The sequence below is a fragment of the Pelobates fuscus genome, chromosome 9 (assembly GCF_036172605.1).
Source record: "Pelobates fuscus isolate aPelFus1 chromosome 9, aPelFus1.pri, whole genome shotgun sequence".
In the NCBI taxonomy this organism is placed as follows: Eukaryota; Metazoa; Chordata; class Amphibia; order Anura; family Pelobatidae; genus Pelobates; species Pelobates fuscus.
The window spans coordinates 98,364,573-98,436,661 of NC_086325.1; the positions used below are offsets into that span (position 1 = coordinate 98,364,573).

Consider the following 72,089-nt stretch of genomic DNA (forward strand, 5'->3'; position numbering starts at 1 on the left):
ACTTAGGAGCTAAAGGCTTAGTAAATTGCCAGATATAATAATGGAGAGATTGTAAAATAGAGATATAATAAGGCAAAAGAACAAACACAAACCTGTACAGTGAGGGAGGTAAATAGGACATGATTGTATGTAATTGTCCCAGATCCATCATTGTATTGTTGACAAAAAATTACTTCTACATGCTCTTTGCACAATACATGAAAAGTGCTGTCATGAATGTAGCATTCAAAGGCTGCAGGAGAAAAATCACTTTGAAGGGTATTCAAGGTTGGAGTTGATAATTTCTTTATGCATATAAACAATGCATTATGAGTATGTAAAAACAATAATCTGACTTTTTGATGCTTTTTATTCCTTTACGTTATTTAATTTTCTCCCAGAAAATTTGCCATTGATTATATTCACAAAATATGATTACATTATTAAAGTGGCATTGCCACCCTTTGGGGAAGACCCCAACAGTGACATTGCCAATGGAGGTTTGGTTACCAGGGGGGCAGGTAAAGGTGGGTTTGACTTACGTGAACCTGTCCCTCATGGGTGCCGCCATCTTCTGGCAGGTCCTCTTCTGAAGCGCCAGACGCGGACGTCACTGCTGTACTTTCGCACATGCCGAGTTCAGCACTGAGGTTTATGGACAATCCACAATACAGCGGTTCAATAATTGTGCTCTTATATAAAGGTGCTCAGGATATCAGTAAACTTTAATTGAACATTCAAACTTGTATTAATCTTTTGTAATCATACAGCAGGAACGCTGTCCTTCCGCAGAAGACAAGAACAGGCAATAATGCTTGAAATTGACAGTTATTTCGATCGACAGGTGTTGGTTACCAACGTTAATGAAGCATGAATTTCTGACAGGTGATTGATTTACAACAAATATGAGAATAGCACATGCGGAACCCTCAGTAGACAGAGTTAACTTCTTGCAGCCGTAGAAAAAAATACTGACTCCCTACTTTGTCTCAGTATATCTTTTGACCTGCTGGAATATCAGTGAGATTCCAACACAGTCAAAATGAATATTTCTTATGTGCAAGAGTACAGCATTGATGTCTATGGAGGACTCCCCAAGAACCTCCATAAATACAGCTAATTTTCCTGCAGCCATCACTGGTAGCTCTGCCCAGTGTCAGACGTATAAGAAATACTGAGAGAAAGTAGTCTCCTCTGTGTCTCGATATATCTTTTGACTGGGTTGGAATTTCTGTGAAATTCCAAAACACAGTCAATATGAGCAATATGAGGGGGTATTGCAGTATTGACATTTAAATAAAAATGAAGAACATGAAAGTTGACTAGCTGTCACAGAAAACAAAAAAAAAAATCTGACAGTGGTGGAAAAGTTTGTCTGAAAGAAATAGCATGCTTTCACACCTTTATTTACATTGTGGCAACAAACTTGTAAAATAAAAAAAGAACTAAAATGGAACAGGAAAATAAAATGACAGAAGAGGTGCAATGAAGAATATTTTGGCACAGATAAGTTAATAAATAGATGTAAATAGGAAGAACTCCAGAAAACAGCCTTAAAAGTGAGAACAACACCTTTAATACATTACAACCAACCATCTCATTGAAGTGGTCTGGGTGCACTGTCCCTGCCCCCTTAAACAAACTGCAATGTTTATGCAGTACTAAGACTGTCTCTAGTGGTTGTCTATATTTATATCTTTATTAAACAATATATAGATTTTTTTTTTTACAGCTTTTTTTTTTTTTACTCTATTGCTCAATTCTCATTTGATTTGTATATAACATAAACATTTATTGATGGCCCCTTAGCCATCAATCATCTCTCTTTTAATTTTTTGGCAGGACAGACAGAATTCAGAATAATGAACAGAAACAAACATGTTCCACCATTGCGAGAAGGGTCAGATTTACATGTTAGGTGCCTGTAAGCACAAAAGTTCTAAAGCAAGAAGGCATATAAATATGTATAATAAATGAATTAACTGCATATTGCAAGCCTAAAACATCTAAAAAAAAAAAAATGGAAATATTTTGACAACTGCATATGTATAAATACTGATCAGCCACAACATTAGTTGTGCAAGGAAAGGACACCTGGTGAACCGGCGTCAGGGTCATGGGCAACCAAGACTAATTGATACACGTGGGAAGAGTAGGCTATTCTGTGTAGTCCAATCACACAGAAGAGCTACTGTAGTTCAAATTACTGAAAAACGTAATGCTGGCCATGATAGAAAGGTGTCCGAACACACAGTGCATCAGAGTTTGCTGCGTATGGGGGTATGCAGCTGCAGACTATTCAGAGCGCCCATTATGAACCATGTACACCGCAGCAAGTGCCTTCAAAGAGGACGGGAGAGTCAGAACTGAACCATGGAGCAACGGAAGTAGAATGCCTGGCCTTCTGCCTGGTCACATCATTATTTAACTGGGGAAGAGATGGCAGCAGGATGCACTATTGGGAGAAGGAGGCCGGCGAAGGCAGTGTTATGCTGTGGGCAATGTTCTGCTGGGAAACCTTGGGTCCTGGTATTCACGTGGATGTTATTTTGACACGTATCTTCTACCTAGAGATTGTTGCAAACCACATACACCACTTCATGGCAATGGTGTTCCCTTATGGCAGTCTCTTTAAGCAGGATAATGCATCCTGCCACACTGTAAAATTGTTCAGGAATGGTTTGAGGAAAATGAAAAAGAGTTCAAGGTGTCTCACGCCGATTGAGCATCTGTGGGATGTGCTGGAACAACAAATCCGATCCATGGAGGTCCCACCTTGTACCTTGCAGGACACCACAAGACATGTTTAAACACCTCTAGGCATGTTCAACATGTTCATAACGCATAAGAACTGTTTTGGCAGCATTATATTAGACAGATTGTTTTAATGTTGTGGGTGACCAGTGTATTTATGTTTCTGCGTAATTCTACTTGTAATGTACTATGTTTAAATCTGTGAGCATAGTGAGTGTATGCTGTGTAAATGAATGCAGGGTTAAAGCATGGCTAAACAAATTTGTTTGGAATCTAGGAGCCAGTTTCTTTAAAACGAACAAAGTTTAATTTACAACGAGTAATATACAATTCTTAAAGAGACGCTATTGTCACCAGAACTACTACAGATTAGCATAGTTTTTCTGATGCCTATAGCCTTTTCAATATAAATGCTGCATTTTCATAAAATAGGCAGTGTTTACATTGCTGCCTAGTAACACCTCTAGTGACAGTTACTCAGACTGCAATAGAGAGTCCTGTGTCAGTGTTGCACAGTGTGCGGCGCCCATGTTCAGCGTCTCCACGGTCTGCATGGAGGTGCAGAATGTTACCCATTGAGATCATGCTCAATGTCCTCCCAATGCTTTCCTATGTGAAAGCATTGGCTTAGCTGAGATCATAAAGATTAATGATCTTAGCCATGTAGGCGTGACAAGCCGTGGCTAAACTGGCACTGTGTGGGGAAAATGTGAATAAAACACCTCTCTCATGTAATCAGAAGGGGGCAGGTACCTAAACAGACGCACACAAACACACAGACACAAACACTCTAACAAACATTGACAGACACACACACACACACACACATACAAACATACACACACATTTTCTCACACCCATTTTTAAATCCACCCAGCCTCTCTACCTTTGGGAGAGCTGAGTGGATCTTTCCCAGGGGTCCAGTGCAGCTACTCTCTCTTCCTGTGTGCACGGGAGCTGTAATCTACTTGCAGTTCCTCTCTGCTTCCTGCGGGCTCTCTGTAGTGTTGCCGGAGTGATGTCATATTCCGGCTCCTGGCATCACTATACAGTGCGAGGGAGCAGAGAGGAACTGCAGGAAGATTACTGCTCCCTTGCACAATGCTCCCTGAGCCGGCCGCTTTCATGCAGTCCAGGATGACCGGCTGGCTCCATTGTTCCCCCAGCTGGCCACTTTAGCCAAAGGACTGACAAATCCCAGGCACCAGGGTGAAATATCTAGTCGCCATGGCGACCTGGCGCCTGAGATTAGTCAAGCTCTGAGATAAAGGGTTACTCCAACCACTTCTGTGATTTGAAGTGGTCATGGTGATAAGAGTAAGTATATGCACATACTGCGATATTGGCAATTGTGTGCCAGGAGCTAGTTGCACCCTTGACACATATGACTTTGACACATGACTGAGTTCGAGGTTGCTACGTGTCAATTCTGTGCATAAAATCCATCTGTAGTTAGCGTGCATAGCACTCTGACTACCTTTCCCTCCCACCCATTTCCCTCCATGTCACCCTCCCCACTTATTGATTGTGCATTTCTATTGGTTTGACAATCGGGCACCTTTCGGCCTGGAGTTCGGAAATTAGAAGATGTTTTATTTAAAAGATAACAATAGCTTACCGGTATTTCCAAACATTTCTAACATTCATCAGTTGTCATCATTAGTAGCAATGGAGTTGGTGGGAAACAGAGTCTGCATCTCTTAGGCCTGCACAGATCTCTGTAAATGTTCCTGTACACTGTCCAGGTAAAATATATATATATATATATATATATACACATATATAAATAATGGCACACATTGCAACTAGGGTTTCCACCGGCTGTGTGGCTAGTGCTGGTATTTTTGTCTGATTAACGTCTGGGACTGGCAGAGTGAGGAGACACACTTACCAGCAGATCTGGGAGATACTTTCAGATTAATGTTAAGCTTTGACCATTCCTCTTGCTTCCTCTCCTCATTGTCACACTCACACTCCGTGCACAGTGAGGAGATCTGCTTTGCTCTCTGAGTGTGCTCTGACTGCCTGCATTCCCAGCACTGATGAGGTTAATAAGTCGAGCAGCAATTTACAGCTCTGCTGGTCTCCTCCTCAAACTGACACAGAGAGATAAACTCCTAAGTAAATAGCCAGGGATCCCTCTGCTGGGAGGGTTTATAGAGGGCGGGTATATCTCCTAAATAGATAGGGGCATAAATAGTAAATATAAATATACAGCAACATTGATTTCTGATATACTGTATAAGTGTTAAGTACTTTTAACCTTTTTCACTAAAAACTGTCCCAGAAAAACAGTTGTTTTACTAGCACTATTGTGACCTATAGTGCCCCTCTCCCTGGAGGTGCTGAAGGGGTTAAAACCCCCTTTATCACTTACCTGATTCTGACATCAGCCGGCAGGGGGACCTAATGCGTATGCATGGCGAGTGCTGCAATCGCATTAGGACTTTCTCCATAGGTTAGCATTACATAATACTTTCCTATGATGTTTTGGGTGGCGCTGGATGTCCTCATGCAAAATCTCAGAATGTCCAGCGTAATTTAGCAGACCAAAAGTCACCTGATGACCCAGAAGTGTCTTAGACAGCTTAGAGTTAACCCTCAGAGGTAAACAATAATCACAAATCACCATAGCAGTGTTAAAGGGACACTCCAGTGCCAGGAAAACAATCCGTTTTCCTGGCACTGCAGGTCCCCTCTCCCTTCCACCCCCCATCCCAAGTTGCTCAAGGGATTAAAACCCCTTCAGTGACTTACCTGTATCCAGCGGTGATGTCCCTCGGCGCTGGTTCAGGGTCCGCCCACGCTCCTCCCCCGCCGACGTCATCCGGCGTAGGAGACCTATTGCACATGCGCGGCCGGCAGCGGGGGAGACCTAATGCGCATGCGCGTCAATGCCGTACACGCGCATTAGACCCATGGGCAGAAGTGGTCTGGGTGCCTGGAGTGTCCTGCTAACCCCTTGGTGAGAAGGGTTGAGAAGAAAGTTGTACCACAGTAAGAGAGCCAATAGTGACTTTATGGAAAGAATGGAAATAATTATTAGACTTGTGCATGGTCAGACACAGACTCACTGTATGCACACACTGCTATACACACATTTAGACAATGTATGCACACAATGACATACTGCTAAACATACAAATGCCACACACTTATTTAGACAGTATACATACAATGACACACATTGTCTATATACAGTATACAATATACATACAACACAATACTACACACAAAATTTAGATACGGTATACAATTAATGACACACTGCCACAAAAACACACAGTATATACAATCAGATATAGTATACACACAGTACTCAGGGATGTTATGTCAAATCCTGTGAGGTTATGTCCTGTGATGTCACGTATATATATAATTAACTATGCAAATTCGCATGGCCGGTATTGTTTCCCAAGCAACCCTTCTTGCAACTCCATCACTAAATGTGTCAAACCTATATATGCATACAGCATCCATATTGAAATTTGTGATTTTGGAGAACAAAAAAGGCCATTTGTTTGTACTTCCCTAAGATGAAAAGTTGCCAGCGCTCCCCTGCCTCTGCAAGACCCACACAGCACAAACTCCGAACGTTAATTAATAATCTTCAGAACTTGTTTACAACTACACTTATCCAAATGGAAAGTACAGCACTGAAAGTCCCTTTGACACCGATACAAATGGACACAACATTTAGATATAATCAAATTCATTAAAGCCATGGCCTATATTGGTTTCCTTTGCAATACTTAATTTCTAAAAAAAAAAATCTGTCAAAATTATGCCAATTCTTATCTTTAATATTAGCAATGGCACTAAACAAGGCTGTCAGCTCTCTCCATTGAATTTTTGTCACAATCTTGGGGTACCCTCAGACTCTACAGAAATTGGACAAAACCAATGAGCCAGATTTTTGTTTATATACTTAATAAGTGAAATATATAGCCACTTGGCCTATTTGAATGGTATTTCTGTGCTCATTGATTGGTCGTAACTCTCTCACATTTACTGCCTGTGCAGTCAGTGACTGTGGTCAACTCTCTGAAGCATTATGGACTTTCATGCTTTCTTTCTTTTCCTCCATTCTATCTTGAATACTTATGTTTTATATGGTCCTCATCAATATTACGATACTCATATTATGTCTCTGCGCCATGCTTATTTTACATGATGGCATTGACCACTATCTACTTCCATTATAGGTCTCTTTTTAACTAATATTCCCTTTAGGTTTAACAATATATTAGTATATTCATAACTTTTAATTAGCCTTTGTTTGGTTACTTGAAATGTAATAATAAAATGGCTGCCAAAAAAAGAAAAAGTCTTCCAACTAAGGCTACTTTACTGCAGAACTAGTTTCAACGTTGGTGAATATAGCCACTCCTCAGATGACTAAGCATTCCAGCACAATTTCAAGGTGCAAGGCCAGATTACCAGCTTTAAACTTGTTTGTACTCTGAATTTATGGCTTTCTTATGTCGTACCTTGGATTGCTTAACCTTGCATTTTCCAATATTTCATAATTTTCCCTTTCAAAATAGTTTTAACTTAGAGGTTTGATGGCTGTAGATGTGCCGTCACTGCCAACACATCACTTGTTAACTCAGGACACTATGCTCCAGGGAAGCATGAAGGCCATATCTGTGAACTGCAACAGGTGTATGCATTCCTAATAAGTGACTGTTAGTGGGCAGCAAGTGAATACTGTAAAGACTACAGTTCTATTTTTCTTTGCTTTAGTTACTGTAGTTATTACATTTGGCTAATTATGACTAGCAAAACATTAGGGGCAGAAGCATTGCTCACTGGCAAAAAAGACCAATGGCATCAGCCCAAGGGGTACATTTATGGTCCCTCCCATATTGGCTAATTTAAGCTGCTAAATCTCTGCCTTATGTCCAACATCAACTTGTTCTATGAATCACATTATGTCATTACATCTTTGAATTATTTCAGAGTATTATAGAAACCTATATTTATAATCTACACACCTATTGTATTACTCCTGAACCCACAATGTATTTAAAAACAAGAACCTGCCCTCAAAGCCATACACCATACCAAGCTGTATAATTAACTACAAACCTGGCGCATTACATCGACACTCTGACAAATTATATTTTTGTGGTGTCAGTGTATGCCGGTAGTGTGGTATTTATAAGAGGTGTAAGCGTGTGTGGGTATTTTTCAGTTCAATACCACCCTTAAGTACCTCTGAACTATTATTCTTCTCCTGCCTTTCTTCTCCTTAACAACCATAACTCAATTATTCATTTCTATATCCTACCTCTTTTGCAGTGTAGTATGGCTACGATACGCAGAACTGGCCTGCTTTCCTTGCTGGGTTCTTTCCACTGCACATCTAGGTCGATCTCTGTAATACTAAAACAGTGCATATTATTGTGGAGCTCTTTTAACACTCATATGCACTAAATATTACTGCAGAGCTCTGTAAAGCACTCATATACACCGCATATTAGTAGGGAGATCGGTAATGAACTCATATGCACTGTATATAACGGCACAGCTCTGTAATCCACTCATATACACCATTTCCTTTCCCCTCATTCACATGCAAACTCCTAACAATGATATCTTGCTGCCTAATATTTGCATCCCAACATTAACCTACAAATTAACTTTTTCCCTCCCCAAACTTGATTTATTATGTGCATAAGTCATATACAGCGTAGTATATTTATTTGTACCTCTCCACTGTGTAAATGTCAATCTGTGCGTTTGTGTGACTAAGCACAATGTCTGCATTAGTATATGTGAGTGTGTTTCTGTGTGTGTGTTTGTCTCTTTATGTATATTGACCAAATAGAGAAGGAAAAACAATAATGGAAATCTAAACTTGGTATGCCAGGGGAATGTGGTGTATTCATTCGGAAGAAGGAGTAAATTGCATGGAAATGAAGGGTTCAAATGCATTAAAATTGCAATGGTGTTCAGAGTGTGTTGTTAAAGGTGTCCCAAAAAAATAATAAAGATCATAGTGTAGTAGATATATCCTAAGTGAAAACATGCATGCATTTAATTATTCATTTCTATTGAGGTGTATCTAAAAACAGTTTACAGATGTCCCCCCCTTCTTCCCAAAACAGACTTCCCAATGCAGCTCAATAAGAAGTCTTTGCAAAGAAGGTGTTCTGGGCAGTTACCGGTTTCTTGAGTTTAGCTCCACTGAGCCAAACAACTAGGAAGTAAGAGGGACTGTTGTCTGATTGACAGACAGTGAGGTGTAACAAGGTTCATTTACAAAAGTGCCCTGCAGGAGACTCATGTAAGTAATTAAAGTTCAATTTAAAGAGTAGGAGATAAAAAACTTTTAAAGTAAGTTAACATCTACATGAAATTGAAATCCTTTTGGTTTTCACACAGACTGTGTCAGCCAGGGGAGTTGTGGCTAGGGCTCCATAAACAGAAATACAAATAATTTCTAGGTAAAAACTGCTTCATTAAACTAGAAGTTGTTTTGGTGACTATAGTGTCCCTTTAAATCACTTAATCAGACAATTAGTCCTGTTTAGAGTTGAGCGAACCCGAACTGTAAAGTTCGGGTTGGTACCAAACATTAAGTTTTTTTTACCCCGAACATTTCAGTAACAGTTCGGGTTCGAGTTCGGTGTTCGGCAATTTAATGGTGCAATTTAAAAAAATAACAATGAGGGGGGGACCTACTGTCCTCCCACCCCTGAGCGGTGGGTGGGGACCCTAAAGAAGAATGACGAGGGGGGGAGCTACTGTCCTCCCCCTCGGCCCCCACTCCGCGCGGCCCTACATAACAATGAGGGGGGGACCTACTGTCCTCCCACCCCTGAGCGGTGGGTGGGGACCCTAAAGAAGAATGACGAGGGGGGGAGCTACTGTCCTCCCCCTCGGCCCCCACTCCGCGCGGCCCTACATAACAATGAGGGGGGGACCTACTGTCCTCCTCCCAGCCCCCACCCCTGAGCGATGGGTGGGGGCCCTAAATAAGGTTGAGGGGGGGACCTACTGTCCTCCCCCCGGCCCCCACCCCTGCGTGGCGGGTTGGGGCCCTACATAACAATGAGGGGGTGGACCTACTGTCCTCCCACCCCTGAGCGGTGGGTGGGGGCCCTAAAGAAGAATGACGAGGGGGGGAGCTACTGTCCTCCCCCTCGGCCCCCATCCCTGCGCGGCGGGTGGGGGCCCTACATAACAATGAGGGGGGCCTACTGTCCTCCCCCGGGCCCCCACCCCTGAATGATGGGTGGGGGCCCTAAATAAGATTGAGGGGGGGGACCTACTGTCCTCACCCCCGGCCCCCACCCCTGCGTGGCGGGTGGGGGCCCTACATAACAATGAGGGGGGGCCCCTACTGTCCTCCCCCCCCCCCTGAGCGGGGGGTGGGGGCCCTACATAATGAGGCAGGGGAGCTACTGTCCTTCTCCCCTGGCCCCCACACCCTGCGCGGCGGGTGGGGGCCCTAAATAAATAGGAGGGGGGGGGCTACTGTCCTCCACCCCCCTGGCACCCACCCCGGAGCGGTGGGTGGGGGCCCTAAATAAGAATGAGGGGAGGGGACCTACTGTCCTCCCCCCCAGCCCCCACCCCTGTGCAGCAGGTGGGAGCCCTAAATAACAATGAGGGGGGGACCTACTGTCCTCCCCCCCAGCCCCCACCCCTGAGCGATGGGTGGGGGCCCTAAATAAGGTTGAGGGGGGGGACCTACTGTCCTCCCCCCCGGCCCCCACCCCTGCGTGGCGGGTTGGGGCCCTACATAACAATGAGGGGGTGGACCTACTGTCCTCCCACCCCTGAGCGGTGGGTGGGGGCCCTAAAGAAGAATGACGAGGGGGGGAGCTACTGTCCTCCCCCTCGGCCCCCATCCCTGCGCCGCGGGTGGGGGCCCTACATAACAATGAGGGGGGCCTACTGTCCTCCCCCCGGGCCCCCACCCCTGAACGATGGGTGGGGGCCCTAAATAAGATTGAGGGGGGACCTACTGTCCTCACCCCTGGCCCCCACCCCTGCGTGGCGGGTGGGGGCCCTACATAACAATGAGGGGGGGACCTACTGTCCTCCCCCCCCACTGAGCGGGGGGCGGGGGCCCTACATAATGAGGCAGGGGAGCTACTGTCCTTCTCCCCTGGCCCCCACACCCTGCGCGGCGGGTGGGGGCCCTAAATAAATAGGAGGGGGGGCCTACTGTCCTCCACCCCCCTGGCGCCCACCCCGGAGCGGTGGGTGGGGGCCCTAAATAAGAATGAGGGGAGGGGACCTACTGTCCTCCCCCCCAGCCTCCACCCCTGTGCGGCAGGTGGGAGCCCTAAATAACAATGAGGGGGGACCTACTATCCTCCCCCCCGGCCCCCACCCCTGAGCGGTGGGTGAGGGCCCTAAATAACAATGAGGGGGGGGGCTACTGTCTGCCCCCCCCCGGCCCCCACCCCTGAGTGGTGGGTGGGGGCCCTGAATTAAAATCCTCCCCCCCCCCTTCCAAGGTGACTAGGGGTCCCCAAACCCCTAGTCACCCCCCACCCAAAAAAAAGATATCCTCTACCTACCCCCCTCACCCTAAAAATAGTGAGGGAGGAATAAAATAACTAACCTGTAAATTAAAATAAAACTTACCATTTGATGTCTTCTTTCTTCTAAAATCTTAATTTTTCAGCCCCAAAAAAGGCCAAATAAAAAACCATAATACCCGTCGAATTTAAAATAAAATAAAAAATCCGACGAAAAAGGAAAAAATCTGACGCAAAAAAAAAATCCATCTTCACCCATGGTGAAAGAACTTTCCCACGCTGTATAAAATGACACAGAGCACTCTGATTGGTTAGATTCCAAGCCCACAAATCAGAGTGTTATGAGTCAAATTCCAAAGAACTTTCCCACGTTGTGTAAAATGACACAGAGCACTCTGGGATGGGGATTTATAATATATGTGTTACTCCTATGCACCGCAAGAACTAAATATAAGGCCTTTGTGATGTATTTATTTTCCCCTTCACTTTTCAGATATAATACAGGATAATAAAAATGATGATGCCTCAGGCAACAAGCCTACAAAAGGTTTGATTCAGTAAGAAAAGTAGCAGTGTAGACTGGTCCATATGGAACAGATTAAGCAGCACCCTAGGAAGAAAAAAAAATATCACCTTATTGTAAAATAATGGTATAACCTAGTAGAAATGTGTATTATAAAATAAAACATGTTATACCTGTCATAAGGTTTGCAACCCTCCCCCTGTCTTCTAGGACTGTCATTGATTAACAGTAAAACCTCTTAAAAATGTCTGTTTCCTCAGGGTGGGGCCCAACTGCCAGGCTGAGCGGTCGCACGTTGCTTGGGCTCCATGCAGAATCTTGTATATGACCCACTTTATGGACTTGTGGCTCACACATTTTAAGCCGGATGTTGCCACAGGTTCCTCATTGCTTGTGGGAGCACCCACAGTGGACACGCCTGCGGCCTACCTGTTGCTGGAGGTGATGGAAGGCAGCTGATCCCTTCATCTCTGCCATACTGGGAAGTGAAATCTCGGCGGATGAGACCCAATATCCCCCCCCTGCAGGTGAGGGTTATCCCGGCACCCATCTGCCTTGGGTCCTGCTGTGGCTTTATTGGGCGCGAGTTGATCTGCCCAAGATGGTGGATGCCTCGTGTCAATTGGGCCCGCAGCTCCTATTCTGACCAAGCTTGATAACCTCTTTAATGCCTTCCTGGCCAGCAGAACACGAAACCCGACTAGCAATCAGCTCCCCGGAGACCTACCTCAGCGGTCTCAAGAAGATTGAGTCTTCCTGGAGGAAATGTCTCCCAAGCTTGTAGAGGGCCCGATATTATTATTTTATTATTTATATAGCGCCATCAGACTCCGTAGCGCTGTACAATGGGTGGACTAACAGACATGTAATTGTAACCAGACAACTAGATGTACAGGAACAGAGGGGTGGAGGGCCCTGCTCCATGAGCTTACATTGTAGAGATATGGTGTTAAAGGCCTAAGCACCAAGCCGCAGACACTCCTATCCGGTTACCGCGGAACAGACAATCTTGTCGGCGACGCCGAAAGAGTTACCGTGCCATCGCATAGCATGCTCTCCACTGTGAGAATAGCTCAGTCGGAGCCGCGATGTGGTGTACAGCTAGAAGGCTTACCGGATCGAGTGCCTGAAGATCTTCTGCCTCAATCTCCTTTGAGGGTCCCTTCCTTACCAACACAGGGTGTCAGCTGAACGCAACAGAGGGCAGAGGTGCACCCACTGGGACACTATACCTAATTTTGTGGGTCTCTATATTCACGACTCAACCTATTTCTCAATGGCCATTTATTAATGTAATGTCCCCTACTAATCTACTCTGCATGCCACAATCATTGGGCACTATTCCAGTAATAATCACAAGTCCGCTTTATTTTATTTTATTCTTTTTGTTTACCCAACTAAGTTACCCTGCAGAAACACCATCTGTTACTGCCACTCTTGCATTTATTCCTGCCAGTATATCTACTTTGAAGTGTTACCAATGCATGCTTATTTTGTTTTCTCTTGTGTGTATTTTTCTTTAATTTTGATATCTTAAAATTGTGCAGTTCACATACACAACATTAAAACAAGAGACAAGACCGAAACAAGTTTACCCGACGGTATCCAACGTGCCTTCGTGGACTACTACACTGACTTGTATAACATCCCCCAAACCACAACGGATGCCGCACATACTCATCGCCGCAACCAAATATCCGAGTACTTAGACCAAAACGTAGAAGTTAGAGGAACTATAACATCCCCTCAGAAGAGTTAGCAGCAGCATTAAAAATCTCCAAATCCCACAGGGCACCCAGCCCAGACGGCCTCCCACTGGCGTACTTGCGTACATTCCACGACATCCTACTGCCGAACCTCCTATGAGGCCTTGGCTTACTTCAAGACGGGGAGCGGTTTCCCACTAACACGCTAGCAGCCATAGTCACGGTTATACCCAAGGAAGGCAAGGACCCAACGAACTGCGCTAGCTACCGCCCCATATCCCTGCTCAACGCAGACCTCAAGCTGTTCGCCAAGACACTAGCTCTGCGAATCGCGAAACACCTACCACACTCGAACCAGGTCGGGTTCGTCCCTGAAAGAGAGGGAAGGGATAACACCATCAAAGCCCTAAACATTCTGCAAGTGGCACGGTCGCAACACCGGGAGCTACTCCTGCTCTCGACGGATGCCGAGAAGGCTTTCGACCGAGTGGACTGGGTGTACTTGGAGCAAACACTCACACACATGGGATTCGGCCCACACATGCGATCTTGGGTCCTTTCCCAGTACACGAGCCCGACAGCTCGGATACGGGTAAACGGAGCTCTATCCGCCCCCTTCCCTATTCGAAATGGAACCCTCCAGGGATGCCCGCTGTCCCCCCTCCTGTTTGCCCTCTCCCTGGAACCCTTCCTGGGTGCGGTCTGACGGGACGGGGGGAATCACAGGGTTCACCGTTGGTCGCCGAGAATATCGGGTAGCCGCATTCGCGGATGACATGTTTTTTCTCACCCTACCGCGGATCTCACTTCCTAATCTTCTGGCCGCATTACGAAGATTTGGCTTGATATCTAACCTCAAGCTCAACACAGATAAGTCAGAGGCCCTTCACCTACCAGGCCCGCTGGACCCCTCACCGACGCTATACAACCAATTCCGCTTCAAGCGATGTCCCACTAAATTGAAATACCTGGGCATATGGCTACCTAAAGACATGACCCAACTGTACTACCAAAACTATCAGCTGCTACAAACGATCCAGGCGGACATGAAAAAATGGGCCCCTCAATATATATCTTGGTTTGGACGCATTAACGCAGTCAAAATGAACCTACTACCCAGACTGCTCTACTTATTGCAGACGGTGCCGATCGCGGTCCCCAGAGCGTTCTTCAGCTCCCTGACAACCGCCATCCGCAGATTTGTCTGGAATTCGCATCCAACACGCATCAAGAGAATGACATTGGAACTGCCGAAACCGTTGGGGAGAGCCGGCCTGCCCTCAATTGAGACATACTACCGGGCCGCACATTTACACAGGCTCACAGACTGGCATGCACAACACCCCACAAAATAATGGATTACACTGGAATTAGAACAGTCGGGAGGGCACATACCCCCTAAACTGTGGCTACACACGGCCACATACGCAGATCTACAAACCAAAAATCCCTTGATAGACCTCATCCTAAGGGTCTGGACGGCAACTCGATACCGTCTGCAACTCACCACTTCACCCAGTCCCTTGACCCCCATCATACATAACCCGGACTTGGCAGATATGCTAACACGCGGTGACTTAGCCGGACTCCAACCGACGGACTGGTTATATATACACCAGTGGCTCAGTTCCAACGGTCTCAAAACACTCGGAGAACTATGCCCCGACAGAACACCTACATTCCTTGAACAGTTCAGATACCGCCAAATAAAATCATACTACTCATCCCTGTTGGGTAAGGGGCACTTACACAGACACTTAACCGACTTCGAAACCCTATGTGTGCACCGCACACACATCAACAGGGGTATCTCAACTCTGTACACACTACTCATGACCCGGACAAACAGGGATGTGGAGCTTAGGTTCAAGGACCACTGGGAGAGGGACGCGGGAGAGTCACTCACAGCACAAGAATGGGACAAGATTTACACCCTCACTCACAAATGCTCTATTAGTTCGAAATTTCAAGAATTAAACTATAAAGTGCTAACACGCTGGTATAGAACGCCCGACAAACTGCACTGCATGCACGGTACCACGTCAGACGTATGCTGGCGATGCGGCACACAGCCAGCACACATGTGGTGGTCATGCCCAGTAATTGCCCCTTTTTGGGAACAAATTAGAGGAGAGATCAACAAAATCACAGGCTCCGATACCCCCCTGGCACCCTTAACGATGCTTTTGCACCACACCCGAAGTCCACTGAAAGCATATAAAAAAAATCCCTGGAGCTGCCGCTACTCAATGCTGCCAAATCCCTCATCCCGAGGATGTGGAAACAGCCAAGTGCGCCCACCTTGAGGCAGTGGGTGGCGGCAGTGGAGGACATACACTCAATGGAGACCCTGACGGCCGACCTACATGGGAGACCGGAGCGGTGTGCATTGACCTGGTATCCATGGACCACATACGTGGCTGACAGGATCGCAACCCCCGAGCCAACTTAGCTGAAACTCGCAGAACATCACGACACATACCTTACCTCCCATAGGCACAGACCAGCCCTACCTACTAACCACACACAGACAACTGACAGTATCCCCCATGACCAGAACTGACATCTGAAAGACATAACATCCATTCGGACAAACTACCCACACCACCGGGACCTGGAGCTATCCAGGACGGACAACTTGAATCAGCCGGTAGCACAGAGACAGGTTTGAGACACGAGATCACTCGACTCCCGGTAAATAGTAAGACCCCAAAGCTCTTGCAAATAACCCAGAACACCGCACCTGCGGTCGGTAGACTGATACTAAGTAAAACGAAGGCTACCCCCGAATCTGAGACGCACAGGCAACCTCCCACACGACCAACACGTCACTTAGCACGGCAAGCTGCAGTGGGGAAGACCCCAAAGCTCTTGCAAATAACCTGAAGACAACAGACCCAAACCGGGGAACCAGTAATCAGATAATCGGGACCAATCGTAAACATAGCACTCCAAGTAGCACAGTACACCTAAGTGATAACCTTCTAAGGCTACGAAAGAAGCTAGGAAAGTGTCCCAGTGACAGCGTACCAAACGCGGACAGCTAGAAATGCAGTCTAAATCGGTAAGAGCTCGAGGCGGCTATCGCCACAAAGACCCGGGATTCCGACCTAGCTTCGTAAAAGCGCTCTGTAACCGCAGGCACTAGCCTCAATAGTTAGAGGGTCCAACTAAAAGTACCTATAGACGGGACTAGGTTGTTGCAGGAGCATAACCTTGTATGCGCAATGTTGTTCATTCAGAATAATTGTACCTTACCTGACTGACTAATGTTACATTATCTTTTGAATATTACAAAAAATAAAGATTGTCAAAAAAAAATAAAAAATTGTGCAGTTCATCTTGACATGTCATATCTACACAGCCACTGCTAATGTTAAAGGACAATACAAAGCTATATATATATATATATATATATATATATATATATATATATATATATATAGATAGATAGATAGATAGATAGATACAAAATCCTTGCACACAGGCTGTCCATATGTAAATAGAAAAATAAATAGTTGCCGGGTGCACACCCTGGGACTTTAAGTATCCAAGTATATGTAGAATAGGTAGCACTCACGGTCTTCAGGTTAAAAATCTTCTTTTATTGTGCAAGTTTAAAACATAATGCCAGGATCAACATTTCAGTCCTCTCTCAGGACTTTCATCAGTATATATATGTCACTGCACTACAAAAATAAAGAATTGAAAAAAAAAAATGGTCTGTTTCCGCAATACTTGTATTTATTGAATTACGGTGCTTAACAAGGTATGATGTCTCATGTGGTCTAGGGTTGAGAACATGGTGTTAAAGGAACACTACTATTTAAGTTCAGGTAATTTACAATAAGTCCTTTGTCACAAATATGTATTGTATAATTACAGCAACTACTTTTTTGTAATAATGCACAAGATAAATACCTTACCTGTATTCCAGAACTATCAGCTGCCTTCTCATGGCACTCTGCTCCACCCCCTCTGATGCCATGAGGTCAATCCAATGCTTTATTATAAAAAGAGAAAAAGCACCAGCCAAATCCTATTGACATCAGCACACCTCCATGGTAAAATTGGGTGCGCAACAAAGGAAATTTAAAGGGACACTATAGTCACGAAAACAACTTTATCTTAAGGAAACAGCTCAAATCTCTGCAATTTAGGAGTTAAATCCTTTTTGGTTCTGTCCATGCAGCCCTAGACACACCTCCTCTGGCTGTGACTCACACACAATGCATAAAAAAAAATAAAAAAATGGTTACACTTTCAATTAGATGTAACTTACTTTAAAAGTTCTTATTGCCTGCTCTCTGAAGTGAACTTTAATCATACACATGATGCTTCTCTGGGGTCTAGCTAGCTATTAACAGTGCAGGGCATAATACATTTTAAATTAAATTGAATTTGCAATAAAGGAAGTGTAAACATTAGCTGACTCTTTACAGGAAGTATTTAGGAAGGCTGTGCAAGTCACATGCAGGGAGGGGGAACTAGGGTGCATTAATAAAGTGATGTAACTCCTAAATGGCAGAGAATTTAGCAGTGATACTGCAGGGAAATGATCTACACATCAAAACTGCTTCAATAAGCTAAAGTTGTTTTGGTGACTATAGTGTCCCTTTAACTGAAGGCTCTACGAATTGGGGGGCGTGGGTGCATACCTACAAGCCACACTTTCAATCCCTATAAGAAAAGAATAAAACATTTTTGGGGTGGGGAGGCTGGACTACCATTCTGTAAAAACAGCTGACTTAGGACTTCAACATTTATTCGTCGATATTTCTGGGCTATATACATAGCTTCTCCATCATAGATCACGTGGAGAGTTATTGCAGCATGGAGACTTTTGATGGCTTGGCAGATCTACGGCCTTTGCAGCAGCATGAACACAGGAGGAGCAGCTGAACTACCTGCATTTAGTTCCCCGGAGCCTAAGAATATTATGGCACTCCTACTATATTATAGTTGCTGAAGATATTGGGACCGGCAGAACAATTCGGTGAGCAAGTACATGAATATACCATCCCTCCTAACGTGGCAGATGCCATGGTTGCTTCTGACATGGTCTGATGTCTCCTACACTAATTTAGACCAATTTGCAGACTTTTGGTCAAAGCTTCACTGACTGCAGGCTAGGGATCGACCGATATTCTGTACATTAACCACTTTTTTTTTTTTGCAATTTTTTTCATTTTATTAAGTGGTAAATGCACAAAATATACATGCCAGTCAGATTTTTTTTAGGTTATCAAGAATATTTATGTGTGTGTGTAGTGAATACAGTGAGAGTATTTGATTAGAAAAATGCAGCGTGTGTGTTTGTGTGTCAATATGTGCAGCAGGAACTCACCTCCCCCTTACCTGTCCCATTCCCCTCCCTTCTCTTTTAGTGGTCCTACCCCAATGTTCCTTTTCCCTTCCCTCCCCTCTACCTTAGTGTCCTCCCTTTATATTCCCCTCTCCCCCCTAGTGTTCTTCCCTGCCCCATAGTGTCCCTTACCCTCCCTTTCCTGTCCAATAGTGTTCTTTTCTTTTTCCCCCCTCCCCCATAGTGTTCCTTACCACGCCCCCTTACCTTGTGTTCTTTTCCACCCTTCTCCCCCATAGTATTCCGTACCACCCCCACCCGCCGTCCCATAGTGATGCTTAACAATCCCCCCACGGTCCCATAGTGTTGTCCCCCGTCCCTTAGCGTCCCTCTCTCCCCTCCTTTGCTCGCTGTGTCTCCTGGTAGCGTGGCCTAGCAGAGCAGTGCGCACCGCGGTACAGGAGATGGTCTCCTGTACCCGGCCGGACTGACAGACGTGCTCTCTCAGTGAGAGGGAACTATAACAGAGACTATGGTTCCCAAACCATCAGGTCAGAAAACAACTTAATCAGTTACATAAGGCGGTCGATGACGATTTGGTTGTGGTCTCCATGGCACCTGAGTCCCTATCAACATGAACCTCCAACCATTCAGATACCTACCACCTTTGGGAAAAGTGCTCATCATCCAGAATGAATTGGCTCACCATGGCTTTGTGACCAAGGGCTCCCAGGCATCCTACCTTTCTACCCTATTTATACCAGGACCCCTCACCATAGTTTTAGAACGCTGTTTTTTTTTTTTGATCTGCCATGTAGATACCAATATATCTAGCATACCAGCATTTTAGCAATTAATCCTTCACAATATAATTTTCTATATAACGGTCTTCTATGTGGTTAGTTTAATATGTCACCACCCTAACAGTTCCAACATACCATTTCACCTGCAACCTCTTATATAATAGGATGCTAGCTTTATTGTTGTATGTGCTAAATTACTAAAAAAAACAAAAAAAACACGAGTGGCTATTATATCTGTACGTATATTTTTTTCTTTGAGACTTGTGCTAACATACTAGTCTCTAGTGTACAACGTTTTGTATGTATGCCGATATACCACTCCAAATAAATAAATAAATTGAAATATAATTTTTTGGGGGGGTTTTAATCTGATAAAGAGGACTGCTACACTGTGGGAATAGTAGTTAAATGTGCAGACTTGTACTTAAAGTGCTTTCCTGGAGAATACTCTTTTTGCAAGTTCCAGCATAAACTTGTGATATCTGTAAGTCTATAGATATAGCTTTATTTAACCAAAGCAGTCCTTAAGAAGACATTATCAAATGTGGAATAGTGATGTCCCGAACGGTTCGCTGGCGAATAGTTCCTGGCGAACATAGCATGTTCGCGTTTGCCTCAGATGGCGAACATATGGGATGTTCGGTCCGCCCCCTATTCGTCATCATTGAGTAAACTTTGACCCTGTACCTCACAGTCAGCAGACACATTACAGCCAATAAGCAGCAGACCCTCCCTCCCACCTCCTAGACAGCATACAATTTATATTAATTCTGAAGCTGCATTTTTTTTTGTTTATTATACATTATCCCCCCATAGCCAGTAACCTGTGTTTATTATACAGTATCCTCCCATAGCCAGTAACCTGTGTTTATTATACATTATCCTCCCATAGCCAGTAACCCGTGTTTATATACAATATCCTCCCATAGCCAGTAACCTGTGTTTATTATACATTATCCTCCCATAGCCAGTAACCTGTGTTTATTATACATTATCCCCCCATAGCCAATAACCTGTGCTTATTATACATTATCCCCCCCATAGCCAATAACCTGTGCTTATTATACATCATCTCCCCCATAGCCAGTAACCTTGGTGTATTATACATTATCCACCCACAGCCAGTAACCTGTGCTTATTATACATTATCCCCCCCACAACCAGTAACCTGTGTTTATTATACATTATCCTCCCATAGCCAGTAACCTGTGTTTATTATACATTATCCCCCCCATAGCCAGTAACCTGTGTTTATTATACATTATCCCCCCCATAGCCAGTAACCTGTATTTATTATACATTATCCCCCATAGTCATTTATCGTTGAACCTAGGCAGCATGATGTCTTAGGCCAGCCCAGAGAGTGAGTGAATAATATAATATATATGTTCAGAAACATATTAGTAATGTATGTAAATCTGGTTCATGCAAAGAGGGTGAAAAGGTATTAAAGAAAAACACACTTATTGCATAAAATTTACAAAGCCAAACTTTTAAAACCTTTCCTCATTTCTTTCTCGGGATGAGGAATATATCGGTTGTAGACTGAGGATTTCCATCTGCCCAATCTTTTAATAATATGCACTGGAGTGTCAGTGTTGAAGGAGACCGAAGCTGCCCCTATTCTAAATGACCCGAGACATGGATACAACCCAATCTTAGGAGTAGTGTTCTGATGTAGAAGATGAATTTAGCCGTAGTCAGAGGGATTCAGTGAGAGTAGTGGTGAAATGTGTGTGGCATGACTGAGTGTGGGTAAGTAAGAGTCAAGTATTTGAACTGGGCACTAGTTCTAGGTGGGATAAAGTGGCATAGCGGATGGATGAGTAGTTTGGTTCGTTTTAGAGGTTTGTAGAGAAAGTATATAGTGATCATGATTTTTAGGGATATCCAATATTTTTAAGGTGGTCTCAAACAAACATAAAATGCTATATAAAATTTGTGGGAATATCAAATAGTCGTGTACAGTAAATCAGAGAGGGCTCAGAATATCGAACCATCGATCGGTAACCTGGAGGGGGTCTGTTTTATTAAATACGCGGTAATACTCTCTTGGTTTTCCTCCTATCTCTCCCAACGCTCATTTAGTGTCTCCTTTTCCAAGGATACCTCCTCCCCTCGCCCTGTCTCGGTTGGAGTTCCCCAAGGCTCTGTCCTTGGTCCCCTTCTATTTTCTCTTTATACTGCCTCTCTTGGAAAACTTGTTGCCTCTTTTGGATTCAACTACCACCTGTACGCTGATGACACTCAGATATACCTCTCCTCACCGGACCTCTCCCCGGCCGTCCTGCAACGTGTCACTGCTTGCCTCTCTTCCATCTCTGACTGGATGTCGTCACGCTTTCTCAAACTTAACCTCTCTAAAACTGAACTCCTTGTCTTTCCTCCTCCTAATACTGATCCTCCTCTCTCACTCTCCCTTCAAGTCAGTGATATCCACATAAGTCCATCCCTACAAGCGCGCTGTCTTGGCGTCATACTTGACTCTGGTCTCACCTTTGAGTCTCACATCCAGTTTGTTGCCAAGTCCTGTAGGTTCCAACTCAAAAACATAGCCCGCATCCGCCCCTTTCTTACGCAAGATGCTACCAAGGAGCTTGTCCATGCTCTAGTAATTTCCCGCATGGATTACTGTAACCCTCTCCTGATTGGTCTCCCCAAAAGCCGTACTGCCCCGCTACAGTCTGTAATGAATGCTGCAGCTAGACTGATTTTCCTATCCAGTCGGTCCTCTCACACCTCGCCCCTCTGCCAGTCCTTACATTGGCTCCCTGTATCCTATAGGAGTCAATTCAAAGTGCTAACCCATACATTTAAAGCACTGAACAATTCCAGCCCCTCTTATATCTCTTCACTGATCCAGAGGTATGCCCCTCCTCGTACCCTCCGCTCTGCCCGCGACCACCTCCTGACCGCTGCTCGCACCCGTACGGCCAACTCACGCTTGCAGGACTTCTCACGGGCGGCTCCTCTCCTATGGAATAACTTGCCTACTGCCATCAGACTCTCCCCTAGTCTTCAATCATTTAAGAAGGGCCTTAAATCCCATCTCTTCAGGAAAGCGTATGGCCTCCCAGAGTAATCTCTCCCTTACATACCTGTCCCTATGGGATAGTGCTTTGCTCTCTCCTCCAGCTCTGCTTCACTCCTACTTGATATTTCCTATCCTAATGTTTCTAATACCCCACCTCCTATAGACTGTAAGCTCATTTGAGCAGGGTCCTCTTCAACCTATTATTCCTGTAAGTTTTCTTGTAATTGTCTTATTTATTGTTACATCCCCCCCTCTCAAAATATTGTAAAGCGCTACGGAATCTGTTGGCGCTATATAAATGGCAATAATAATAATAATAATGGGATAGGACGTTAGGAAAGGTATGTGATTGGGATAAGTGGTTGTGGCTGTATTTACCTTATCCTGGGACCGACCTGGCTCCTAAGCTTGAGCCGCGCTTGGCTGGATCACTCCTGCCTCCACACGAGCCGCATGCGGCTTGATCTCCTCTTCTGACTTGGCCGCGTGCACTGACCGCAGTGATCGGTCACGTGGCCCGCCTGGCACTAGGAGCACGGCTCGAGTCACGAGCTCGCTCTTAAAGGGGCAGTGGGAGCCAAAAGTTGATTCAGGCTCCCATTGGCCCACGTCATTGCAGCACCCCTACACACAAACGTTTTGGGGGCACAATAGCTTGCATTTAAAAAACAAAAAAACTTTTTTGACTGTAATATAATAGTCGTCAGTTTCCTTCACACGTGTGCGTTTAAGGGCCTGCCAGGGCACAGTGTCTGGTGTAACAGTAGTGTACATTTAAAAAAAATACAGGGGGATTGTTGTCACCTTTCAGGGACCCTTGGTGTTGTACGTGGCTGGGCGGAGGAAGAGACCTTCAATGACATCAGTGAGCAAGGAACGGGACATGGCTAGCTTGGTATCCAACCTTGTGCAAGTGGACTGTTTGCGGTGCGTTAAACGGGGAGTTTGGTCTGTCACTGTGAAGCGGGCGTAACCCTTACACTACCTGATCGATACAACATCATACCTGATGTTTTAAAGCACGTTATTCCAAACAATTTAGGAATGTTAGGTGATTTATGCCCTTTATGGATTAAAACCAGACTCTGCATCAACTATGTAATTTTCCATGGGAGTTTTGCCATGGATCCCCCTCCGGCATGCCACAGTCCAGGTGTTAGTCCCCTTGAAACAACTTTTCCATCACTATTGTGGCCAGAAAGAGTCCCTGTGGATTTTAAAATTCGCCTGCCTATTGAAGTCTATGGCGGTTCGCGAACATTTGCGGACGGAAAATTTTATGTTCGCGACATCACTAATGTAGAATTCGAAATATATAATGCTAAATTGTAAATAAAGCTCTCAATATCCAGCATTGTGGATATCAATAGTAAGATGCACTTTGTATTTTCCTTCATATTCAGTTTTTTTTTTTTTTTTTTTTTTTTTTTTTTTTAGAGAATTTGGAAATTATATCATACCTGGCTGAAAATGGTTTCCAAAGTGGTTCAGTTTGTCCCCAGCAATTCACCATTATTCCTTAAAATTAAATTCTATTATGATATTCTATAAAACTCAAAAAGGAAGACATTTCAATTTCACCATTTGCAGCTCCTTTTCACATAGTGAAGCATTTATCTCACCACTAAATTTGGCCATATTCTCAAATAAAACTATATCCAAAAACTAGCGGAATTTATTATAAAGCAAACCATCACTTTTCAGATCACTTTACTACATTTATTAAAATAATGACGGACATTAACCGTTACTTTTCAGAAGACTTAACATCCAATGTCTTGCATTCTTCAATTGTTATGGCAATACAGCAATTTATACCTGCAAAATGGCTATGTCAACATCATATAAAGCAGGATACAATAACTAGCAAGGTTATAAAGAATTGGTGAATTGACATGGGTATTGTACATTTTAAGCCACAACGGCTGAGCTGGAAAACTATCAGGATATTTTTCCAATTCAGGCTATTTTGGTTAAACATTTCCAAATTTACTGACCAACTCCGTGAGGCTGTTCCAACATGAAAACATGTATCTGACTCGGTTTTTCCAGGAGGTATTTGTGTGGTTTACTTCAGTTTAATGAACATTATGGATGCTTATCCTGTTTCCATAGTATGTGTTTACTTTTATTTGAATGCATAGTCATGCTCTTTGCCTTGCAAACATAGGGTTTTGTTATAATGCTCAATACCTTCAACCATAAAATCCATACGAATCAGTCAGTAGCGGAAAATATATCAATTATATATTTGAGCTGTAACCACTTGAAGACACGTTTTCCAAATTATGTTGATAATGAATGTACAATTCCAACACAAAGTTGAGCTTTAAGACCCCCCCCCCCCTCAAATTTATGAGTTGGAATTGTTCATGAGACTTTATCCAAAAACCTATAAAAAAATAAGACAGCAAGTCATCTGTCATTACATTTACTGACAAATCTACGGTTTCTGGCAAATTTGAAATCCTAAAAAAAATTGTTTAGTAAAGCCAAGTTATAGAAGAGCCAAACAAACCAAACCCAGACTACATTCCAGATTTAACTGAATAAAATAGAAAGAAAAGGAGATGAAACAAAATGGATAGGAGAAGATTTTATTTAGTGACACAGCTGTGTTCATATAGTAGATAGTCATATTCACACCTACTTAGATAACAGCTATGAAGAGGTAATATGGGGTAGATACGCAATATAAGACATCCAAGGATTATTCAAGTGGAGAGAACATTTTCACTATATAATTTATCCATTATCAATATTTATTTTTTTCTTCTTTTACAATCCAGAGATTTGCAATAACGATACAACTGACTGATCAGAGGCTCTGGCCTCGAGTAAAGGCCCACCCTGTATACAAAGAAACAGTGACGTGACTACCAGGATGCAGCACAGGGAGTATACAGGAGCACAGGGAGTATACAGGAGCATACAGGAGCACAGGGAGGAGTAGAAGACAGGTGTGCACAGCCTTGAATGAGTCATTCGCTCAGTTCAAAGGTTTGCTTTTTATCAGCCCACACAATAAGAGGAAGAAATACAGTAGATAGCATCCAGAACTGCACAGATCTTCCCACATATTTCTTCCTGTTTTGCACACCTTTAAAAAAAATAAATAAAAAAATGACATCATGCTATCAGCAGGCACACCAATACAGTTGTGGCGCTTCAGATAAAAATGCCATTGTGTACCCGACAGTCATTCTGAAAAGGCATGGCCAATAAAGATTCATATCAACTTAATTTTAAACTTTTTCCAACTCCAAAGCTGTAGAAACAACATATTGCTTCTAAAATTTGAAACTCCACAAGTAGGCTTAAGCAATTAGACAAAGGAATACCGAGTAAAAATAGGATAGGATGTTTGCTACTACTTACCCTATTCAATAGTTATAGGCATTATGGAAAGAAGGCCTGGATCATTATCTTTCATGTGGCTTGAATAACAAGCTTGTTTAACCACTGCCTTTTGAGAGTGGTGTGCGCCACATACATAGAACATATGCAGTAGGTAGGTATCTTGCTGCAAAACTACCCAACATAACCGAGTGCATGGATAGGGCGAAAGTGCAAAAAGCAGTAGCATGTTAAGTACAAGACTGGTATTATTTGTAAAAAGTTTATGAAAAATATAAATAATGGGGTTGGGTGTAGGTGAGGGTGTTGACATTTGTGCTGTCAGTGGTAAAATAAAGCACTAGAACAATATTACAAACAAAGGGATTTTGGCAGAAATCTTAACTCCTTCATAGTTAGAGCCCTGCATCTAAATTCTTGGCGTGAGTGCTTCCCACTTCACATCAACATTCTTGGAGGGAAAGTGTTAACCTGAACAAGCAGAGTTTCAGCTTCCTGCAAACATGGCTGCATCCTGGTGCATTCACAGTAACAAACGAGAACATGTCAGCACAACTTTTCAATAAAGTTTGTCACATTGAGAGAATTGAAAGGGCACCAATTTGAGCGCCCACAGTGCAAGAAATAAAAACTATACAAACGTAAAATTCTTATTCTCCAACCGTACACGACACCATGCAGTTTGAGTGAGGCGAGGGAGGCTGTGTTTAGTCACTGTGCCACCCTCTCCCCTTATTAGATGATGGAGCACACACTGCATCCACACACTGGGAATCTAAGAGATAAATAGAGACGCTTTGCTTTCCTTTCTGATGCATTGGGACAGCAGTCAGGATCTCCGAGGCATACCATGGGAATCCCAAGGATGTTAGCAAGAGCAGCCGCTCTCCGTTACAGGCTGCTCAGGTGGCTTCTCTAGCTTGATATCAATCACTGGAGGAGAAAGTATTGTGAAGGAAAACAGGAATATGTAGAGAAGACTTTAAATATCACCCTGGTCCACTTATTTTACATTTTTTTAAATGTATTCAGATTATTTTGCTACAGAAATCACTAGAAATGTATTAAACTAACTGTACTTCCATTAACAATGGTTCCTGATTTGGACTATGTTTTACGTATACATCCACTTGATCCCACAATTTATCACGACAAAAAGAAGAGTTTTGGCCAAAAAGCTTAACCCTACCTGAAACTATATATGAAAGCTTTGGACATGCTTTACTATTTATATTGGATTTACATCCCCGGCAGCGTCATTTGCCAGCCTGTAAAAGGAGTTCAGGGATAGCCAATGTCAATTCTGTGGATATTCCTTCCACAAACACTCATTCATTGGCAGAGAGCGCTCAGCCAATGAAGGACAGACATTTGGCTTCTGCAGAGCTTAAAATGTTTATGTCATACAGCTGACATTAAAGGAGGCTTGGCACCACGGTAGGATACACCTAGGAAAAAAAAATCATTTTAACAAATGAAGTTTTTCAAACTAAACCCTACATGTATTGCACACCTTTGACTCGGGGCAGCCAACAAACTGCCAATAGCAAGGTGCTATTTACTATTTACTATTATTATTATTATCACTGACAAAGATTTGGCAACAGTCTAGGTACATTTTTCACTATCCAAAAGGACTCCATTTACAGATAAGTGCTAATAAGCGAGTTTTAAAAATGTGCAATTGTTTTTTTTGTTTTGTTTTCAAGCTTGGTCATTTTAATATTTTTCTTAATGCATTTAAAACTAGTATCTTAAAGGTCAACACTACTTATTCACTTTGTTTTTTTGGTTTGATGTTACATTTGTAGATGTCAACATAACTTATAATTGAATAAGATGAAAACATTTTCTGGTACTTTTTATCATCACATATCACCTTAGATTCTTTTCCACAATTACATTTTATTCAATTTCTATTGACTATGACCTGATGCATCATTCATCATTCCCTGCATGCTCTCAGACACTGCCATTTCTGTACCTTGTAAGAACACTTCCCTTTTTAATTATCCCTCATTTCTCATCATCCCAAGCCGCTAGTTCATCATTCCATTAGTTTATCTAACATTGCACGGCATCTCAACTCCTCTCCATTAGTGAAATGGAATAGTTAATAAAAAAAATAAATCTGAAACAAGAATTAAAATAAAAAATAGCCAATACATTAGCAGACAAATAATAATGAATATTAAAAATTCACCTAGCCTTTTCTAAATAACTCCACAAATTCCCTGTGTGTTATTTACATCATAGAAGAGCACTTAACTGTGCGAGTGACTGATATATTCACAACAGGTTTTTTAGGTTAAAGCCATTTTTAAACATTGTTTCTGCTGTACAATACAATGCTATGCTGTGATCCACCAACTGAGAACTGTTAAATTTAGACCCCAATGGGCAATTGGCATTCCATGTTATTAGCAGCACGTGTCCTGTTAAAATAAGAGAAGCTTACTTTGTTCCATTAATGCACAGGGCCCACTGTTTAATTGATAAAGGATACTATCCTCTTTGCTCTTCTCTGGTGTACTGTCCATCCCAGGCAGAGCAGCAGCTACACGACGGAAGAGCTAGAAGTGTAGGAATAACGCAAGTTATGATACAGGATTATGCTTTGATTGCTATATCTTTACACAGAGTTTCAGTGGTTTAACAAGCCAGTGTTGGTGCTTTTATTCCATAAGGAAACCTTTCTAGACTTTGGTTAACACATGGCTCTCTCTTTCTTTCAATGTGTCTGTGTAAAGAATATTTTTACATTGTCGTTACAGCACACATTCTTATAAAGGTAAGTGATTTAAACAAATGAAATAAAAAAAATGCTAATTCATCAGTTGCCTAGGTATATTTATTTTCTAAGAGTGAACCAGTGGTACAGACTGAACCTCGTGGACAACTCTAGCCTAGGTGCTAATGGCATGTAATTGAACCAAAACTGGAAAAAAAAATCAATACAGAATCAAAGGTAATAGCTTGAGTTTGTGTTAAATGTATTTTATGGCACTTCTAAGTTCTGCTTACTGTTATCTTCTAATTACCAAGTCTTGATGCAGTGGGGCCGTCTGCTTCCTAACCTTTAGGGATTTATTCAGTATCTCCACTAGGTGTTTGGGAATGTAATACTCTGGAAATCTACAGTTGACACGGAATTCACAACTTTAAGATCATCTATGGGGACACTAACTTAAAGGGACTCTCCATTCACCTAAAACAATTTAAGCTTTTTTTTTTGTGATTTATGTGCGACTAGTTTTCTCTTTTTCGAATTTTACAAAAAGTGTCAAGAGGCAGACAATTGCTTAGAACACCTGCCTTTTAAAAACTTCTCATTGAGCTGCATTTTGAAGTCAGTGATTGGACAGCCAAAGAAAAAGGGAATGGCTTGCACAGGCTTCAGAATAGACATCTGCAACTTTCATAAGCACTTTTAGATATAGCCCCATTGAAAACAATGCATAATTAAATATATAAATCTTTTGAATGTAGGTGCTTTTATATATTTGGATCTGGGTAGTAAAAGGTCTCTAAAAAGTAACCCTACAAACACTATTACCACTACAGAGTGCTAGGAGTGGCCTGGAGCCCCCAATGTAAGTATTCAAACTGATAAAATGTTTACATATTACCTGTGGTCTGCCGGGCACCAGTCACTTTCTGCACTGAAATTCGGAAGCTCATGCACATTTGCTCTCTTGAGCAACACCCTGAAGCTCGGGAACAGCTCAATGGCGGAGAGCATCATCTAATCACGCTCAAATAACAAATCTAAACTCTGCACAACTGGGTTTAGCTCAACATAGAGGCCTTCCGAGCCACAAAGAGGACATGATATTTCGACAATTTGAATACTTACAATGCACTAGGATGCTGTAGTGGTTATAGTGCTTGGAGTGTTCCTTTAAATTTAAATGAACACTATATTGTTAGTATACAAATGTGTATTAATGACCCTACAGTGCCCCCCAGCACTCTTTAAAAAGGTATTAAAACTTACTTTTTTTTCCAGCACCGCACCAAAAACCTGTGACTGCCTCCAACCCCTTGGCTAAGATCATCATATTTGGTGTTGTGTGATTTGCACTATTTGTCACATTTATTCACATGTTTAGCTTTGTATTGGGTGGTTATGGGGGAACACAAAGTGTTGTAGCACCTGGTTTTTAACATATAAACATATAACATATAAACTGATCATCCACAACATTAAAACCACCTGCCTAATATCGTGTAGGTGCCCCTTGTGCTGCCCAAACCGGACTCCAAATGCATGTGGTATCTGGCACCAAGACATTAGCATCAGATTCTTTAACCCCTTAAGGACACATGACATGTGTGACATGTCATGATTCCCTTTTATTCCAGAAGATTGGTCCTTAAAGGGGTTAAAGGGACTCTCCAGCCAAGCCTTTTTACTCACCTGGTCCCAGCGTCGGGAGCCTCGTGAAGCCGCGCCCCCTATTTCGTCAAAATGACGAAATAGGCGGGCACGAGCAGGGAGCAATCAGTGTGTGCGCCTTCTCTCTCCTGCACACGTCAGACGTAGGGCTCTACATGATAGGAAGTCCCTCTGGTGGCCGTCTAAGTGACGGCCACTGGAGGTATTCCTATCAATCAATGTAAACACTGTATTTTCTCTGAAAATACAGTGTTTACATTAGATTGCCTGCAAATATATTAAGCTGTAGTTGCTCAGGTGACTATAGTGTCCCTTCAAATGCTATATCACTAAAGCCAGAGCTGAGAGGTGGGGTCTCCATGGATCAGATTTGTTGTTCCAGCCCATTCCAAGGATGCTCAATTGGATTGAGATCTGAGGAATTTAGAGGCCAGAGCCTCTACACTTTAATCTCTTGGTCGTGTTCCTCAAACCATTCCTGAACAGTTTTTGCACTGTAGCAGGGTGTATTATCCCGCTGAAAGAGGCCATTGCCATCAGGGAACATCACCATCATGAATAGGTGTATGTGGTCTGCAATAGTCTTTAGGTAGGTGGTACGTGTCAAATTAATATCCACAAGAATGCCATATATTTAATGTGATTTGTGTAGTTCGTTCAAGAATTGGCTGCTTGGTAGAGGTGTTATGGCCAATTTGATGGTAGAGGATAATATGAGAAATTATATAGGAATATGGTATATGACAGAAGGTTTACAGCTCTTTTAAAGCTGTGACTCCATAGCCCCTCTAAGATGTGAAATGCTACATATGAGTTGCCTCTGAGTCTAGGTCTATGTAAACTAACTAATTCACCATATGCCTATATCCCCTCACAGATAATGGATTGGTTTGATATTCTTATGGCCGATCGTATTGAGGAGACAATTATTTGTCAGAGTCATATGCGAAAGAAACATGGATGATAACCCACAGATTATTAATCATGTCTCCTTTTGTGCATATTTAGAGAGCACAACTACAAAAAGTATAAGCCGTTTTGAAGGAATTGTGAAGTCTGATATATAAAGGTCATAAATAGGAAGTATGACAAATGTATAGATGCAAATAATTCTGTGGCAAGAGGAGATAAAATCAAAAATTTCTATTTAGATTAGTAAAAACCAAAGGAAAAAAAAGTTACCTGCGCTCTCATTAATCCCTATGTGTATTTAACCCCTTAAGGACACATGACATGTGTGACATGTCATGATTCCCTTTTATTCCAGAAGTTTGGTCCTTAAGGGGTTAAACAAATGGAGGTCATTTAGTTACTCCAATGGCCACTGGAGGGAATGCCCGCCTGCCAACATCAAGGCAGACCCCCCTAGACGGGTCCTACACTGACCCTTCACCTTGCTTCCTTGATCCTCTGGCAAAGATATCTCTAATGAGACAGAAAGGGGTGGGAACACATGGGATGGGCAGCAGCATTGTAACCTAGCTGTGTGATACAAAAAGAGAAGTCCTGCGCTCACTCCCATCACTCCTGGGCTGCAGCAACGACCGAGGTGGTAAAGTAACAGTATTCTCTGCCCTGTGGGGGGAGGGTGGGAGGAGGGTCTCCTGGGCGGCAGCAACGACCACAGTACACATCAGCTCCAATACATATAGTAAAAACCAAAGAAAGAAATCAAAGAGCGCAGGTAACTTTTTCTTTGGTTTTTACTATATGTATTGGAGCTGATGTGTACCGTGGTCGTTGCTGCCGCCCAGGAGACCCTCCTCCCACAGGGCAGAGAATACTGTTACTTTACCACCTAAGTGAGTAGTTAGGTTTTTCTGTTAAGTTCTCCTTTTTATTATTATGGTTGACTGGTGTAATTCATTTGTTGGTCATCGTTTTTTTTTATATGCACTGTGACTGTTTGTGCATAATAAATATTCCTTTATTAAGTTCTGTCTTTGTCTGGTAAAGATTCACGTTACCCGATTAAATCAATTTATTAGTATTTTTAAATTGCATAGATATTGCGCTAACTTATATGGTTGGTTTGTATTCTAATTTCCTTGGGGAGCCAAGGCATCCCATTTATAAATTGTCTTGGTGGTGGCAGTGTTATACTATAGTAATATTTATATTAAAAGACTTAAGTGTGGGTTGTGTTAAGGGGGATTTTTTTATCATTATTTCTGCTCGAGTGCAGACAAATAGTGAATTTTAACCCTTTCACCACCAGAACCAAGTCGCGCACACACTTTGAGTAGGGTGCATTCGTGATAATCACTATTTGGCCCCTTTAAAAGTCATTCAGTACACCTTGCTTGACATTTTTTATGCTTCCAACACAGGAAATTCAAGAACTAAATGTTCACTTGCGGAATAATATATCCCACCCATTAACAGGTGCCATTGTAACGATATAACGTATAAAATGTTATTCAGTTCAGCTGCCCCATGGTTTTAATATTGTGGATAATCCGTGTACATATATAGTAGGCAATCAATAAAAGGCACAAATGATTACATTTTCAGCAATTTATATTTGACCATCCAGTCCTATTTAGTCACAGTCTACTTTTAAATTATTACGCTGGCCGCATGCTCTATATCACTAAAGCCACAGTGATATGTGATGGGGCTGTGGAGCAGGCAATCAGGCAAACCAAACTCAAGTCTTACAAACTTTAGTGCATTCCTTAAAAAAAAAAAAAAGACTTTCTACAAAACATTACCTGCTTTACGTTGTAACCTGTCTTTGCGCTAGTTTCAATGAACATAACACTCAGCTCCTTGGCTCTTTGTTCCCCTTCTTCAGTAGTGATTTGTCTAAAACCAGAAATGTAAACAGTTTGAAGAGGAAAATAAACAGAATAGAACCAGCCTTTGGACAATTTATGCCAATCACCCCCCCTTTATAAACAGATCGCTGGTAATCAATCAACATTAATTATAATTTATTATCTTCAATACAAGGAGAAAGATCAATGTATCTAACAGGATGAGTGGAGCTGCTTAATAAACAGATAGCAGCTATATTATGCCATGTGGCAAGAGCTGTGACAGCTCTCCATATGTACAAATTGGACAAATCTGGCAGCACAAATGAGGAAGTAAAGAAATTCCTAGTTTGCTATTACCTGGCCTGTATGTTGCCTTTAAGAACAGCATTTTATATATACATACATTTATATACACACACTTTCTTTTTCCAAACATAATGTAAACATTACATGTTAGGCTTTTTATTTTGAGTATTCTTTTTGAGTACAATGATTCAAAGAGCCTCCTTTATCATCTTTAGTTGAGTGGTAGACAAAACAGGTGAAGAAAGCTGTTCTTGGCTAGGGCAGCAATTAACGAACGTACCTGTGTGCTAATACATCCTGCTTTAGAATTCTTTTCAATATACAAGACATGCAGTCCCCGAGTTGCCTGTCGCCCTCTGTACAGAAACCTGTCTATATCAATGGAACAAAACCAAATGACTCAAAAATAAAAATGACCAAATCAAAAAGGAAACTAAGGGGATGAAAGAAACAGCAAAGATACAAAAGAGGTGAAGATGATGACTGCAGGAGTGCAGAAAACAAGGATAAAACAAATCAGAATTCATGCAAAGTAAGATCCAGCAGGAAGTACTACATTCATGCACATCACATGTGCTCTCATTAACTGCAGCACAAGTATGTTTAACTGTGTGTGCACAACATGTAGCAGTACCATTGGGCAAGCTTTCATAACAATGACATGATAAAAGAGAAATAAAAGAAAAGATGAATGAGTAGCAAACGTATAAAACTATAAATGTAATATAAAGAGGCAATTCGTCTAAGTGGTTAAGTAAGGAACCTGAATAGAAAAGAAAAAAAAAAAAACTCTCCAGCATCATGGAAAATTGCTGGAACAACATATGCAGGTAATTAGCGAAAGTGAGGACATTCAAAATGAATTTCAAATGTATGGTCCTAGTTGCCAAACTTGAAACATTGCAGACTAGGAGAATTTTTCCAGGTCGGCTATTTTGGTCTTAAATTTTAAATTCACTTTGAATTTCACTTGAGTAAATAACTCTGATGAAGTCTTTTACACATAAAACCACCAACTACAAATAAGCAAAACATTACAGACAGAACCCACTGAGACTCTTGAAACAATAGCTTGTGCACATTTAAAAAACAAGTACTTTAAGTAAGTTATGAACAGCACCAGTAATCTGTTGATCTGAACATCTTTTGCATTTACCTTTTATCTGCCAGATCGGTTTTATTCCCCACAAGCATGATAATGACATCACTTCCCCGCTCTGTCCGCACATCATCTATCCATTTGGATGTCTGCTGGAATGAGTTTAGATCTGTGCATGATGAACCAGACAAACAATTCAAGGTGAACAAAATAATATAAACAAATATTAACTTCAATGAAATTAAAAGGGATCATACGATTCTTGAACTATGCACAGTGGCATAACACTTTACTGGCAATATCCAGAACAGATTTTCCCATTTAACTGGGAACCGCTGGTGTGACTCTGTAAGGTAGTGACATATTTGTGAGTATATTCTGGAGTAGTCCCACTGTGTTCCCCCTACCTGGGTGAAGAAATTTCAAAGTTGTGGCAATTTCTGGGTTCTGTCAGCTTCAAGTTATATGCTGGGTGCTTATTGCAGCTTGGTTTTGGGGATTTTGCTGCATTCCTCACATTGTTTTGGCAGCTGTGAAGCTAGAAATCTTGGAACATGGGTAATTGTGGCGCTACAGAGGCCCTTTGCTTTGCTCTGGTGACAGCTATATTCGGTCTTTTGCAGGTATGTTTATTCTGTATACTTTCGTACTGTCACCAGGTCTGAAATTCAAACAGTTCCAGAAGCCAGGAAGATTATTTCATACAACATTACCTGAAACTTAAAGATTCTCCTAGTCAAACTTTCCAGTAGAGTTGGGAAAATGATTTTACTCTTGCATTCTCCTGGTTCAAAAATTCTAGGCCTTCTTCATTAAAGTGGTGTCTCTCCCCCCCCCAAAGACTGGTCCTTGTCTCCTGATTTGAAGGACACCTACTTATACATTCATCAGCGCTTCCTTAGGTTCACACTAAGGAAAACTCATTCTAAATTTCAAGCAATGATATACGACCACTGCACCACCCTTAGGTTGTTCTTCAGAGTTTTGGTGACCAATTACAAAGATCGGGTTTCAAGCAAACTGCATTATAAACTACTTTGACAATGTGTTGGTTATAGCAAAATCTTGATGGATGCACACGGGGCATACCACTATCCATGCTACAAGAGTATGCTATGGTTTGTTAATTAATATTACCAAATTTATAAGAGGAGTTCAATGGCCCATTACATTTCTCACAATGTTTTCTGAACCAAAAGAAACAGAGAGGCATCCAGTGTGTCAAACAAATAACTATCAGTGGGTCGAGAATTCCAACCTGTTCAAAGAGTTTCCTTTTAGAGTGATTCCTTCAAGAGTTCTGGCATCGTATGCACTGCAGTCAGATTGATGAGAACACCTGGGAACATAGTACACCCAGTGCTTATAGCCTCACTTGATTGGAGATCTCATGTCATCTCCTGGTGCTTTGTGCAATTTCCCAAGCAATTGTGCACCCGATATTTAACACTGATGGGTCAAAATACAAGTGCACAATACTACCATGGTTGCCTACCTAAACCATTCTGGTAGAACCAGGAGCAAGAGACAAGAATAGCTCCTGTACCCTCACATGGATTAGGCACAATGTAATTTACAGTATCAGACTTCTGAACACCCACCAGTGAGCGAGAAACAAAAAAGCTGACTTTCTATTTCTTTTGGACTTTTTTTTATTTTTTATAAGTGCGTAGAAACACAGAATGTGTCGGCCCATCTAGTCTGCCCAATTTAATAGTTAGGCATACAAGTTTGTAAGGACATTTAAGCAAAAATATATGTACAATAAACATCGTGAGGCAGCGTCAATAAATAATAAAGGAACCGCAAATAAAACAAGCTAGCAGCTCTGGTTAGTGCTTATTCAGCCCATTCCCTGGTTGGGCAGACACAGGACTAATGTACAAGCCACCTGGGGGAGCTGCAAGATAGACTCAAAGATCCCCCAAGTTTGTGGCTTGACAATGCAGGCCTTCGTTCAAGCCTGGAGCTGAAGGGATGGCCCAGCTTGCTTCTAAGTCCTTCCCTTTTGGAAAATTGCAGAAGACCTTGGAGGTCAGTTGTCTCTGGCGGCGATCGTTCATCCTTCTGCGTGGGTGATGCAATGGGGTCAAACCCCTAACAGCCTTCAACCCAGACAGTCAGGTGTTGAAGGGTATAGGCGCTTGTACATGGGCTTTGCCCATAGTGGGGGAGAACGTGTCAGCTTTTAAGATCCGTGAGGGTGTAGTACAACAAGGTGTGGGAGAGCAGCCACCTCTCCTGTCCGGCGACTCAACTAGGCACCATTTGATCCTCTGGGGTATGAAGTAGCAGGCACTTAAGGATAAACTAAAACACCCCTTGTGGTACCAGCGGTAGGTAACGCGCAGAATAAATCTGTTTGGCAAGCTGAGAGTTGTGCAATTATAAGAGCTGTGTGAGGGGCTCACATGAAATGCTGCCAGCCGCCATTGAGCATAAGCCCTGCCCCCAAGAAGCAGACTTTCTGAGTAAGTTCCCTCCCTCCCCCAAACTAATGGCATCTTTAAAAAAAGACAAGTGCAACATTTTGTCTTGCAGTTTCCACACTCTGGCAGATTGAGTGGACACCCTTTCTTGCCAATAGAGACTAGGATATATCTTCCAGTGGAGATTGTGGAAGGAATCAAGAAGGGAAAGAATACACTCTTGGTGATCATACTCTTTTTGTCCACAAGCCTGTTTCCCCTTATATGGCAATGAAAGACCTTCTTCCAGATATCTGAATCTCAAGCAGATATGTAATGGACCGTTTCGCACACAAGGGGATAAAAACCGTTTAGGCGATAATCCCCTTTCAGATAGACCAGCAGCTACTACAATCACCAATCTCCCGAACTCCAAACTGCACGAATCCCCCAACTCCCGAACCGGAAACACACGAACCCTGGAAGCAGCCGAACAGGAAAAGCCCTACGAACAGCTTGCACTCCTGGCAATCGGCATACAGTCAAATTCCCTCCAAGAATGAGACGACACTTCACTTTGAGGCTTAAGCAGGAACTCCTTTACTGGGGCTAACTGCCCGGCTTTTATGCAGGTTTCCCACCTGGTGGACACTCCCCTAGGGGACCAGATGGGAAACATATTGGCCACGGACCAATCACAGACATACAACTTTAAACAATCCCACAATGCATCACAATCCCTCCCCTCTGGCCTGGAGATAATTGGGGAAGTAATCCAATTATCTCCAAGGACAGAAGCAAAACTCCATTACCCACATGGCAGACAAAAAGACAGTAAAAGACACAAAATTACCTATTGAGGCATTTAGTACATAAAACATACACATTCTACATATCCCCAGATAGCTTAGATCTGAGCGCACATTCCTACCGAATGGCGCTCAGATCACATACATACAGTTTAAATGCCATGGAGCCAAAGTCTTTCACATAGTCTTTCGTTACACGAATGGGCTCCATGGCTTAGCTATCTGGGTTAACATATTCACATATCCCAAAGTACCGACTGAACCGGTGTTCGACACCAAGGGCACGAATAGGAACCAGGGGGCGGACGGCTCAGCTGTGTTCGCGCAAGTAAGTGTCCGTTTTCAGTTCCACAGTGTTAGTGCTGAACACCGCTGGCCTTTCGGGACTTAAAATGGCCGCTGCCACGTGTTTGGCAAACGAACAAAGGCCACCCAGCGTTCATCAATTAAGTTGCGGTTAACCGCAGCTTCTGGGCAGTCAATTGGCGGCACACTCCAGCTCCCCGGTGGTCCCCCGTTCGGTAGTTGGAATCTACCGAACACCCCGGCAGAAAGGCACAAATAAGCCTTTCTGCAGGGAAAATAAACGATTTAACCTGCAGGGCCATAGTCCAAAGGGAGCAAGCTAGCAACCAGGCTCCTCCAGTGAACAGTGGTGAGGTTGGTTTCGCCACAAGATACTTACACAAGGTTTTTTACCCGCTTTTTTTTTTCCTAAATAACTATCTTAAGTCGCTAAAATCATATTTTATTATGCTGAAACACCTCCATGAGCTTACTTGCAGATGAAGCACCAAGAGTTGAAGACTGAAGATGGTGGCAGCTACAAGTGATGGCATCAGGCAAGTATAACTCACCCATGCACCTCCCCCAGAGCGGCGGGTTTTGGTCTTGGCAAAATATGCGAAGAATGAGGTAGAAAAAAATACATTTAGAGTGGCTCGGTCATCTACTTTTAATTTTTGTATGTATTTTTAATGCATTATTTGTACAATGCATTAGATAATGGGTACACCCCAACCTTGAATATTTCTTTAATAGTCAATTGTTAAATTTAAGCTTAAAGACACACACATAATTGAAGCTACTATAAATTAAGAATGGAACAATCCCAGTGTCCGTAGTCTTCTGGGATCTTTAACACAGGCCTGCGAGAATACAGCAGTGTTGAACCAGTGATGCAACTTCAAGCAACTTTTGGTTGAACGGTGTTATGATTAAAAACAATTTTTAATTTCACTAAGCTTTTTATTTGCATTTGTTATATTTTAGCTAGAAATGCTTAACACTGCAACAAACTGCAGCCACAGGATATAAGCATCCATCTTTCTTGCAATCAGAACCAATTACTGTCCCGTGACAGGGGGAGAAATAAAACAAAAAAATAAAACTTTTGTTCATAACGAGTATTGTTAGTATACATATATCATATCAGAAAAAAGCCCTATCTATTCTTTATCCATACATAATATATACCATTTTTTTTAAAGGGAAAGTGTTAAATTATGGTGACAGGAACACAGCAAAAATTGTAAAAATAAATAAAAATGCCTGTATCACAAAATGACAGCATTTGGGTAAAGGCTCACTCACGAATGGGCCTAAAAGGATACTATGGTCACCAGACCCAGTACAACTTAAAGTGTCAACAAACCTTTCAATGTAAACACTGCTTTTTCACTCAGACGGCCACTAGAGGTGCGCCCTAATCCAGTGCTGCACATTGCACAGCACTGGCATTGAGCATCTCCACGCTCTGCATGAATTCATTAAATGCATCTCTATAAGGAGATGCTGAATGGCGCAGAGCAATGATTTGCCACCTAATGCTTTCTTATGGGAAAGGATTGGATTGGCTCAGATCATCAAGATTAATTTTATCAGCCATGGAGGCGGAGCCAGCAGTGGTGAGACCAGTTTGGAGTGGGAGAAAAGGTGAGAAAATCACATTTTCGCAATGAATAGAGTGGGGCCAGTCACTTAAAATACCACATCAGGAATATTGTGTGTAACCCCTTAAGGACACATGACATGTGTGACATGTCATAATTCCCTTTTATTCCAGAAGCTTGGTCCTTAAGGGGTTAAGGAATAAATGTTTGTATCCTGACACTATAATGTTCCTTTAATTCATAACAGCATTCAACCTTCTTGTACATTGTGCAATTCCAATACAAACGTACATATATATGTTGGTTATGTAATACTAGGTTTATCTTCCTGCTGTTTCTATTTTATGTGCCACGCAATTTGATAAGACTGATTAACCCCTTAAGGACACATGACGTGTGTGACACGTCATGATTCCCTTTTATTCCAGAAGTTTGGTCCTTAAGGGGTTAAACTAATATAAAAATATTCTTTGAGTTTTATACATACACTTGCACTAACCGACTCACCAAGTAGGCACTACATCAATTCCAAAACCCTTTAGAGACCTCTGCTAGCATTTCTGATTCTGGATACTCCACCTCTACTCCTCTCATGACATTAAGACAAACCCACTCCATGGAATCATCACATCATTGCCAGCACCCACTCGTGTTTGGTGTGTGGCTATGAAAGAAACACCCAGGCCTATAAATAATTGAGCTTTACATTTGTTCAGTGCCATGTTATGGTTTCATCTGGTTTGTTACCTTGTTTTTGTTCCTCCCTTGTCCACACTGATTTATCTACTTCTGACCAAGCCATAGTGCTTTTTATGTTAAGGCCAACCACTCTAAGGTCCTTTTCCTGTGTGACGATTCTTCGTCGAGTGGTTTCTATTCTGGCAGTTTCACACTGCACATTTCAATGTTGTTTAACAAGATGTTGCTGGCACACCACAGATGCCTGTTGCGGATATTTTTTACTTGAATCTTGTAAAATATTTTTTTGCATCGCTTTATGCATGTGTTCTATATATTCAGAATTCTAAAATACTTTTTTATCATACTCACTTGTGATATCATACACCACTACTGCAATGGTGGAATCACGGATGTAGCTAGGGATCAAACTGCGGAATCTCTCCTGTCCGGCTGTGTCCCAGAGCTGCAGTCGCACCTGCTGGTAATATTCCGGAGATAGCAAGAGAGAGACGGAGAGAAATTTAATGTAAGAAAATACAGAATTATAGCATATAAATAAAAAAATATATTCTGTATATTTTTAATTAAATAACATTAACATGTACTGATGAATGTACAACAAATATTTCTTTAAAAGGGACACTCCAGACACCTAAAGAATTTTAGCTTGATGTTGAATGAATGGTGTAACCCTTTATTTTACAAAAGTGAACATATATCAACAAAAGTCAGCTGCACTCACGGTCTGTGATAAAATCTTCAATGCTTTATTAGGTTCATCTTAAAATTGGATCAACGTTTCAGTCCTCCTTGTGGACTTTCATCAGGATGAAAGGGCAGGACAAAGACACACACACACACACACACACACACACACACAGAGGGGCTGAGGGCGGGACAAAGACACACACACAGGGCGGGGCAAAGACACACACACAGGGCGGGACAAAGACACACACAGGGCGGGACAAAGACACACACACAGGGCGGGACAAAGACACACACAGAGAACGGGACAAAGACACACACAGAGGGGCTGAGGGCGGGACAAAGACATATTTGCTACCTCATGAGTTTATTTCCACTGAGTTAACAAAACCAAGATGTAGCAGGACCTGTTGTGTGCTTGAAAGCCAAGGGGTGTAACCAGGTTGAATTATAAAACTGCAACTTTCTATTGAAATCTGCACTTTTTGAAATGAATAAAAGAAGACTAACTGCACACATAAATCCTTTCAGCAAGCTAAAGCGCTATCGGCATCTGGAGTGTCATTTTAACTCAAAATATAGTTGACGAAAAGTTCAATGTCAGGTGTGAAATCTTCACAAACTAAAAAAAAATTCGATCAGTGGAGGCAATAAGAACAAACGCCGAGTATAAAACACAGAAATTAAAATGTACCTTAGTCCTGGGAGAGAAGCATGCAGGTTCTGTTACTGGTTGAGACTTGAAATTAGACTAGTTTGCTGGATTCCTCCATAAGGAGAAAGGAAACACCTCAATCAACAAAAAACAAACTAAAAAATCCTTTATTCAAGTAAAGTGTACATGACGAATAGGGCATACAGAAGGAAGTGTTGGATGAATTCTGACATGTTTTGTGCCTACTCCAACCTGTAGTACCAGAGTAGGCACGAACCGCGTCAGAACTAATCCAGGTTTTGCCTTGGCATGGCCAAGCTGTGATGTACACTTTACTTGAATAAAGGATCCTTATTTGTAGGTGGAGAGGTTTCTTCTCTCCTGGTCTAGACTAATTTCACTTTCAGGTGTGTACAGATTTAGTCTACAGACTGTGCTAGTAAATTCACCAGTAAGTGTATAGATTAAAAGATATCTTCCTTTAGTGTAGTACACAATACTGTGTACTATAATGTGCGTGGCTTCCCACAATTTGTAGCATGCAAGTATAGCTGCATGCAACCTACATGACCTCCATACAGCTTTAAGAGGCATTTGAAAAAAACAACCCCAAAACTTTCCATTTATTCATTTGCTAGCACAAATTACAGTATAGATAAAACGATGCTCTATAGGGGGACAAAGCCATGTTTGACAAAAGCAAAACTGGGTCGGGAATAAGGGAGAGAATACAAGTGCCCTGCAATCTATGATAAATCCATGGAAAAAGAGTACCAAAATTCTGAAGAGGGCTACTAAACTGGTTCATGGATTGCAGGATAAAACTTACCATGAAAGGTTAAAGGATCTTAACATGTATAGCTTGGAGGAAAGACGAGACCGGGGGGATATGATAAAAACATTTAAATACATAAGGGGAATCAACACAGTAAAGGAGGAGACCATATTTAAAAGAAGAAAAACTACCACAACAAGAGGACATAGTCTTAAATTAGAGGGGCAAAGGTTTAAAAATAATATCAGGAAGTATTACTTTACTGAGAGGGTAGTGGATGCATGGAATAGCCTTCCAGCTGAAGTGGTAGAGGTTGACACGGTGAGAGAGTTTAAGCATGCGTGGGATAGGCATAAGGCTATCCTAACTAAGATAAGGCCAGGGACTAATGAAAGTATTTAGAAAATTGGGCAGACTAGATGGGCCGATTGGTTCTTATCTGCCGTCACATTCTATGTTTCTATGTGTCAGCATAATTATACCAAATCTATTTTATCCACAAGTCTTTAAAACTTAAATCAATTTGTTTTGCTAGATACGTGGAGCTTATCACCGAGATTGACACAGAAGGCTGTTTACTCACCGTGCGGTCCTCCAGATACATTGTCTTCGAGAGGAAGTCTATTCCAATTGTAGCCTAAAATAAAAACAGGCAGCATGTCAAGATGACCAATATCCACATCAATATTCACAGGGAAGCCATATCTTGATTTTATGTTAAAACTTTTGTACGATATTTTATTTACCCAGTCCCTCAATAGTCCCTCTTTGGAATCAGAGGATGTGCAGAACTCATCCCAGAGAAAGTGTCATGTTTATAAGAAAGGGTTTGAGAGAACTCTAGTTATTCCTGCCATTCCTGCCCATCTCTAGCTGCCCTCTGCATAACAGGCCTTTTCACTTTACCATACAGAACTGAACTGTTGAATCACTCTGTATGTGACTTTGTTAGTTTGATTATTGTGGATTATTGTCCTGATTAATCTTGTTGGCTGCCTGTACTGACGTATTGGCTTAATATACCAAAAACCTATTGACGTCTGGATTCCCCTAACCTTGCCCTGTCCCTGTTTAAAGGGACACTATAGTCACCAGAACAACTACAGCTTATGACATTTGTTCTGGTGAGTAGAATCATTACCTTCAGGCTTTTTGCTGTAAACACGGTCTTTTCAGAGAAAATGCAGTGTTTACATTACAGCCTAGTGATAACTCCACTGGCCACTCCTTAGATGGCTGCTAAAGGGGCTTCCTTAAGCAGTCCTGCCTAGCATGCATCACAACATTCAGTGTCTCCATCCTCTGCATGCAGACACTGAATTTTCCTCATAGAGATGCACTTATTCAATTCATCTCTATGAGGAGATGCTGATTGGCCAGGGCTGTGTTTGAGTTGTGCTGGCTCTGCCCCTGATTTGCCTCCTTGACAAGCTCAACCAATCCTACTGGAAAGCATTGTGATTGGCTCAGACCTCCACTTCTGATGTTGTCAGCAGGCAGACAGTGTCACAGGCAAACAGGGGCAGAGGTAGCAGCTGCAGACTTGAATGCAAATAAGATTTTACTATATTTAGGCAAGAGGGAGCCAGGGGGGCTAGATGGTGGTTTTAGCACCATAGGGTTGTGTTCCTGACCCTATAGTGCACTTTTAAAAGGAACGCTATAGTATTTAATCCACCATTTAGGTGGCTTGGCCCCCTCAGAAAAGGTGAAATCTCACCTTATTTCCAGCGCCGTGCGGGTCCGCCAACGCTAGCCCCACCCACAATCTGCTTCCTTGGTGACATCAAAATTGACGATTTTTTGTTGACACAATGCCAAGTAAAAATATTGAGGCATTATTACACTAACGCATCAGGATTATGAATTGTTCTGTGAGAATGGTATTCATGAGTGTGAAAAAACCCCAAATGAAAAATATAACCACCAAATAGGGCCTGCATAAAGTGGCTAGACCAAACATCTTAAAATATGCCATTTGGAGTACTCTGAGTTTCCCACTTTTGAAAATTGTATGCCATAACGGTGGAAAATTATTATTCAGACTGCCAAACTCTCTCAAAGGTGACGTAGGCCCAGAAAATCACTTTGGCAAATGTCCAGGTATAAAGGCTGGAAAAGGTCATGGAGAGTACTGTTCTACTAGTGAGACTAAGCTGAACAGAAGTAATCGTGTTTTAGAGCAGTAAAATGTATAATGCTGATGACATCAGCGAAAGGGCAGTTTTTGAGTGAAAAATGAAAAACCAAAAAATATGAACATTAACTTTGGCCAGGGTTTGTGATTGAGCGGAAACTCAAAAAGATTGGATATACCCCATATAGAATACTCTGGGTTGTCTACTTTTGCAAATGGTATGCCATGATGGCGTTAATTTTCATTCCTGGGCTGCCATACAGTCTAAAAGACAACATAGGCCCAGCAAACCAATCTGGCAAATTTAAATGTGTAAAAATTGAAATGGGCAAGCCCAATATTTTACCCTGTAACTTTCCAAAACACCATGAAACCTGTACATGGGGGGCCATCGTTGCACTCATGGGACATTACAGCATACAAATATGTGTATTTTATTGCAGTAAATGCTAACAGTATGACATCCACAGTTAACATGCATTGCAACACTTACATTTTGTATTTTCTCACACCTTTTTAAAGCTTTTATTCATATTACATTAGGTTTCATAAATATATGTAATGTGAAATAAAAGCATAATTTCTCTTGAACAAAATGATATATGGGGGGACTTTATGTGAAAGTGGTGAATTATTGTTGCACAGACATATAGCTCAAATTCTACATTTTGTTTTAGTTCAGAACTCGTACTCCGTCCTTATAGAGATAAATAGTACAAAACAGTCTCAAGCAGGCTTTGTTAATGCATTATTTTGGAAATAGCACTATTGTCTTCCCGTAAATCTACTATGTCCCTGTGCTTACATAGACATTAGAAAACCCATCCTTTTTAGAATCACAAGTTACTATGCAATTCAAAACTACACTAAAGCTTTTAAGTATTTGTAAATATTCAACAATGTCCATAATGACTTCCACGTTGTTTGGCATCAGATACACAATTGTATAGAGGCTTTACACCTATGGTATTTGTTGACTTTTTTTTGCACTCAAAAGGTGATTATGGCCAGACAGCATACAGTTGGCAGGTAATTAGAAATGACAATAAGAACATCATGTACTGTGTAATCCTCACTCTGGATTAATCTTTTAAAACGATAAATTAATGAGTCTTAACTGACGTTTTACTGCTAAAGCCGGAGTCACTCACCTGGTATGTGTTGTCAAAGCTGTCATACATGAATCGGGTGATGAGAGAGGTTTTCCCAACTGCACAAGAAAAAAAGCAGACATCACTGCCAAAGCAACCATGATTACATAAACACAGTACCCTGCCACTTGAACAAAATAAAATAAAGCAATACAACATAAAGTATGTGTTAACAAGTTTAAAAAAAAAAATTGGTTCCAAAACGGTCTATACAAATTTTTACCTTCATCTTGCATCACACAACACATTACAGTTAGACAGCAAAGAACAACAAGATTATTTATGGGCTTAATTTATTTCAGACAGTAAAAATGTACTGCCAGGCTGACCATATTAATTGATGTAAGGAACATGAAATAGTAAGTTGCACTTCCCTCCCTGATTGAGACTGCCACTGTCACTTTCAGCCATTGAGCTAGCCTTGCAATGCAGGACTTGCAAAGTAAGAGCATCTGGCTCTTTTAGCTGTAGTGGAGGTAGGGAGTGGTGCTCAGCGGTCCCCAGGTATGCTAAGCCACTCGAAAATAATGTGACTTCTTACAATGGGAGGGTGACAGGGCTCTCCTAGCACCATAACCAATAAAGCATGCAGCAGTGGTGATGGTGCCTGTTCCTTTAATGCATTCTTAAAATCAGGAGGGCTCAAAGGTTACTAGGCATAGAACACAGGTAGGAAACCATTTTAGAGGACTACATCTCCCCTGATGCTTTGTCAGCATTGTGGTTATAGGAACACTTTGGGAGAGCTACAACATCTGTAGTGCCAAAGATTACCTTCCTCTGGTATTGCACACTGACAATTTGTAAGATGCTATAGCATGTTGCAAGGCCCTGTATAGTGCAAATAATATAAACTGTACCTCATGTATGCATGCATTAAGGTGGGGAAGGGGTGAGATGATCAACTAACAGAATTAGCAAAGTATCATCAAATAGCTATGTATACGCAGAAATGCTATTTTATACAAGGGTATTTTAGGTCTTCACAATGTAGCTCATATTTAAAATAAATGCTATTCTGCACCTGTATAATAAAGTGTTTCTTAGCTCTAATCCTGCTGTGAGAGGGTACACTCATTATCTATAGGATTATCAATACTGTTGACCTCCTGGTCATTCCAATGATTCTCACAGATTATCACTTGGAGACAGGGCATCCCATTAACACTTCAATTTAGGAGGTGTATAAAAAGGGCAGATTTCACTTTAAAGTTTCAAGGGTACAGAGTGGCCATTCTTACAACTTGGAGCAGGGGGAGACAACCTTCAACACTCTAGATGTTGACTACATCTCTCATAATGCTTTTACATACAGAATGCTGGCAAAGCATCAGGCGAGATGTAGTCCATGACATCATGAGTGCCGTATGTTGCCTACCACTGGCTTAGAAGTCAGGCTTTATATATTAACTTTTGACATTGTCACATATGGCTTGATGGAAGGTAGCACACTTTCTCGCAATTATTGATGGCCCAGAGAACGCTAATGTCTATTTTCACAAGCCTGGGAGCATTAGCAGAAAATAATTTTGAGTAACCCACTTTATTATTTTGTGTAAACTTTCAAAAGGTGTAGAGACCATTTTTTCAGTCTTCCAAAACTATTCATCTACCCCAAGTTACATCCATAATGCTGGCAATCCATCACATCTGGATTGCTCTAGTCAATAAACACATATTTCAACACCTTTCCCTCCTCCAAGTACACAGTTTTGAACACTAATTAAACTTCCATCTGGTCCCTTATCAAATAAAACACCAGTGACAATTCATGAGCAAAGAAATCCTTTTGAATTCTTCAAACGTCACACACGTGTACAAAACAATAATCCAGTCACGCGTACCCCACCAGACAAAGCTGTCCATTATTCCCCTTAGCTGATCTATGACCTTCCAACCTCCACTGATACAGATCAACTATAATCTTCTTACTGAAAACCGCCAGGACGACAAAAAAAGTGGAAACGTGAAGAGCTTTTGTAAATTGAATGACCCCATGCAAAACAAAGTATGCAAACAAATAGTCTGAACATTCCTTTTTATCTTCAGGTCAGACAGTAAAAGACCAATTAAAGTAATGTTTTGGGGGACAGGTTGTTACTCCATTAATCATGCGTGCATAGCAAATCACTATAACCTACTGGTATACATGACCATTCACTACAAGAGTAATAATGTATTCTTTTATTAAAGCAACTTTCACCCATGGCAAAAAAATCTAAACAAAAACAACACATTTGAGCATTTTGCAGTCCCCACTTTGTCTTATAACACTGTGTTTTATGGTAAATCCTCAAATTTACAAAACTTAACAAAAGGGTAGAGCAACCACAGTTAAGTTTCGCCACTTTCCACAGCCGTCACTAGTGACAGCATCTCGGTAAGTGGCCCCATGCCGACAGATGAGCTGTGTGCAGCAATTTAAAACCACAACATAGTGACTGAGCAGATCAAGCTCAGCTGTGATAAAGGGCTAGCAGATGGAATGGAACACTTTTTCCAGGGCCGATGCGGATACAGATTATCGTGATCTTTAGGCCGATTCCCACAATTTTGCAGAAATTTGGCATTAACTGAACATGCTGACAGCAATCACACTTGTCCTTTTCATTTGTGTAAAAGAATACTGAAGGGACTTGCAGGTAGTCATGAAATATCTCCCACGTGGGACCTGGGGTACCTGGCACCTGCTGGTCTGGGTGACTATAGTGGTTCTTTAATCTCTATACTACCTTAACACTTACAAAATAACATCAAAAATCTATATAACACTCAGACTTCTGTTTCAAGGTTTATTACAATGCATGCAGTACCCTTTATTTAGCATAATTTTCCCATAATGCACTTCTCACAATGCTGTGGCCACTCCATATATTACATCTAGATTTCTCCCCCGTAGTCCATATGATAAAATACTTGAAAGAGTGATATGTGTATATATAGCCAGTGAACACTATAACAGTTATTTTGCAACTGCTTAGACCGCGTTTACTTCTAAAACAACACACATTCCCCATAGCTTTTATTTAGCCACGAGCTATAAACATTCCTTGAGGATTTTTGTTTTTGGTCACACATTAAAGGAACTCTCCAGTGCCAGGAAAACATTTGTTTTCCTGGGCCCCTCTTCCTCCCATCCCCTATTCAATGTTGCTGAAGGGGTTAAAGGACCACTATAGTGCCTGAAAAAAAACAAAAAAAAAAACAACTTGTTTTCATGGCCTCATGGCCCAACTGCTGCCGGGCTGACGATAGAGGAAGGTGTTAAACACTTACCTTTCTCCAGCGCCGGGCTCCCTCGGTGCTGGGGACTCTCCTCCTCCTTTGGACATCATCGGCTGAATGCGCATGCGCGGCAAGAGCCGCGCCCGCACTCAGTCAGTCCATAGGAAAGCATTCTCAATGCTTTCCTATGGACACTGGCATCTTCTCACTGTGAAAATCAGTGAGAAGCGCGGAAGCGCCTCTAGCGGCTGTCAATGAGACAGCCACTAGAGGCTGGATTAACCCTAGTGTAAACATAGCAGTTTCTCGAGGTTAATCCAGCCTCCGCCCACGCTCTTCCCCCGCCGATGTCAGCTGGCGGGGGACACCTAATGCGTATGCGTGGCAATGGCCGTGCGCGCGTGCACACACACATGCTTTCCAATGGGGATTCCAGCGATGCTGGAGGTCCTCATGCATAGCGTAAGGATGTCCAGTGTTGTTTAAAACACTTTTTGGGTTTTAAGAACACGGAAGTCCCTCTAGTGGCTGTCTGATAGAGAGCCACTAAAAGAGGACTTAACCCTGCAAGGTAATTATTGCAGTTTATAAAAACTGCAATAATTATACTTGCAGGGTTAAGTGTGGTGGGAGTTGACACCCAGACCACTCCACTGCCAATCTCCCATTCCACCATTTCGAAAAAAAAAGTCTCCCTATTGGATTGCGATCGGAATACTCTGCAGCCCACTGATGAGTCAAAGTCATCTGCATGGAACTAGCTGAAGATGATGCATTCTTGGTGACAGGTAACATTCCCATGCCGGAAATATTCCTTTTAAAAATGTGTATACTGTACACAAAGTAACAAGTGATGCCAGAAGCAATGCTTAGAGGGTCACTATAGTCACCAGAACAACTACAGCTTATTGTATTTGTTCTATTGAGTAGAATCATTCACTTCAGGGCTCTTTGCAGTAAGCACTGTCTTTTCAGAGAAACGGCAGTGTTTACATTACAGCCTAGTGATAACTCCGCTGGCCACTCCTTACGTGGCTGATAAAGCTGCTTCCTTGGGCAGTGCTGCAGAGTAAGCCAGGGCTTGACAAATTTGTTTGGAATCTAGAAGCCAGCTAAAAAAGTTAGGAGCCAGTTTTTTTAAAGGGACACTATAGTCACCAGAACCACTATAGCTTAATATAGTGGTTATGGTGCCTATAGCCTGTCCCTGTAGCCATTTCAATGTAAATATTACATTTTCAGAGAAAAGGCAGTGTTTACATTGCTGCCTACTAAGACCTCTAGTGGCTGTCACTCAGAAGGTCACTAGAGAGTCCTGTGTCAGTGCTCTGCATGGAGGCGCTGAATGTTATCCATACAGAACATGCGCAATATCCTCCCAATGCTTTCCTATGGGAAAGCATTGGCTTAGGGGAGATCATAAAGATTGATGAACTCGGCAATGGAGGCGGGACAAGCCACGGCAAAACCTGCACGGTGTGGTCAAAAAAAGGTGAGTAAAAAAACACAATCATGTTATCGGAAGGGGGCACGTACCTAAACACACACCCACTGAGACTGACGCCCGCCAAAAGAGGTGGACGCTGGCCGACAGACGCACGCTGACCGAGACGGAGGCACACACGCTGACCCAGCCGACTGCTTTAATGCTCAACTGAGCTCACTAAGCCGGCAGTCTCCATAAAGCCAGCTCCATTATTTGCCCAGCCGGCCGTTTTAGGTAAAAAGCTGACAAATCCCAGGCGGCAGGACAACATTTTTAGTCACCATGGCGACCTGGCGCTTGGGATTTGTCAAGCTCTGGAGTAAGTGTCTCCACCATGTGCATGGAGACATTGAACTTTCCTCATAGAGATGCATTGATGTGTCGGGAGCAAGGATTTGGCTTTATTGCTCATGGTAGCTCTGTTTGGAATGGAAATAAACTGTACAAAAAAGATGGTTTGCATCTTTCTCAAAAGGGAACAAATGTTCTCAGTGAGCAGTTCAGAGGTTTTGCTAGGATGTTTTTAAACTAGGAGGGGGGGGCAAAAGGGTGATAAAACATCAATCCAATTGTCCCCCAAAACAAGGACAGAAGGTGCCTGTAGCAAGTGTGTTAAAAAATGATAAGCTTAGAGTCATGTCTACAAATGCTCGCAGTTTAGGGAATAAGATCCATGAACTTGTGGCAATAATGGCAACTGATAGTGTAGATTTAGTCGCTGTTACTGAGACATGGTATAATGAGAAAAATGACTGGGACATAGCAATACCAGGGTACTCTTTATATAGAAAAGACAGGGAAGGCAAGAAAGGGGGAGGGGTGGCCCTGTATGTAAAGGATAGCATAAAATCTAGCCTAATAAAGGTTAGTGAGGCGAACATAGAGTCCGTTTGGGTTACGTTAGAATTTGGTAATCACACAGTAACTCGTGTAGGTGTGATTTATAGGCCCCCAGGATAAATTGAAGAGTTAGATAATCTACTAGTTGAAGAAATAGCTAAAATGACAATGAAGGGGGAAGTTATCATCATGGGTGACTTAAATCTTCCTGATGTGAATTGGAAAACAAAAATAGCTACTTGTGCCAGGAGCACACATATTCTAAACTCCCTACTGGGATTGTCTCTAAAACAAGTCGTTGAGGAGCCAACTCGTAAAGAGGCCATACTAGATTTAGTGTTAACAAATGGAGATTTGGTATCAGATATTACTGTAGGTGAAAGTTTAGGATCCAGTGATCATCAGTCAGTGTGGTTTAATATAAGAACAGTGACTGAGTCACACCACACAAAAACAAAAGTTTTAGACTTTAGAAAAACAGACTTTTCTAAAATTAGAATATGTGTAAAGGAGTCATTATCAGACTGGAGCAATTTATATGGAGTCCAAAAGAAATGGGATTATTTAAAAGTTGCACTACTGAAGGCAACAGAAAATTGCATTAGGCTTGTCAGTAAAAGCAAAAAATTCAAGAAACCACTGTGGTACTCCGCAGATGTGGCCAACATAGTAAAAAACAAAACGTTAGCATTTAGTAATTATAAAAAAACCCAGAGTGAGGAAGACAGAATGACCTATAAAATTAGGCAGAAAGAGGCTAAGCAAGTTATAAGAGCTTCCAAATCCCACACAGAAGAGAAAATAGCACAGTCGGTAAAAAAGGGGGACAAAACTTTTTTTAGATACATAAATGAGAAAAGAAAAGTAAAACAAGGATTAGTTAGATTAAAAACAAAAGAAGGAAGGTATGTAGAGGAGGATAAAGGTCTAGCTGACTGCCTCAATGAATATTTTTGTTCGGTATTTACAGATGAAAATGAAGGAAAGGGACCTCAGTTAAGAAAAAGGATAAATGAGTCATTTATTACACGTGAGTTTACAGAGGAAGAGGTTCTATTTCAACTGTCAAAAGTAAAGACAAATAAGTCAATGGGACCTGATGGAATACACCCAAAGCTATTAAAAGAGCTTAGTGGTGTACTAGCAAAACCATTAACAGATTTATTTAACCAATCATTGATAACAGGAGTAGTCCCAGAAGATTGGAAGTTAGCGAATGTTGTGCCCATTCACAAGAAAGGTAATAGGGAGGAGTCGGGCAACTATAGGCCAGTAAGCCTTACTTCAGTAGTGGGGAAAGTGATGGAAACCATGTTAAAGGATAGGATTGTTGAACATCTAAAAACACATGGATTTCAAGATCAGAGACAACATGGGTTTACTTCAGGGAGATCATGCCAAACTAATCTTATTGATTTTTTTGATTGGGTAACTAAAATTATAGATCAGGGTGGTGCAGTAGACATTGCTTTTGACACTGTTGCACATAGAAGGCTTATCAATAAACTACAATCTTTGAGTTTGGATTCCAATATTGTTGAATGGGTAAGGCAGTGGCTGAGTGACAGGCAACAGAGGGTTGCAGTCAATGGAGTATATTCGAAGCTTGGGCTTGTCACCAGTGGGGTACCTCAGGGATCTGTACTTGGACCCATTCTCTTTAATATTTTTATTAGTGATATTGCAGAAGGTCTTGATGGTAAGGTGTGTCTTTTTGCGGATGATACTAAGATATGTAACAGGGTTGATGTTCCAGGAGGAATAAGCCAAATGGAAAATGATTTAGGTAAACTAGAAAATGGTCAGAGTTGTGGCAACTGACATTTAATGTGGATAAGTGCAAGATAATGCATCTTGGACGTAAAAACCCAAGGGTAGAGTACAGAATATTTGATAGAGTCCTAACCTCAACATCTGAGGAAAGGGATTTAGGGGTGATTGTTTCTGATGACTTAAAGGTGGGCAGACAATGTAATAGAGCAGCAGGAAATGCTAGCAGAATGCTTGGTTGTATAGGGAGAGGTATTAGCAGTAGAAAGAGGGAAGTGCTCATGCCATTGTACAGAACACTGGTGAGACCTCACTTGGAGTACTGTACACAGTACTGGAGACCCTATCTTCAGAAGGATATTGATACCTTAGAGAGAGTTCAAAGAAGGGCTACTAAACTGGTTCATGGATTGCAGGATAAAACTTACCAGGAAAGGTTAAAGGATCTTAACATGTATAGCATGGAGGAAAGACGAGACAGGGGGGATATGATAGAAACATTTAAATACATAAAGGGAATCAACACAGTAAAGGAGGAGACTATATTTAAAAGAAGAAAAACTACCACAACAAGAGGACATAGTCTTAAATTAGAGGGACAAGCATTGTGATTGGCTCACAATCACTTCTGATTATGTCAGCCAAGCAGGCAGATTCCATTGTACAATGCTACCGAATTTGCTGGCGCTATATAAATGATAAAATAATATTCAGGGGCAGAGGCAGACTTAGACTTAAATACAAGTACTATCTTACTATATTTAGTGAGGAATGGGGGGAGGAGAATAGATGGTTGTTTTAACACCTTAGGGTCAGGAATACACGTTTGCGTTCCTGGCCCAATAGTGTTTCTTTAAATACCCTGTGACACTAACAGGATTCTCAATTGATAAGAGATCCAATGTTTGCCAAGAATATTTACCCAAAAAGATTGTACCGCTGGCAGAAGAAGTAGAATTGATCCATAACCTTTACACCAAATTCTGACCCAATTATCTGCATGTTGCAGCAGAATATGAGATTTTTCAGACAAAACTAATGTTTAAATCTTCAACGTCTTTTTTTTTCTTGCATTCCCATGCACGCTTTGTTGTACTTTTCTTGAAGTACAAGTAGTACCCTGTATTATCTTCTGTTTCAAGATTTGACACAATGTTAATTCTGTGATAACCTTGTGCAAACCACTGTTGTGAGCAAATGTGTGGCCAAACCTCTCAAAGCTAGTTTGACCAATCGTCTACGATTGGCACAAATTATTGGAACCATAACAACGACATACAATGCTTATGGTACCTAGACTGCCCTTTCAAAGTTTATATCCAGCTTTAATAAAAATCATCTTTTATTATTTAACGTCAACCAGCTTTCTAAGCAGCAGACCTAGGGCGCTTTATGTGGTTGCCAATCAGGTGCTTTTCATTTTGACATATTATCAGTGTCATCATCACCATGCTAGGCATGATGACACTACAAGTGGATGTGGTGCTCAGTGCCGCCATCAGGGGGGTACAGCTAATACAGGCCCCGTATGTGATATAATAGAATACATATATATATATATATCTCGATTATAGAGATAGATATATCCCTGTGGGCCGCTAGCTGAACTGTCCACCTTTTGTGAGGCCCAGACTGTCACAGCATTGCTGTAAGTTAAATATTTATGAAATGCTCGTAACGATTGTGTTGGAATTTCCCTAATTTGACATCCAGGTTAAAAAAAGGTAAGAAAAAGTATTGAATATTTTGTGAATGCTAAACAAAAGGCGGAGCATGGGGGGGGGGGGGGGGAAATACTATTTTTATGGAAGATCCTGCCGTCTCCATCAGAGACAGTGTTTTACTCTTGCGCATATGTGAGCATACAGCATTAATGTGGGCTATTTGCAGAAGAATGCTAGGAGCTGAAGAGGACCTAACAGAAGAAGATGGCAGCGCCGTGAGGAACAGGTTGAGGCAAGTAAAAAATACACGTAATGTTTTAGTATAAAATTCTGCACATACAGAGCTATTAAATGTTGCTATTGAAAGGTATAAGCTTTCCTTAACCATCCCAGTAGGTGCTGTAGCCGACTAATAGTGTCCACAGTGATGCCTGGTCAGTTAGAAATTAGTTGAAAAGAAGATCAATGTCAGCAGTAATGCTTGGTCAGTTTTAAAAAAAAAAAAAAAAAAAAAAAGCTGCTCAAATACTCAGAACAGATTAAAACATAACTTTGAATCCAAAGTAAAAAGATTAAACCATTTTTTTAAAAAAAAACTTCTAAAGCAAGTTAACTTATCTGATTGAAAATTAAACCATTTTTTTCATGCAGGATGTGTCGGTCATAGCCAGGTGTCATAGCCAGGTGGTTAGGGCTGCATTGGCAGAAACAAAAGTGATTTAACTCCTAAATGGCAGAGACTTGAACAGTGAGACTTCACAGGCATGATCTATACAACAAAACTTCATTAAGCTAAAGTTGATTTGGTGACTATAATGTACTTTTAATCTCAGAGTCTGTGATTAAAGGACAAAATGTGTATTCTTGACACTATAGATCTAAAAAGCGGTTCAGTCCACAGGCCCCCCTGTTAAAAAGGTGTTTTAATCAAAAAAATGTAAGTACTGCCCGGTTCTGGTCGCAGCTCTGTCTCTTAGCAGAGAATTAATTTTATGATCTCAGCCGATCCAAAGTCTTCCCACAGGAAAGGACTGGGAGGCTATCGTGCATGCAAGGCAAGACGCTGCTCTGCGCCAATCAGCATCTCATCAATGCAGCTCTATGAGGAGCGTTGAGTGCCTCCATGGAGAACATAGATTCTCTTAACGTCAGTGCTGCCCTGATCTAGGAAGCATATAGAGTGGCCGTCTGAATGACTACCACCAGAGGTGTTACTAGGCAGCAATGTAACCACGGCCTTTTAAATATCTACAGGGTCAGGCTACAGACACCAAAACAACTACATTAATCTGTAGTTCTAGTGACTATAGTTTCCCTTTAATTGCCACACGGCACGAAAAATGTTAGGAAGGTAATGTGGGGATGATTTTCATCCATTCATCTCTTTTTGTACTTATCCGAGGTGTTTGAATGCTATTTTTAAAAACTTTTCCTTTGGAAGAAAAGTTGTTTTAATTCGTTCCAATCACTGGAGAAGCTTATTTTTAACTAATTTCTAACTGACCAGACATTACTGTGGACACTGTTAGTTGGTGATACCACAGTCTTGGATTACTATGTTTGTTGAGACTAACTACCTGGATGCCAGGCTCTAGTGACCTTTGCTTCTTTTACCTGTGAGTGTGTAAATATACACAAATATTGGCTTTTGGATGCATTTCTTTCCACTCCTCTGGACTGTTTGAATTAACTTTGCTTCCATTGCATGCTAATATTAATTATGTGCATATGCTACGCACAAAATTATTATGTACTAATGTTCTCAACCAATAAATGAATGGCAGTATTGGACTCAAGCTTCAGCACCTCTGCAGAAGCTGTATGTGGCTCAACCGCCATTCTTGGCAGCTGGGAACCTGGTGAGTCCCATAAGTGGCAAACCATTGCATAAAGTCTTTAGGATTGCCCATTAAACAAGTCCTACAAATGTTGCTGTCTTGTCCTTTTACATGCCAATCCCTTTCCTGGTTCCTGGTTTAGCATATGATTATTTATATAGCACCAACAAGTTCTGTGACACTGTACAATGGTATAACCCCTAAAATGTTTTCAACCCCAAAATAGAATTCTCTGTAAAACTCTAGAGCCTGCCGTGAATGACAAGTGCAGGTAGTATGCTTTTGACATTTCAGAACCACGTCTGGCATCCAAAAGCAAGCTCACTTCCACTATTCCAATGCTTGGCTGCACACCTAAACCTCTGGACTGTGTCTGACTGTTATATAAAAATAAGGTGTTGCCAACATATCTGAAAAAAAACAAAAGACAAGAGACACAAAAATATGTCTTCCTAGAATAATATGTATACCAGGTCCCTAATACAGAGATATAATACAGTCTGTGATTAAAGGACAAAATGTGTATTCTTGACACTATAGATCTAAATAGCATATTGTAATCAATGTATATTTTATACAGACAGCCTGTGAATGTCCTGACCGATTCATACTGTACATTAACACTGGCAGACAGCCCTTCGCCTGTATAATACACCCTCCCCCACTGTCAGGAGCACAATATTAGATATAAACACATCCCTGAGACCTGCCCTGTCTCTGGCATCCCCTGCTCTGCCAGCCTCCAGCTGGTCCTGTCTAGAAGGTAAAAGGCCTCCATCGTCCCCATTGATATCAATGTAAACATGACCGGGGCCTCTCCTGCTGACAGATTCTGCCCATCATGTCACATCCTATAATATACACAGACACCATAACCACCACCCCTCTCCTCTCCCCGGGCTCTGACCGCTTTGCTCCCCCAGGAACACCAGCTTGAATTTCCGCAGGGGGTTCCCGAACTCTCCGCCGCCGGCCGAGCTCATGATGATGATGTTGATGATGAGAGGCAGCACCGAATCACCGAGCTTCGCACGGAACCGACCACAAACGGAGCGCGAGCACGCAGCCGAGCCGAGAGCGTAAGGTGTCAAGGTACGTAAGAGGGAGGGGCCGTGCGCGCCCCCGCGACGGCCGAGACTGGCTGGAACGGCCGCCATCTTGGTATACCCGGGGGAGAAAGGGAAAAAATATAAGGGATGGTTAATGCATTGGTAATCACTTTCAAAATGGGCTTTCGGAAATAATGCAGTCAGCTAGAATAGTTAGAACCTGCTGAACGCAGGTTCATTTAACGTTAGTTTTTTTTTTTTTTTACCTATTGATAGGTAAATATAAGTGCAAATTACATATTGTATGATAATTATTGACTCTATGGCTCTCAGATACATTATTTTCCACCCAGTGATATATTTTTGTTATAGCAGTGTGTGAAAGGAACACTCCTCACTACTGTAGTACTTAAGCTTGCTGAAATGCTTTACGTGTGATGTGTGTCCCACGTTTTCAATTTACAAAAAAAGTGTGTTGAGAACTGTTGACTATTAACTAAACTGGGAATTATAAAGGGATTGTGGACATTTCACATTTTAAAATATTTGCACTGGAAAAAAAAGCCATAAGTGTGACTATTTGACATAAATACGTTTTCAATAGAAATGTATTCTTTCATAAATTCACCTTGTGATGCCACCCCCTCTCCTCCCCTGTAAATCACATACCAGATCCTGTTACTTCCTGGTTTGGTTAGCTCCGTGGAGCGAAACTCAAGAGGCAATTGTTCAGAGCACCTACCTTGCAAGGACTTCTCATTGAATTGTATTGGGAAGTCTGTGATTGGGCAGCCACAAAAAGTCTAGACGGGGTCAGAAGGGGAGGGTTTTCAAAGGCTGCAGACAAGCAATCTGCATTTTGCAAGCTATTTTTTATATATATTTCAAATAAAATATGCGTAACTAAATGTGTTTTCATTGGAAGTATCTACTACTTGTTTTGATTAATTTTAATACGCCATACTAAATTGGTATTTTTTTTTCAATTTCTTTAGTTCAGCATGCATTAATTAGTAGACAAGACGATGTACCACCAGTGTGGCATTCATCAAGCCCTCTTTGGATTTAACTACAATGCTTGAATATCATACCTTTCAAATTTGCCATTCTGGTGAGAGCATCAAATTTGGGGTTCTGTCCACCATCCCAGGTTTATTCCTTGGTTTCCTGCATATGTGGTCACCAGAGAAATATCACCTACATAGTGCAAGCTAATCATTACACGCCAAGTAACTTTGGGGTTATTCAGCTCATGGTCCGAACACTTCAACAGTACTCTAAGCGTTGTCTCCCATGAGTGGGGATGGTCAGAGTCCCCTTTTCAGGCAGGCCTGCCCATTTACATCATTTACATTTCTGTCAGTAATCCTTACCTATTGTTGTAGAATATAGAAACACCTAAATATAATGTTTTTTTGGGAAGGGGATGTTGGGGGTGGGTAAAGGCTCACATTAGATACCTGCCAATTTAATTTGTGCAATTATAACAGATTGCTTTACTGGCAATTTCGGGTTTGCTATTAACAGCAGGAATAACAGGCCTCAAAAAGTTACCCCATCTTGTCTAAAAGACAAGTTGGGCTATTTTTTTTTTTTTTTTGTAAATATGATTTTTATTAAGAACAAAGAGAGAGAGCACTGTCCTAAAGAATGAAAACACAATAGTGAATATTGGTATTATTATTATTATTATTATTATTGCAATTTATATAGCGCCAACAGATTCCGTAGCGCTTTACAATATTATGAGAAGGGATTTAACTCTATCACATGGTATCACAAGGGACGTTCCCAACGTCAAGTGTCACAATTATTCAAAATAATGTGCTCTAGAATATAAAACGTTTAAAAATCAATATTTTAATGAGTAACAGAAAAACGTTCCTAAGGTAAACTGTCCCCAGTGTATTTAATCCAGTGTATCGTGGCTAACTAGTAGCTGGTAGCCAGAATAATGGATATAACACCTATGGAGGCGTGTACCTAGGGGGTGAGGTGGGAAACAGGAAAACGAATGGGGGAGGGTTGGGAGGACAAAAAGACACAAAGTGTAGCAGAAGATGTGTTGCCACGATAAGTGTGATCCACTACACCAATACTCCCATAATAGTTAAATCTCTCACTAAAATGGTAAGCTTGTAGTGACAACCATTCAAATAATTTGTCGGTTCCAGTACAGGTAGTCTGGATGGACCGGGATGAGGATATACCTCTGAGAATCCCTGTGGTCCAGACCTTATAGCCAAACTATTAGCCAGTGTCAAAGCCTCAGTAGGAAATCACTTAGTGAATCTCTAGCGCTACAGGAAGTGTCCAAGCCTCAGTAGGAAATCACTTAGTGAATCTCTAGCGCTACAGGAAGTTAACCAAGTTATCCTGAGGTGGTCACTGTAATAATGTATCGTTAAAGATACTGTGTTACAATGGGGATGATCCGTACAAGTGAGTCTAGCGGTCTCAGCAATTTCACAGGTGCTACGGTAAGCAGTGTAGCCCTTGGCACCACACCAAGATACTTTGGGGGGTCCGTATAGAGGGATAACTATTGCACGGATCATAGAAATCCTATTGATCCTGATAGTTCTCAATGCTACAGAAGTTTTGTTGGCTAGATACGGAGTGTGGTAATATCTAGTCCAGCATAGGGTGATAGCTGAGAGAGCGCCATAGAGATACAAATCAAAGCCTTAGGATTGCTACAAAGTAGGAAAAAATGCCTTCATGGGCATTTAGTCATAGGAAAGAGAGGTTTAGAAAGGGTTTGAAAGAACTTGCTGGTATAAAAAGTAAGTACTGGCAGAGAGTGGCTATAGTACCAGATGGTTGGCACCACAAACGGTATGGAGCTCAATACTGCTCGTCACTTACTACCATCAAGTAAGTATGCTGACGAAAGTGCAGAGAGCTTAGTAAAAGTGTGTATGTATATACAACCCCGGTCGGAATAGCACTCAATACTACTCGTCACTGTACTACCTTCCCGGTACCACGGTCAGTAATGCGAACAAATTGGTTTGCTCAAAAACCCAGGAGGCAGTCATAGATGAGTATCTTGACGAAAGTACTAAGAGCTTTGTAGAATGTCTAGAGACCCGACGCGCGTTTCGCCCTGTTTAGGGGCTCGTCAGGGGAAAGATTTTTATTGAATGAAAGGTTCACAGTGAGACTCACAGGTCTCCAATTGCATTTGAATCAGGTGATCAGGACACAGCATGTGTCAGAGCAAGATAAAAGAATAAACATGGGATGAATCACAAACAATTGGGCGCACAGGCCCTCAGTATCGTTGGACTCGCAGGTCCCTAGTAGGTTTCTCTAAGACATCAGACTATAAGTTAGATGTTAGCTTCCACTATGCAATTTTTGTTGTCGTAGTTTCGTTTTGTCAGTACAGTATTTCTTCGAGATATAACGGTCCTGTCTGGACTCGCGAGTCCCAAATTGCAATGAAGTGTTGTAGCTAGTTCACAGCATGTGTAGGAGAAAAACAGAAAGCATATATTCGGGCACGCAGGTCCACATTATCAATGGATTCATAGGTCCCTGTTTGACACAAGGTATCCCTTCACAGCCAGTTGTTTCTGTAAACAGTTACACAGTGTACCATGTGTCTTATCTGTGTCTAGCATAGTTTTTGTAGCATTTAGAGTATTATGAACATGGTATTATAGTGATGTGTGTATTATCTATATTGTGAGACAGGTTGACCTTTCAAGTCGTCTGTGGTGTCTGTCGTCAGCTCATCAGTGTAATTTGAGCCTATATTGCTTTGTTCCGTGACTGTCGTCCGGAACGTACGGTTACGCTATCTGAGATTGTTCACATTTCCGTGTCCGTGAATCCCCACCTCTTTAGTAGGTGACCACAGAATAATACGGGGCTGGGGGGGGGGTGTGGGTTCAGGTAAGGAAGAAGGGATGGGTTCAGTCCTCAGTCCCTGTGTCGGTAAGTTGTGTGTCCCTAGGTATGTGCGCAGTCAGCAGTGTCTGAAATTCGGGTTTAGCGGTTGTCAGTATCCAGTGGGTCCATATATCGAGGTATGTCTGTTGTTGCGGTCCAGCCGCGTGCATGGTAAGATCCTCTATGGCTCTGAGGTCTTCCATTTGGGTGAACCATGTGTGTATGGATGCACGGCCGGCGCTACCATAAGGTGTCCCAGGCGGCCGCCTTAGGGCGCACCGGCCCTGGGGGCGCAAAATCAGGCTGACCGGAAGGAGGGAAGCGCACTGCGCTCCCCTCCAACCGACGACCTATTGTAGCGTGGCCGAGCGCCCGGTTCTGCGGGCGCGCGAGGGAGCACTCTCCCATGTGTGTTTCCTCTTCAGCTCCCTCGCACGCCGCATACTGATACCGGAGCCGGAAGATGACGTCATCTTCCGGCGCCGGCATCCCTACGCGGTGCGCGAGGGAGCTGAAGAGGAAGCACACATGGGAGAGTGCTCCCTCGCGCCCGCCCGCCCGCCCGCCAGCCCGGGAGCCAGCCAGCCAGGGAGCCAGGGAGCCAGCCAAGGAGCCCAGGAGCCCAGCAGTACCACTGGACCCCAGGGAATCCCTTCAGCACTCCAAAAAGGTAAGGAGGCTGGGGGATTAAATTAAAAAAAAAACATGTGTGAGTGTTAGTGTGTGTGTGTGTGTGTGTGTGTCTGTTAGTGTGAGTGTTAGTGTGTGTGTCTGCTAGTGAGTGTCAGTGAGTGTCAGTGTGTGTGTCTGCTAGTGAGTGTCAGTGAGTGTGTCTGCTAGTGAGTGTCAGTGAGTTTGTCTGCTAGTGAGTGTCAGTGTGTGTCTGCTAGTGTCAGTGAGTGTGTCTGCTAGTGTCAGTGAGTGTGTCTGCTAGTGTCAGTGTGTGTGTCTGCTAGTGAGTGTCAGTGTGTGTCTGCTAGTGAGTGTCAGTGTGTGTCTGCTAGTGTCAGTGTGTGTGTCTGCTAGTGAGTGTCAGTGTGTGTGTCTGCTAGTGAGTGTCAGTGTGTGTCTGCTAGTGAGTGTCAGTGTGTGTCTGCTAGTGAGTGTCAGTGAGTGTGTCTGCTAGTGAGTGTCAGTAAGTGTGTTACTGTGTGTCTCTTACTGAGTGTGTTTGTGTGTGTATTAGTGAGTCTGTTTGATGTCTGTTAGTGAGTGTGTGTTTGTCAGTGAGAGTGTATGTTTTGTAAGTGAGTGTGTATGTATGTCTGTCGCTGAGTGTGTCTGTCAGTAAATGTGTGTGTCTGTTAGCTGGTGTGTATGCATCTGTTCGTGAGAGTGTGTGTGTGTCTTCAGCACTTACCTTTCTCTAGCGCCGGACTCCCTTGGCGCTGGGGATCCCTCCGCCTCTCAGCTCCGAATGCTCTTGCCGCGCACGCATTCAAACCGCCCATAGGAAAGCATTACTCAATGCTTTCCTATGGACGTTCAGTGTTTGAGAATAGCGGAAGCTCCTCTAGCGGCTGTCAGTGAGACATCCACTAGAGGCTGGATTAACCCTCGGTGAAACATAGCAGTTTCTCTGAAACTGCTATGTTTTCAGCTGCAGGGTTAAAACTAGAGGGACCTGACACCCAGACCACTTCATTGAGCTGATGTGATCTGGGTGTCTGTAGTGGTCCTTTAACCCCTTAAGGACCAAACTTCTGGAATAAAAGGGAATTATGACATGTCACACATGTCATGTGTCCTTAAGGGGTTAAGTGTGTGTGCATCTGCATGCACTGGCGTACATACCGCGGTCGCAGGGGTCACAGCCCTGCAACCCCTGCGACCAGGTGCCCGCCGCCATGAGTTGCGGCCCCGGCCCGCGCAGAGTAAGCGCGCGGGGGGGGGCACGGATCAATTTGCGCACTGGGGCCCCATGGGTCATGTGTACGCCACTGCACCTACCCTGGTGTCTGCCACAGGCTATGTGGAGGGGGCGAGGATATGAATGACAACATATCCCTGCTCCCTGTGTACCACACAGCGCGGCTGGCGCCCTGTGATGGGGCTGGGCTGCAGGACAGGACTCCAAGGAACCAGACAACATGCATCCAGGGGACAAGATTGAACTGATGTAAGTATGTCATTGTGTATGTCTCTGTATGTATGTATGTATGTATGTAGGTCTCTGTATGCCTGTATGTCTTTGTATGTATGTTTCTGTATGCATGTATGTGTCTGTATGTTTCTGTATGCCTGTATGTCTCTGTATGTCTCTGTATGTACAAATGTATGTGTCTGTATGCCTGTATGTCTTTGTACGTATGTGTCTGTATGCCAGTATGTCTCTGTATACCTGTATATATGTATGTGTCTGTATGACGGTATGTCTCTGTATGCGTGTATGTCTTTGTATGCCTGTATGTATGTATGTGTCTGTATGCCTGGATGTCTCTGTATGTATGTTTCAGTATGTCTATGTATGTATGTATGTATGTATGTGTCTGTATGACGGTATGCCTCTGTATGTATGTCTATATGCCTGCATGTATGTCTCTGTCTGTGTCTGTATGTCTCTGTATGATTATTTCTGTGTTTGTATGAACCTTATTTTAAACGAGGGTGGGGGGCACCAAAATGCATCTTCGCCTGTGTAACTAAAAATCCTAGCACCGGTCCTGTATGGATGGGGTTTCTTTTTTCTTCCAGAACTGTGGGACTGTCTGTTTAGCAACGTTGAGGATTCGAATCGTGAGTGATTTTTTATATTTGGATGTCGGAGTTGTCGTATGATGGAGTAGCATGGCTGCCAGTTCCAGTGGTGGTGGGTTGTCTGAGAATCGGGACAGTATTGTGTGAATAGTGCGCCAGAAAGGTTGTATGAGGTCGCAGTCCCACCATATGTGTAGGAGAGTGCCTATTGTCTTGTCACATCTCCAGCAGAGACGAGTCTCGTTGGTGTGTATGTGGTGTGCCGTGGCTGGCGTGTAATACCACCGTGTAAGCAACTTGTAAGCCGTCTCTTGGCTTTTGCTAAAAACAGAGCAATGATGTATGATATTGCACATCTTTTCCCATTCTTGGGTGCTGAATGTTTGGTTTAAAGATTCCTCCCATTGCCCCATAAATTTAGGCAGTTCCCCTGGGGTTTGTGACTGGAGGAGGGAGTATAGGTGTGACACCCCGTGTGGTAGTGGATCTGGGTCTGTGCATAGCCTTTCGAAAGCAGTGAGGTCCCTGGTCAGAGCTACTCCTTGCGGGAGGAGTCTCATATAGCTGCGCAATTGTTCGTACCTAAACTGTGTGAGGAAGGGTTGAGGGTTCTCCCCACATATCTCTGTCAGGCCCTTCAGTCCTCGTCTGGTGCATACGTGTCTCAGTCGTGGTAGAGGGTCTCCCGCCAGGGCCCGAAGGGCTCGCGGGTCTAGACCCGGCGGGAAGTCTACGTTGTGTGTGAGAGGTAGTAGTGGGGATGGATATGTGGACAGGGCATGTCGGCCTATGCTCCTCCGCCACACCGTCAGCGTGGCTTTGGTGTAGGCTGAGTATCTTCCTTCCCCCCTGCCCCTTTCGTGGGTAGCCACGGAAGGAGGGTGGCGGGCATGCCCGCCATTTCCTCCTCCGCTGTTTTCCAGAGCTTGGTGACCTCCGTTTTGGACCACTCCATAACGCGCTGTAGGTGGCATGCTTTATAATATAGTGTGAAGTCTGGCAGGGCTAGTCCCCCTTTGTCTTTGGGTTGTGTGAGTAATGCGTATCTTAATCTAGGTCTCCTGCCATCCCACACATAAGCCCCCATTGCTCCCCTAAGTGTCTTGAAGAAGGAGGTTGGGATCACTATGGGTAGGGCCTGGAAGAGGTAGAGCAACCTCGGCAAAAAATTCATTTTCACCACTTGTACTCTACCCAGCCAGGATATGTGAGGGAAGGCCCACTCTCTTAGTTCTTTCTGGAACTGGAGTAGTAGTGGGGCGAAGTTTGCCGTGTACAGATTCGCTGCTTTCGTCGTTAACCAGGTGCCAAGGTATCTAATTTTGTCTGGGGCCCATTGGAATGCATGACTCTGTTTTAGTTGGGTGGCCCTCTGCGTGGGCAGGTTAATATTTAGAATATAGGATTTTGAGAGGTTGATTTTTAGTCCCGATATTAGCCCATACGTGTGAAATGCCTGTAATAGGTTCGGTAGGGAGACCTCCGGATGAGTTATAAAAAACAGTAGGTCATCCGCGTACGCGGCTATTTTGTGATGTGTATCTCCTGCATGGATTCCCTTGATGTCGGGGTGGTGTCTGATAGTGTTCAGGAAGGGTTCTAGGGCCAGAACAAACAACAATGGGGACAGAGGACAACCCTGTCGTGTGCCATTATAGATTGGGAAGGCCTCCGTAAGTGCCCCGTTTACCAGGACATGTGCCGTCGGCTGGGAGTAAAGGGCTTTGATCCAGCCCTGGAGGTGTGGTCCCATTCCCATGTGTGCCAAGGTCTGGAACATGTATTCCCAGCAGACCCGGTCAAAGGCCTTCTCCGCGTCCGTGGACAGCAGGAGAAGCCCCCTGTCTTCCCCTGTCGACCTATGCATGAGTGTGAGGGCTCGGATCGTATTATCCCTGGCTTCTCGTCCCATCACAAACCCCACCTGGTCCGCGTGGAACAGTCTGGGTATGTGTGTCTGGAGTTTGGTCGCCAGGACTTTTGCCAACATTTTGAGGTCGTTATTGATGAGGGAGATAGGTCGGTAGTTCCCACATTGTTCCCTATCCTTGCCCTCCTTAAGGATTATGGTGATGTGCGCCGTCAATGTTTGCTTGGGGATGTCGTGCCCCTCCCTGATTGCGTTGAACATGGCCAGTAACGGGGGGTATAGAACATCTGCATATCTCTTATAATATTTAATGGGTAGTCCGTCTGGGCCTGGGCTCTTCCCCGTTTTAGAGTGTTTGATCGCTAGAGCTAACGCCTCTATGGTAATGGGTTCCTCTAGTTGGTCCACCGCCGTTGTCGGTAAACAAGGGAGTGCATGGGATTGGAGGTAGTCGTCTATGGAGGAGCGGAGCTTGTGGGCGTGTGTAGTTGATTGTGGTCTCGGTATTGAATACAACTCTGCATAGTATGCTCGAATGACCTCTTGTATCTTAGTGGGGTGTCTGTGTAGGGTCCCACCCTTGTCTCGTATGCGGTCGATGTAGGTGGCCTGGCGTTTTTTATTGATCATGCGTGCTAGAAGCTTCCCACTTTTATTTCCGTTTATGGCAAAGAATGCCCTATGGCGCAGTGCCTCTCTATGGTGTTGAGAGTGTATTAGTGCAGTCAGTTCCCTCCGTAGGGAGAGGAGCGTTGCCTGGTGTGTGGGGAGTTGGAGGCGTTTGTTGAGGGCGTCTAGGTGTCGCATTTCTGTCAGTATTGTGGCCATCCGCGCCTCCCTCTGTCTCTTCAGGAGTGTGCTCTTTTGTATGAAATGTCCTCTAACCACACTCTTGTGTGCTTCCCACCTTATGGTGGGGGAGGTCTGATCGTTATTGTTTGTGAAGTAGTCTTGTAATGTCATTTCTATCTCTGTCGCTACCTCGTGATTAGCAAGTAAGGCTTCGTTCAACCTCCACTTGGATATCTTTGGCCGGAATAGGGGGGATTTCAGAGTGATGGTCACCGGTGCGTGGTCAGACCACGACGCGGTGCCCTGTTCGGCTCTGAGCACTAACGGAAGGTGGTACTGTGTCATAAAGAGGTAGTCGATTCGGGTGTACGAGTTGTGGGGGTGGGAGTAAAAGGTATAGTCCCTTTCGTCTGGATGTAATGCCCTCCAGCTGTCTACCAGTTGTGCCTTGGCCAATAAAGTTCTGATCGCCGTGATGTGTTGTGTAGGGATGTGGGAGTGTCCTAGGGAGGAATCCCACTTAGGGTCCAGGGCCACATTTAAGTCTCCCCCTAGTATCATAACGCCCTCTGTGAAGCCCTTAAGGGTGCGAAGTACCCGGGCTATAAAGCGATATTGGTTGCGATTTGGGACATATATGTTAGCAAATGTGTATATTGTGCCAGCTATCTCCCCTTTTATAAACGTGTAGCGGCCTTCTGGGTCCGTCATCACTCCTGACTCTTTAAACGGAATGTGTTTGTGGATGAGGATTGCAGTGCCTCTGGATTTGCCTCCCTTGAAATTGCTGTAGTAGCCTATAGGGTAGTGGTGGTTAGTCAGTGTGGGTCTCGACCCTTCTCTGAAATGTGTCTCCTGGAGGAACACTATCGATGCCTTGCGGGTTAGGAACTCTCTCATGGCTCCTGACCGTTTTTCAGGTTTGTTGAGGCCTCTGGTGTTAAAAGAGAGTATTGTGATAGGGGCTGGGGCAATGGACATGGTCGGTGTCTTTCAGTTGGTTGTGTTTGTGGTCTGTCGCGTCAGTCAAGGGATCTTAGGTTAGGACGGGGATAGGGTGTAGGAAAGTGTGGGGTAGCCGGGAAAGGGAAGGTCTGGGGCCGTATTACACAGTCCCGGTGTCTCAAAACAATCGCTGTGTGTAGCGATATCGGAGAAGAGCGTCGGGGGGCAGTAAATCCCCCTCTCCACAAAGGGGTGGAGGGGTACCGCTCACCTGAGTCTTGTCGCTCGCTCCAGTAGGGCCGTCGAAGGAGTCCAAGAATTCCTAAGTGGGCAAAGCCCAGGGGACCAAGTGCGCTCACAAATCGGTCGTAGCAGACCACCGTGGTCTCTCGGGGCTCCACCCAGTCAGGAACTTCCGTCTCCCCGACTTGCGGCTCGATCCATCTAGAATGTAGCATATGTGTTAACCTCACCGAAAAGTAACAGTAATTAAACATGGTATTCAGCCATAACATAAACAGTATAACATAACATAACTCCCTTATGTGTCTTGTCTGAGTAGCCCAGTGACAGGCTTGTCTCCTTACCCCTTCCCTCCCCCCTACCACTTTTTCTCCCCTTCCTCCCCCCCTCCCCGGGCTTCGAACGTCAATTTGTGGCATAAGTGTCGTGCCCCAGAGTATAATCAATGATCTACCCTTAGGATAGTTATGGACCTTGCCCGCCCTCCTCCCCCCTTCTAGCGAGAGGCCCGGCGTGGGTATACCCCCTCTGGGTCCCAGTTCCCCCATCACCAAACACCCTCCTCCCTCCCTCCTGACCCTCGCCCAGGCAGTACTTGCTGTGGAGAGGGGGTAGATGGGTGTTCAGGCTGTGGTAGTGTGCCAACGGTGCGTCCTTAGGTTCAAGGGCGTATATGCCCGCTTTGTCCGGAGGAGGTGAGGGAGAGAAGAAGATGCAAATTACAAGGTTAAGGTGTAACTAGAGTCAAAAAGTAAAGAGAGTTTGTGGGAAGTCCCAACATGTCCGTACAATCAAAGTTATTTACTGAAACTGGTATTCGCCTGTTAGTCTTTCTTGCTGGAAGTATGATCCCAAGAATGAGGAGGCCCGCGGTGCTCAGTTAGGCGTCCCCGCCGGTCTGATCGTTTGTGTGCGGGGGGGTCTCATTCGTTGAGGTTGGGGGCCTGTGCCTTGCTGCTTGGGGCCAAAGGCGTAGAAATTCAGCGGGTTTGGCCATTGCAGTGACTCTGGTGGCAGGTGGAACTCCCTCTGGAGTGCCGCGGCGTCTTCTTCACTTAGGACCGTAAAGGGGCCGTTGGGTGTTGCGACCTGTAGGCCCGTGGGGAAGCACCAACGGTACCTCATGTTGGCTGCTTGTAATTGTCTGGTTAGGGGTTTCATCGCCCTCATGAATGTTAGGGTTGCAGGGGATAAATCTGGGAACAGGTGTATCTCTGAGCCCTCTAGTAAGATTTTGTCAGCGCCCCTGGCCTTGCGGAGGATCTCCTCTTTCAGGGGGAAGCTCTCCAGTTAAGACTTCGTATCTTACAGTTAAGACTTACAGCTATCCAATATAGCTTCCATGTTTGCTCCCTTTGATATATTAAGCTGGTATATGTTTTAAGCTTAAAATATTTCTTTATGTTCTGCATCTACCTGCAACATAACTCCACCCCTTTAGTCACACCTCCTCTTTTCACAAAACCTCTGACTGATTGGAAGACATAGTCTGTAACTCTGCCAATGAGTGAACTGTGCAGTTGAATTGACTCATCCTTATCAGACAGTCATTATCCTTATCAGCATAGACATAGAACACATAGATGCCGCACGTCTTTGGCATTGGGTGCTGAGCGTCAAGGAATGCGGGCGCCATCTTGGACTGGTTGCCGCTCTACTGAAGCTATTGAAGAACCCTTAGAAACTAAGGGACTTGGGGCACTTATAGTCCTTAATACCCCTACCCCTTAATACCCCTAGTCCTACCCCTTAATAACCCTACCCCATGTCATTAATACCCCAACCCCATCAGTGTTAATACCCCTACTCCAGCCTATCCCAGCACACATAGTAATTATTACCCCTACCCCAGCACACATAGTGTTAATACCCCTACCCCAGCGTATTCCAGCACACATAGTCATTAATACCCCTACCCCAGCACACACAGTGTTAATACCCCTACCCCAGCACACTATGTGTATTAACACTGTGTGTGCTGGGGTAGGGGTATTAATGACTATGTGTGCTGGGGCAGGGGTATTAACACTGTAGGGGTAGGGTTATTAAGGGGTAGGGGTATTAAGGACTAGGACTAGGGGTATTAAGGGGTAGGGGTATTAAGGACTATAAGTGCCCCAAGTCCTTCACTTACCTTTTGTGAGATGGACTTTCTAAGGGTTCTTCAATAGCTTCAGTAGAGCGGCGACCGGTCCAAGATGGCGCCCGCATTCCTCAACGCTCAGCACACAATGTGGCCTCTAGGTATTCTATGTCTATGCTTATCAGTATATCAGGGTGCTTACATTAGTGACATTAGTGGCCCATCCTTTACACCGCCCACTGACATCCTGCTTCACTGGCCGCTGCTGTTAGGGGGTATGGATTTACTTAAAAGATGAAAGTGAGAGATTAGCACAGGGTATGTGTTTTCTTATCGCTGCATTCTGTGAGTGTCCCTCCAACACCACCTCCGCCAGATGCACGACACTTGGGAGGTTTGACTGTTTTAGTGTTTTCTGTCAATAAGATTCTGTAATTAGGCACATCATATTTGTCAGCACACGGCCCAATGGGCTCTTAATCTGGCCCTTATTTTTTGCTAGCCAGTCGCCACATGGAAAAAGTAAAAAAAAAATGTTTTAAAAATGAGTAAATAAAAATCCTTTGGGAGTCAAAAATTCCCACATATGACCATAATGGAGGTATTGTACCTCCATGTCCACTAATCAATTAAAATTAATTGGGGTCTGTAAAATAATGGGGGTGGGCCGGGGGAGAGGGCATAATCCCAAGTGATACTTGGGTGCCTCAGTTAGATCAATCAATTAAGTCAACACACCCTATAATGAATGAAGAAACATTTTGAAAAGAAAGCAAGATGTTGGCATAGATGCTTTAGAAAAGGGTTATCAGGTTCAGGTAGGTCTTAGGGAAGTGTCATACCTGATCCACATTCCGAACGTCCCCCCGATGGTTCTGGGCACTATCTGCTGATCATGCAATCCTTCAGCCGGACGCCGTTCTGACTTCGACAATAATGCATAACAGTCCACCTGCTCCTCCCTTTTACAGAATTGCAAGCCTCATGATGTGTGGGCAAATAGTACTGTCAGGGCACCCGCACATGATGTGGATTACATTTGTTTTTGGCGAAAAAAGTGACACAAACCAATCAGAGGCCACAGGGGCCTGTATTAAGCGCTTGTGACCTATCTTCATTGCCATATCGTGGTTTTTGGTAGTCCAAGAGTGCGTTTATATTTGTCTTGACATATTGGTAACTGACACACATCCAATCATTTGCTTTTCATAGGAAAGCATTATTAAGCATTATTCTGATCTATGTTACTGCTTACTTATTTAATGAGTTTTTATTTTTATCATTATTTTTTTTCTGCACTAATCACCATCTGTATATTTGCTTCGGTGTGTTGTTTTCTTTGCAGTTATCACTAAAGGTATAGTGCTATGAAATATGTTAAACATTTGTAATTTTACTTTAGTAGCAGCTGAAATCACTCTTAATAAAGTCTTAAGACCTGCCATCGACTAATTCAACTAAATCAAGTATTGTTCATTATGAAATTGATGTGTGAATAATGTACTTTTATTTTTCACAATTCTCAATCACACCATAGCCAGTACTCCTGAGAAGATGGGATTCAACACATAAATGTTTGAGTATTTTATTGATTTAGGAGTATATGGCAATTTCACTGGGATCACAGGTAATGCAACAACACAGACACTGATTCAAACAAATGGAAATGATGAGTAGGATGCTAGTGTATCCACTGACACTGAAAGATTACAAATTGCGTGAAAATTGTTACTGTATTTTTGAGAATGATTTGTTAATTTTTTATGGATTAGTGTTGTGGTCACTTCAGCTTTCTGTTTCCTCTTTCTCTTCTTCATCATCACCTCCTTCCAGCTGGTGGCGAGCGAATTCTTCAATTACCACATCCTCTGCACTGTATTAAGAGGAAAAAAAAATAGTGATTACTGGGTGGAGAGGAATTTGGGGAGTTAATTCGAAAAGGG

The 72,089-nt window shown here is 42.9% G+C and overlaps 2 protein-coding genes across 3 annotated transcripts in view; both read right to left on the minus strand.

Annotated features, from left to right (window-relative positions):
• Window positions 1-25,186: 25,186 nt before the first annotated feature.
• LOC134572897 (ras-related protein Rab-6B-like) lies at window positions 25,187-57,646 on the minus strand. Of its 2 annotated transcripts, none has more exons than XM_063432193.1 (8): window positions 57,475-57,646; window positions 45,745-45,803; window positions 43,040-43,093; window positions 40,688-40,793; window positions 34,586-34,697; window positions 33,076-33,169; window positions 28,469-28,535; window positions 25,187-26,895 (listed from the first exon to the last, which is right to left on the minus strand). In XM_063432193.1, the coding sequence occupies exons 1-8, from the start codon at window positions 57,548-57,550 to the stop codon at window positions 26,831-26,833; spliced, it is 633 nt and encodes a 210-aa protein (XP_063288263.1). In that variant the 5' UTR covers window positions 57,551-57,646; the 3' UTR covers window positions 25,187-26,830. The 2 variants fall into 2 exon arrangements, with proteins under 2 accessions (XP_063288263.1, XP_063288262.1); XM_063432192.1 differs by having other exon boundaries at window positions 40,688-40,796.
• A 14,071-nt stretch (window positions 57,647-71,717) lies between these two features.
• The window catches only part of ARR3 (arrestin 3), a 24,922-nt gene continuing 24,550 nt past the window's right edge, over window positions 71,718-72,089 (minus strand). The window contains exon 16 of the mRNA XM_063432201.1: window positions 71,718-72,019. Coding sequence (XP_063288271.1) covers window positions 71,932-72,019 — 88 coding nt within the window. The 3' untranslated portion in view covers window positions 71,718-71,931. The remainder of the gene's footprint in view (window positions 72,020-72,089) is intronic.

Coding starts and splice junctions, on each gene's coding strand:
- LOC134572897 (XM_063432192.1), bottom strand. CDS start 57,550: ATGAGCTCGGCCGGCGGCGGAGAGTTCGGGAACCCCCTGCGGAAATTC. Junction 40,797..43,039: donor TGTATCTGGAGGACCGCACG/GTGAGTAAACAG, acceptor GAATATTACCAG/CAGGTGCGACTGCAGCTCTG. Junction 28,536..33,075: donor CAGGTTACAACGTAAAGCAG/GTAATGTTTTGT, acceptor CTACACTTCTAG/CTCTTCCGTCGTGTAGCTGC.